Source organism: Plecotus auritus (genome assembly GCF_963455305.1).
Source record: "Plecotus auritus genome assembly, chromosome: 5".
Taxonomy (NCBI): Eukaryota; Metazoa; Chordata; class Mammalia; order Chiroptera; family Vespertilionidae; genus Plecotus; species Plecotus auritus.
In genome coordinates, this window is record NC_137776.1 from 151,784,226 (window position 1) to 151,856,314 (window position 72,089).

The 72,089-nt window shown below is 41.3% G+C and overlaps 2 pseudogenes across 2 annotated transcripts; both read right to left on the minus strand.

Annotated features, from left to right (window-relative positions):
* Window positions 1-11,241: 11,241 nt before the first annotated feature.
* On the minus strand, window positions 11,242-12,147 carry LOC308248888 (sodium/potassium-transporting ATPase subunit beta-3-like; annotated as a pseudogene). Its single transcript has one exon. The product of its transcript is annotated as a sodium/potassium-transporting ATPase subunit beta-3-like (transcript).
* Window positions 12,148-19,219: 7,072 nt separating this feature from the next.
* Window positions 19,220-20,627, minus strand: LOC308248337 (ferritin light chain-like; annotated as a pseudogene). Its single transcript has 2 exons — window positions 20,080-20,627; window positions 19,220-19,299 (listed from the first exon to the last, which is right to left on the minus strand). The product of its transcript is annotated as a ferritin light chain-like (transcript).
* Between the last annotated feature and the right edge of the window lie 51,462 nt (window positions 20,628-72,089).

Here is a 72,089-nt window from a genome sequence, read left to right on the forward strand (position 1 = left end):
AGTACAGAAAGTTCCTAAATATATTTTACCTAGTCTCAGCTAATGTTAACATCTCACATTATCATCGTACATTATGTCAAAACTAAGAAACCAACATTGGCACATTAACTAAACTCCAGACTTAATTTGCATTTCACCAATTTTTCCTTTAATATTCTTTACCTGTTCCAGGATACAATTTAGGAAGTCACATTTCATTTAGATAACTATACTAAAAGAAAACCACACAACTTTATTTTTTTTATAGCACTTGTAGGTTCACAGTAAAATTGAGGTGAAGGTACAGAGATTTCCCATATACCTCTGGGCCCACACATGCACAGCCTTGCTCATTATCAACATCTATCACCAGAGTGATGCATCCTATATAATAAAAGGCTAATATGCAAATTGTCCCTTCAACCAGGAGTTCAACTGGGAGTTTGATCAGGGGGTGGGGCCGGCCAGCGGGCCAACTGCCTGTGGCCCCTCCCTCCAGCCATCCCACCCCTGATTGGCCCCCCCCAATTGGGGGTGGGGCTTGCTGGCCAACTGCTCTCGGCCCCTCCCCCCAGCCGGCCAGGCCCGATCGCCCGATCTGCAGGCAGGCCAGACCCCACCTGTGCACAAATTTGTGCATCAGGCCTCTAGTTTATAATAATCATGATCCTACATTGGCACATCATAATCACCCACAGTCCATAGTTTACCTTAGGGTTCATCTTGGTGTACATTCTCTGGGTTTGGACAAATGTATAATGGCATGTATCTACCATTATGGTATCATACAGAATAGTTTCACTGCCTTAAATGTCCTCTGTGTTCCTCTATTCATCCTTCCCTCAGACTCCCCACCCCCTGGCACACAGAGATCATCTTACTCGCTCCACAGTTGTGCTTTTTCCAGTTGGAATCATGTAGTAGGCACCTTTTTCAGATTGTCTTCTTTCACTGAGCAATCTGCATTTACTTTCCCTCCATTTCTTTTCATGGTTTGATAGCTCATTTCTTTTTAGTGCTGAATAATGTTCCATTGTCTGGATGTACCAAAGTGTATTTATCATCCACCTACTGAAGGATGTCTTTGTTGCTTCCAAGTTTTGGCAATTATGAATAAAGTTGCTATGAACATTCATGTGCAGGTTTTTATGTGGATATAAGTTTTCAACTGCTTTTGGTAAATACCAAGGAGAGCAATTACTGGATCATATGGTAAGAGTATGTTTAATAAGAAACCACCAAACTGTCTTCCAAAGTAGCTGTATTATTTTGCATTCCCACTGGCAAGGAATGAGAGTTCCTGTTGCTCCACATCCTCAGGAGCATTTGGTGTTGTCAATGCTCCAGATTTTGTTCATTCTAATAGTATGTGATGACTCTCATTATTGCTTCAATTTGCATTTCACCAATGACATAGGATGTGGAGCTCCTTTTCATATGCTTATTTGCCATCTGTATGTCTTCTTTGGTGAGGTGTCTGTTAAGGACTTGGGTCAGTTTCTTAAATGGGGCTGTTTGTTTTCTTATTGATGAGTTTTAAGATTTCTTTGTATTTTTTAGCATTCATTTGTCAGATATGTCTTTTGCCACTATCTCCCTCCCCCCCACCAGTCTGTGGTTTGTCTTCTTCTTTTTTTAAATTTCTTTACTGATTAAGGTATTACATATGTGTCCTTATTCCCCCATTTCCCCCCACCTCCCATTCATGCCCCCACCGCCCTGTTGTCTGTGTCCATTGATTAGGCTTATATGCATGCATATAAGTCCTTTGGTTGATCTCTCCCCCTAACTCCCACTGTCCCTTACCTTCCCTGAGGTTTGACGTTCTGATTGATGTTTCTCTGTCTCTGGATCTATTTTTGTTCATCAGTTTATGTTGTTCATTATATTTGTGGTTTGTCTTCTTGTTCTCTTGACTGTCTTTCACAGACTGTTAAAAATTCTCAAACTGAGTAGACACACCAAGATGAAACTGTTCTTTTCTTAATTGTTAATGATTTATTTTAGCAAACGAAATGGACATGCTTTGGTTTATTCATAATACTGAGGAACATGCTCCTTAGTCCTGCACTGAGTTAGTGGGCAAGATCCCAGCTTTCAAGGAGTGTGCTTTCTGGAAGGCACATGCATAACATCTGTAGCCTCAGAGGGAAGAGCATGTCTGCTGAGATATGGGAAAACCTCCTGGAGGAGGTAGCATTGCAGCCCGACCTTGAAGCTTAAGTTGGATTTATATGTAACATTTGCCACTTCAAGAAATTTTTCTATTATGGTTTATATTCAGTATGATTTTGTATTAGTTTTAGATGTACAGCATAGTGATTAGATAATCATATAAGTTACAAAGTGGTCTCCCTAATGTTTCAAGTACCGACCTGGCACTGTACATAATGATTACTGTATATTGACTATATTCCCTATGTTGTGTGACTTTCATAGCTACCAATTTGTACTTCTTAATCCCTTCATTTTTTTCACCCAGCCTCCAACCTCCCTCCCAGAGCTCTGGCAACCGTCAGTCTGATCTCTGTGTCTATGAGTCTGATGACAAAACTGTTCTTTTTTTTAAATTTCTTTATTGATTATGGTATTACATATGTGTCCTTATCCCCCCATTACCCCTCCTCCCAATTCCCCCACTCATGCCCTCACCCGCCTGTTGTCTGTGTCCATTGGTTAGGCTTATATGCATGCATACAAGACCTTAGGTTGATCACTCCCCCTTTCCCCTCCCCTCCCCTACCTTCCCTGAGGTTTGACGGTCTGATAGATGCTTCTCTGTCTCTGGATCTGTTTTTGTTCTTGATGAAAGATGCTTTGGTCGTTCTGTGGGAAGTCCTCCAATCGAAGTGGTTCATTCTCTCAGATCTTGGCTAACTCAGGCCACACTGTACATTAGTTGGTTTAGTCAGGCTCAGTCTGTTGCCTGTGAATGTGCTGTGGCAGGAAGGAGTTTATTTCCTCCTTTCCAAGCTTCAGAAATCCCCCCTCTTTGCTGAGCTTTCCTTTTTCAGGGGCCCTCAGGCTGTGTTCTCACATCTGGTGGGTGCTTTCCTCAGCTCACAGGAATCCCTTTCAAGGCTCTCTTAAATCATAGAATTAAGCATATATGACTGTTGGAGTCATACTCCACTGGATGGACATGACCATTATGAAGAGTTGACTGCTGCTTGGTTTATAGCTGTGAGTCTCACGATGGGGAGGGGTGAGTGAGAGGAGCTGCCAGGGTGGAGACTGAGGCTCTTTCACACTCCACTTGTCTTCACTGCTGACCTTAGAACAACTGTTACTGATGTGAATATTATGTACCTTTTGTTAGATCCAAAACCAAAACAAACAAATATAACCAAGCAAAAACACGGGTTATGGGGGGAGTTGATTGAATAGTTATTCTTTTTGTCTGATTACACATATATAAACCCGTTCTTCTAGAGACAGAATTTCAGGCTTATGTTTGTGTCCCTGGTTTGTTCCATTTTTTTTCCCTGCAGGTCATTCAAAGTCCTTCCCTAGTATCTGACTTCAGGGCCTTCTCCAGAGTCGTAAGTTAGTCTAGACATGAGCCATGGGGAATGGAACCAATGGAGTGCTGGTCCCAGAGGCCCCGGAGCTTGTTTTCCTGACCAGTCCCTGATGTCAACTGGCCGCTGGCCATTTGCTGCCTCCTCAGAAGGTAGAGTGAGGCACGTACAGCTGTCTCGCTGGGCTGGATAATGTGCCTACCTTTCTAGCAAACTAATTAGAAAGACTAAGGCAGAAGCTGTTTCTTTCCCCCAAGTGATTTCTTCTTCCAGAAAGTTATTATCTTCCTGGCTGTACTCAGTGACTCACCTCATGACTTGTCAGCACCATTCAAAACATTATTATTTCTGTCCACATGACACAATGCCTGTGCTCCCACTTAGGGTTCATATTTTCAATGCATGCACACCTATAAACACCCAGTCCATCCTATCCCCTAAACACATTCTCAGACTAGAGGTGTGCAAGCTGGTAAGGCCTCTCTGGATTTATGTATTTCTGTAATAAGCAAATACAGGTTTCTTTGGGGTCACAAGATATTCAATGAAAGCAAATTATTGCTTTCTTCAAAACACAATAGAGATTTACAAAGCAATTGAAAGAAATCTATAGAACTCACTATGGAGATCACTAGGTAGTTAACTGTGAATAACAAAGTAAGCATGCCAATCCTTTTTTTTTTTTTTTGCCACCACATTGGTAAAGGTTTCAAGTCTGCAGAGTTAGGTATAAACCAGCCCATTTTTTTCTTTTAGTCTGAATTGATTTTCTTCCTAAATATTTCACATCGTCCTCTGTATTCTGCAAGCCCAGCTGTCTACTCTCTCTGTGTTAATTTGTGCCGTTAAACAATTTGCAAGGACCTTTTTTCCAAGTACCTCAATGTCAAGCTACTTCTATTACTCCTAGGACTTGCTGCCCTTGCTCCCATATCTTAGGAGCTCACTTTCTTTTCTGTTTGTTTTTTCTCAGTTTCTCATGGCTTATGCAACTCAGGCTGGCTAATGCCCTCCACAGAGGCACATAACAGGCTGCTAACATTTTTTGCTGAGTAAATGCATTGAATTAATGCTCTTAAGGCTGCATCTCTCTGCTTGGTCTATACCAGGTCTTTCTATGGTTTATTTATTCTTTCAATGGGAGTGAGGTTATAGACTGTTTAAACAAAATGATCAGATCCTCTTGATAAAAATTGCCTCCCAAATCCAAGGTATTAGAAGTTTATAGATAATGATTCATATCATATTTTTATATTACAGCAGGTTATGCAACTTACTGTTAGTTTTGTTTTTTAAACATTTGCCTTATGCTTTCTAACATTTGGGAGGCCTGTTGTTTAAAACACACACAGTCCAGTGCCACAGGGTGCGCACACCCACGGGGCTTTGAAGTTTTGGAGTAAATGCCAATCAGTGAGGGATTAGAGATCTTATTAGAATTGAGCTCATCCCCCTGGGAGAGATCAGATGCAGTTGACCTCAGTATGGCTTCCCTTGGTCTCCAGAATCCCTAATAGGATGGGGCGCTTGAGGGGAGCACCTGGAATCAAGCATTGGTTTTCTGTGAAGGGGGTCTTACCGAGCCTGAAAAGCTCTATTCCTGTTTTGCCACTGCCCTCTTATCCTCACTCCCAATCTTTTAATTGTTATCTTCCCTTTATCCTACGATTCCAACCTATGCACTTCTATTTTCATTACATTTACAAACCTCAGGTTTTCCCAGCTCTTAATCTGGATGTAGAATCTGGAAGCCCACATCCTTACTGAGGATGGAAAGCAGAGCCCAGGGGATTCAGTCAAATATTTTAGCCTCCAGGGGCCAGTGTCCTGAGAAGCCCTGAGACTTCCCTGAGACTTTGTTATTGACTTGACAATCTCTTGTGATCAAAATCTCATAAGTTATCTGTGATAATTACAAATTTTCTCCATACTAGCTCTTGATAAGGGTTAGTGTAATAGTCAATTGGGCTGCCATAACAAAACACTGCAGACTGGGTGGCTTAAACAACAGAAATGTATATATATTTTTTATAGTTCTGGAGACTAGAAGTCCAAGATCAAGTTGATGGCAGGTTTGGTTTTTTATGAGGCCTCTCTCTTTGACTCACAGATGCCTGCCTTCACCCTGTTTTCTCACATGGCCTTTCCTCTGGGTACTCGCATCCCTGGTGTCTCTTCCTCTTCCTGAAAGGGCACCAGTTCTATTGGATGAGGGCCCCATTTATATGACCTCATTTAAACTTAATTATCTTGTTAAAGGCCCTTTCTTCAAAAATAGTCACAATAGGTGTAAGGCCTTCCATAAGTGAATTTGGGGGAACAGAATTCAGTCCATAACAAACAAAATACTGAACCATTGTTAACCAATTCAGAGCAGCGGCTGCTTTGCTGAAAGAGCATTTCTATCTGTTAAAGTGGCTAATTGCTTGGGCTTTGTAGCTATGCCATCTGTCCACCTGACCATCTGGGTTCATATTCTTGCTCTGCCATTACTAGCTGTGAGACCTTGAGCAAGTTACTTTTGCTCTTTCTGTCCCATCTTTGCAGCAGAATGGGGCTCATAAAAGTAGCTAGCTCATGGGATTGTTCTGAAGATGAAATGAGTTAAACCATGTAAAAAGCTTATTATGGTTGGTGGCATTTAAGAGTTGCTCAATGAATTATCATTGAGAGAGTTATTCCTCCCTAACCCCCAAGAAATGTTGCTTCCCAGTATGGACCGAATGGTGTTCCACCAAAATTCCTATGTTGAAGCCCTAACCATCAGTACCTCAGAAACAGTATTTGGAGATAGGGCTTTTAAAGAGGTGACTAAGTAAAAATGAGTCTGTAAGGGTGTACCCTAATCAGCTATGATTGGTGTACTTATAAGAAGAGGAAGAGACACCAGGGGCACAAATGCACAGGGGGACAATCATGGGAAGAGGCAGCAAGAAGGCACCCCTATGGAAGCAAAGGAGAGAGGCCTCAGAGTAACTCAACCCTGCCAGACCTGATCTTGGACTTCCAGTCTCTAGAATTGTGAGAAAATAAATTTCTGGGGTTCTTTTTTTCCTTTCAAGGGTAAAAATTTTATTTTTGAGGAAACTCGTGCTGTACATTTTCACAGAGAGTCACATAAGAAAGCAAAAATATTATCCTCCCCTCATCCTAGAAATAAATAAGAAGGGCATACAATTTCTCTTTAAATTACAACACTTGGAGGTTTAGCAATAGCATCCAAAATAAACAGAAAGGAGGGAAGAAAGCATTTACTATATACTTCAGATTTCTTTGCTTGGGGTTCTCCCCGTGTGGTATTAATATTTCTTCTTTCAACTTATGTTACCAAAACAGCAAAATCCAGGACAAAAAATACAGAGCTAGTGGTTGCTGAAACTGGGGAGGTTGCTCTCCTGTCTTCTGCGCAGGCAAAATTTCGGTTGTTAATGCCACCCAGTCTGGTGTTCTGTATGGCAGCCCAAGCAGACTAGCACACTCCCTGAAAAGAACAAGCCCAACGATGTCCAAACTATTTCCTCCTCAGGTGAGAGGATTAGAGGAGTGCTCTTTCTGCGATGATGATGACATCCAAGTTAGAGGCACCCCATCAAAAGGAGCGATTTCACGTACGCTCTGAAGCATTGTGCATTTCTAAAAGGGAATCTTTTTCTCTTATTGAGGGTACTTCCGTCGTACATTGTGCTCTTAGGACAAGTGTGTTCCATTACTTTCCTGGCAATCCTTCTAAGATGCAAATATAACTTGTAATGCACACTTATCACATATTCTCATGACTTTTCAGAACTAGACTTTTTAAAATTTAATTTTTATTTATTTATTTATAACGTTCACAACATTTTATTCTATTTTTCAAAAAATCTTTATTGTTGAAAGTATTACATATGTCCCCTTTCTCCCCCATTGACCCCTTCTAGCCCACCCCCACCCCCACTCCAGGCCTTCACCACCCTATTGTCTGTGTCCATGGGTTATGCATATATGCATATAAGTTCTTTGGTTGATTATTTCCCACCCATCACTTCCCCTGCCTTCCCTCTCAGATTCTGCTTCTATGTCTCTGGATCTATTTTGTTCATCAGTTTATTTTGCTCATCAGATTCCACATATGAGTGAGATCATATGATACTGGTCTTTCTCTGACTGGCCCACTTCACTTAGCATAATACGCTCCAGTCCCTCCATGCTGCCTCAAAGGATAAGATATTTTTTTTTTCTTTTAAAGAGCTGATTAAAGTTTTTTTTGTTGTTTGTTTTTTTTTTTTGTTTGTTTTTTTTTTGCTAAATATTCCTTATATTTAGAAGAGGGCTTCTAGTTGGAGAAACATTGAGGTCGGCAAAAGACATTGCCTGGAATAGCACAGCCCGGCGGTTCGTGCTGCTGGGCAGGTCAGCAGGGACGGCATAGCAATGACTGAATCAGGCTCATGTTCTTAAAGTGGCCTCCTGGCACTGTCTGCAGTGCAAGTGAGGATATGTGGACACACGTCCTGCCATTTCACGCTAATGAATCTTACTGGTGGAGCATTTATGTCTAATAGTTTTCCTGTTTCTTGGCACGTGCCAAAGACTGAACTTCTAACACAACTCTAAGTGAGAGGCGTGTTTATTTCACAGAAAGCTCTATTGTGGGGAGGAGGAAATATTGCCTTTGGCAATGTAACCAGGGAGACAGACTCCTCCACTCAAAGAATAAAATAAGCCTTTCCTTGACACTGCTCCCTTTTTTGGTCCCATTGAATTAAGTGTTGCAAACTGGTAGCCAAATTTGGTTAACAGATAGGTTTTGTCTGACATGCATGTTATTTGCACGGGTTTTCAGCCTGAACATGTTTAGACAGAGCATGACTTTCCATTTTGGCACAGTTGCCACCACTCCCTGTTGTCTTACACACAACACGCTGGTTCCCACTCATTTATGGCACTTACTTGGCTCCTCAATGAATTTAGCTTGCAGCCCTTGTTAAATTGTTCCCTGGCCACAGCCAGAGATTTTGCCTTAATGCAGAAAAAGGATTGTTAAAAAGCTCTTGTTGTTTACTACTCGTGGGTCAGAGAATACTTCCATCTGCATCGAATGCATTCTAGATACCTGAAGGATTTAGAACACTGCCTCCAATACAACTTTTTTTGTAGTCAGCAAGACATGGACTTTCAACGCCTCAGTTTCTTCTAAAACCTGAGACGTGAGCTTTAGTATTATACTTCACACATGTGTTATTCTTAATTTTGAGGCTAGACATGAGCTGGCCACATGTGGATATTGAGCACTTGAAATGTGGCTAGTCTGAAATGAGATGTGCTGTGAATGTAAAAAACAGAGTCTCAAACACTTAGTACAAAAATAATGTAAGAATAAGTACCTCAGTATTTTTTTAAATGAACACCTTTTATGTCAATATCTTTAAAAATCCTTTTATATTAATACTTTTAAAATGGTAACTTTAAGATATTGGGTTAAATAAAATATATTATTAGTTCATTTGACCTGTTTCTCTTTAGTGTTTTTAAAATGTGATCACTAGAGCCCTGGCCGATATGGTTCAGTGGTGAGAGCGGCGGCTGCACATCAAAGGGTCATGGGTTTGAGTCCCAATCAAGGGCATGTACCTGGTTGCAGGAGGCAACCAGTCGATGTGTCTCTCTCACATTGATGTCTCTCTCTCTCTCTCTCTCTTTCTCTCTCTCTCTCTCTTTCTCTCTCTCTCTCTCATCTCCTTCTCCCTCTCTCCCCTCACTCACTCCCTTCCACCCTCTCTGAAAAGCAATGGAAAAAATATCCTCAGGTGAGGATTAACAAAAAAATGTGATTCCTAGAGGATTTAAAATTGCATATGTGGCTCACATTGTATTTCTATGGGACAGCATTGGCTAGAAGTTAACCAAATGACTTCTTAACTACATTAAGTTTATTAAGTTCTCGACACCATATGTTGAGTTTATTTCTAACCCTTCTACAAAATCAATAATGAATGACTATCTTTGGTTTCCAGAAAGAGGCCCCTTTCTGGGATGTGGTGTTAAAGGTGAGTGGCTGAGCTGACAGAAGGAAGTGTGCCAGGAAGACTTTGCATTCAGCAGCAGGTGAGCACACAGTCCAGAAGGGTTTGGGTGGGAAGTTAGTGGAGGCTTAGAGGTGTGACATGATTTATCACCTTAGTCACTGGTATTTCTTTAGCGCGCATGCACACACACACACATACACACAGCTGTGGCCAGGAGCTCTTAGGGGTTCTCTTGGCATCTAACAAGAATTCCTTTCCAGTGAGAAGTGACCTTTGTGTTCTTTTAATATCCGACTGGCTGTTAGAAATCACTCTTGGACACTTTCCTTCTTGGTACAGATATTAAAGAGACAAGCCATTTCAGCATGAATATCATTAGAGTTCAATATTTCTCAATAGTTTCTTCCTTCTGATATAAAACTTACATACAATGTGATGTGTACAAATCTTAGTTGTACATTCACTGAGATTTGACATATGCATACACCTCGGTAACCCAAATCCCTATCACAATAATTATTGAACATTTCCATCACCCCACACAGTTCCCTCATGTTTCTTCCCAGTCATTTCCTGTTCCTATCCCACCTCTCAGAGGAAGTCACTGCTCTATTTCCTGTATATGTTGGTTTGGCCTGTCTTAGGACTTCATATAAATGGGATCACATAACATACACTCTCTTCTATAAAACTTATTTTTTTCAGTATAATGTTTTTGAGATTTATCTGAAAAGTTAAGTGAACAATTTCTAAGGAAAAATGTTATACAATACAATTTAAAATTCTCGTCAAATATTTACCATAAAAAAAGCATGGGGGTTTACAGGTTTTAGGTGTAAGTGATTTCAAACTATCAACACATAATTTCTATACAGTTTATATTATTTCATAGCAAAGATACAGATAGAAAACTGTTCAAATTGTCTTACTAAGTTACCAGAATTCCAATATCAGAACCAATCAATATAACACTAAAAAAAGAAAATAAAAATGAATTCCACTTATGGATACAAAAATCCTGAATATAATATTAAACTGAATTCATAGACCTAATAAAAGAATATATAGCAATCAAATAGAAATTATTCCAGGATTACAGATAGCTTAATATTAAACAAACTATCAATATATTTTATTATCTCAATAGGGTAGCAAAACAAACAACCAAAAACATCTTGATTATCTTGATAGCTGTGGCATTTATCTTGATAGATGGGTATTTAAGGATTTCTAGTTAAACATGAAAATGGAGCATGTGCATTAGCTCAAAGACTCCCAAAAGTCCACTAAAATAACAGTTAGGGAATGCAAAAAGGTAGAAACTTTTTTTTTTTAACCTTTCAAATCCGCTTTTATTTTCTTTTTTCCTCCTCACACACAGAACTTCTCCCCACACATTTCTTGCAACTGTAAAGTCACTCCATGTCAGTCAGGTACCATTTTACCCCTAAAACTTGGTTGGCATCAATATATGACAGTTAACCAGTGATAAATCTATAAAATATTTACAGCACATTAAGCTTTAGACACTTGGCAATTAAACCACATAAAAAAATAGGACAAGACCCACATGTTCAGAATCAGGTGTTCACAGTCCCCGTTTGACGACTGTACAATGGTTCCAAAGGCAGCAGAGGCAACAGGCAGTGACTTCAGAGGACACCAAACGCTGTGACTGGGAAGCACGTTACAATGTTACCGCAGCGTCATGTTCCACCCCACCTCTCTCAGGTGGTCTCCTAATTCTAGAATGTCAGGTCCGGCTGATGCAAAATAAAGACAGACAACACAACATTGACTCCGTGGACATATTCTAACTCCTACTACTCATGCATTGTGATTTTGAAAGCAACTCGTCCTAAAAACTTGTCACGATCATCATAGTTTTTCAGGTTTTTTGATCCAACGATCTTGCACTCGACTGTTACTTCTTTTAGGGTTCTGCTAGCAGTATAGCTGAGCTGGACAGCAACTAATGGCTGGAGATAACTCACATGCAGTTTTTTCCCATAATATGGAAAATATTTTAAGTCTATGTTTCCCTTAGGAGGATAAACTGGTAGAGTTGTTGTGTTTTCACCCTTAGAATTACCAGTGCATTTTATTGCTGGTTTTCCTTGAGGCTTTAATCCAATTATTCTGTTCATTTTCACAAGAATACAAGGGTGTCCTTGGGAGTAGCCGAAGTCAGGATCATTCTCCCCACTACATGCTTCAAGTAAGGTAAGAGGAAACTGACATGCTTCATAAACTGGGCCCTTCTCTTCAAAGAGGACTCCATCATCATGGCAGTTTTTGAGATTCTTCTGTGCTTCCGAAGCGTATGGCTTTAGAAACTTCTTAAGGTCTTCAATATACCCTTTATAGGACTCTGGTTCAGACACACTAAATGGATATTCCAATGCTGTCACTGGTTTTGGAAAAACCGTAAGTCCTGGACTAGAAATCTGGTCTCGATATGTTGGAACTTCATCATTCAGAGTCTGAAGCATAACCCACATTGTGAATGTGAAGAGTGCAGCCAGGAACCCATAAAAGACTGGGTAGAAGAGCAAGATCAAACCCCAGCTCTTGGGGTTCTAGATGAAGAGCTTCCACTTGGCCAGGCTCTGGTTGAAGGACTTCTTGTCTTTCTTGGTCATGGTGTGCGCGCAGAGGGCGAGGGGAGCGGCTGCCGCAGGGGTGGAGGCTCGAGGACCACGGAGGCGCGTCCGGGCTCCAGCGGCGCAGCCCGGCGACAGCGGCAGAAGGTGGAATGGCCGAGGACACTCCTCACTGCCATGGGCACTCGAACTAACCAAAGGTAGAAACTTTTTAAAATTCTTATTGATTTCAGAAAGGAAGGGAGAGGGAGAGAGAGATAGAAACATCAATGATGAGAGAGAATCATCCAGTGGCTGCCTCCCGCACACCCCCCCACCCCCTCCACCCCACTGGGGATCAAACCTGCAACCCGGGCATGTGCCGTGACCGGGAATCGAACCATGACCTCCTGGTTCATAGCTTGACGCTCAACCACTGAGCCATGCTGGCCAGGCAAAGGGTAGAAACTTTAAAGGAGAAAGAAAACTTGACTGGAGACTGTTGCTGACTAGAGAAGTCAATACAATTCTAGAAGAAAGAAAACAGATGGAAGAACAGGGGGATGCCAACCAGAAACAAGTTATTCTGCATCACCTAAGCTCAGAACAGCTCAGGAATAAGGATGGCAGGTACCCTTGAAAGTAAGGATATGAGTGGGCTGGAAACAAGATGTTCTGCTGGAAGTTTATATAAAAAACAGATCCTCAGATTCCCTCTTCACCTCCCATCGCCAAACAAGTCTCCCTCTCTGACCATCAAAGGAGACTGGAGCTTTATTTTCCAGAGATGTTGAGCCAGAGAGATGTGGACTAGGCCACCAGTGGTAGTTAAAGGCATTGGTGCCATATTAAAAACAGGGTAATTAACTCGAGATTGATGAGACGCCAGATCCTCTCTCCAGCTCAGTGCCCAGGACACTGGTAACCAGGCTTGTGCCTCACCTTTCAGGGGAGTAGAGAACTATTTTCTGGGGAAAATGGCCAGGCCAAGAGAAAGACCTATAGAAAGAGATATTTGTGTTTCCCAATAGCATGGTTGGATCCATGCCAATTATTCTGTGGCAAGGGCCATCATTATGTAAGCCTTATCCACAGACATAAACACAAAGCTTTTTAAGAGAGAGAGAGAGAGAGAGAGAGAGAGAGAGGAATAACTTAGAATCATCATATATTTAAGGAAATGTCTTAATGTGAAAATATTTAATATCAAAGACATGTTAAAACAGATAGAAAAAGAAACTCAGAGGAAACAGAGACAAGGCAGAAAGCAGAATAAAATTTCACAAGGCTATATAATTAGTATTCTCAGATAAGAAAAGATTGCATTAGTGAAATAAATGCAGGATGCTTTAAGAAAGGAAAATCTGGAGACCAACAAAAGCCTTTTAGAAATAAAAAAAAAACCCTCCCACATTAACATGAATTTTAAGAAGTCAATTTAAGGTTTGGAGGAGAAAACTGATGAATCTTCTAGGAAGAAGAAGGTTAGTGAGGAGAAGGAGGAGAAGAGCGAGAGGCTTCCCTAGAAAACATGGTCAGTGCAAAACGGAAATTCTGGTGCTTTATTTGAGCCATAAATCTAGGGAAGCAAGAGTGAGAACAAAAGAGATGTGAAATAAGGGAAGAAAGATGTCAAGAGATGTAAAATGATGCATCACCAGTCTGGTTACCACTTCATGACACCCTGAAGAGAAAAAGTAGGTTTAATCAGTAGGTAGGTCCACTTAGCATGCAAGATTTTTTCCAGATGGGAGTGCAAGGAGCCACATTTTTGTAGCAATCTATAGGAAGGAGCAAGGAGATCCTTTCTCTTGCTTCCATTGGTCGAAGTTTGCCCCATGGGAGTTAACCTTTCTGCATATCCAGGTTGTATCATTTGCCCCTTTGGAAGCTACCAGAGATGTCAGGTCCCATGCTGTACAGTGCTGTGTTTCATCTAAGAACTGAAGTGGAGGGAGGAGCCAGGAACTCTGCAGCCATGGTCACAGAGGAGGGTCTGAAATTCCCAGGGCAAGTGACCAGTTAGCCTCAAGTAAGACTACTACCAGTTGTGATAGTCCATAATTTTACCAACAATATGTTATTACCATAAATACTAGTATAGCTCTCAGTTATTAATTGTCCATAAGGCCAGGCCTTGGGCTACAGGTATTATGTGTACTTTTTAAAATCTCATTTAAGATAGAGAAACCAAGATGGCGGCATAGGTAAACACCTAAACTGCTGCCTCGCACAACAATTTCAAAACTACAACTAAAAGACAGAACGGACACCATCCAGAACCACCGGAAAGCTGGCTGAGTGAAAATTCTACAACTAGAAGGAAAGAGAAAAGCTCACAGAGAATTGGAGGTATGGCAAAGGGTCTTTGTGCGTGCAGAGAGGAAGGGCAGCTGAGAGCCTGGCTGACTTTCTTGGGTGGAAGGGGAAAGGAAGCCCCCGACTGCACTGAACCCCAGTTCTGACTGCACTGAACCCCAGTTCCGGGTGAGCCCCTGGGGACCCACGCTCTTGTGGGGGGAGTCTGGACTCTCGGGCGGAGTCTCGGGAGCTGGGGAAGGCAGAAGTCTGAAGGCGCGTGCGTGCCAGTGCGCACAAAGGCTGCAGAGGTTGCCACAGGCTTTCCCTAGTGGAAGGGAGTCAGAGGCTCCTGACTGCACTGAGCCCCAGTTCTGACTGCACTGGACCCCAGTTCCAGGCGAGCCCCAGGGGACCCATGCTCTTGTGGGGGGAGTCTGGACTCTCGGGCGGAGACTTGGGAGCCGGGGAAGGCAGAGGTCTGAAGGCGCGCACTTGCGTGCAAGGGCAAGGCTGACGGGAAGCCAAGACTGAGACTCTACCCCATCCAAGCTGAGCACAGAGGCTATTGCAATTTGGCAAGTCTAATCCTATAAGGCTGTCTCCAGCACTGAACTTCTCCCAGCATAGACACAGCTGATCCTTACAGCCAACTGGCCTGGAGGTCAATTCTTCCCAGTGATACCAACAACAATCAAGACTTAATTACAACAAGGCTGTACACACAGTCCACAAAGGGGTGCACCAAGAGTGTCCACCTCAGGTTAACTGGGGAGGCAGACCCACTGGGCCATATTGGAAACCTAGCACACAAATCTACCTTACCAACTCAGGGAATCAGTGAAAATGCGGCATCAAAGAATCAGATCACAAACGAAAGAAATGGAGGAAAACAGACGACTGGATATAGAATTCAAAACCACGGTTATAAGGCTTTTCAAGAATATCCTAGAAAAGGCCGATAAATATAACGAGACCCTCGAAGATATGAAAAAGGACCAACTAGAAATTAAACATACACTGACTGAAATAAAAAAATATTATACAGAGACCCAAAAACAGACTAGAGGAACACAAAAATCAAGTCAAAGAATTGAAATACAAAGAAGCAAAAAACACTCAACCGAAAAAGCAAAAAGCAAAAAAAAAAAAAAAAATCCAAAAAGTTGAAAATAGTGTAAGAAGACTCTGGGACAACTTCAAGCATACCAACATCAGAATTATGGGGGTGCCAGAAGAAGAGAGAGAGCAAGATACTGAAAACCTATTTGAAGAAATAATGGCCGAAAACTTCCCCCACCTGGTGAAAGAAATAGACTTACAAGTCCAGGAAGCGCACAGAACCCCAAACAAAAGGAATCCAAAGAGGACCACACCAAGACACATCATAATTAAAATGCCAAGAGCAAAAGACAAAGAGAGAATATTAAAAGCAGCAAGAGAAAAACAGTTAGTTACCTACAAGGGAGCACCCATACGACTGTCAGCTGATTTCTCAACAGAAACTATGCAGGCCAGATGGGAGTGGCAAGAAATTTTCAATGTGATGAATAGCAAGAACCTACAACCAAGATTACTCTACCCAGCAAAGCTATCATTCAGAATTGAAGGGTAGATAAAGAGCTTCACAGATAAGAAAAAGCTGAAGGAGTTTATTACCACCAAACCAGTATTATATGAAATGCTGAAAGAAGAGGAAGAAGAAAAAAGTAAAGATAAAAATTATGAACAACAAATACATATCTATCAACAAGTGAACCTAAAAATCAAGTGAATTAAAAACCTGAGGAACAGAATAATCTGGTGAATATAATAGAATCAGGGGCATAGAAAGGGAGTGGACTGATAATTCTCAGGGGGAAAGGGGTATGGGGGGTTCATGAAGAAACTGGACAAAAATCATACACCTATGGATGAGGACAGTGGGTGGGAGGTAAGGGCAGAAGGTGGGGTGGGAACTGGGTGGAGGGGAGCTATGGGGGGAAAAAGGAGAAACAATTGTAATAATCTGAAAAAAGATTGATTAAAATAAAATAAATAAATAAATAAATAAAATCTCATTTAATTCTCACAACAGTCCTCTGAGTAAAGACTATTATTACCACCATTTTATAGACCTACTCAGAATCATTATCCCCAGGCACGGCACCCAGGCCTCTGTACCTGTGAAAGCTGCAGGGTCATTCCAACACATCTGTCCATGGTTGGTCATTCCGGAACCATTATGCGTGTTAATATGGGAGAGGTGATGATGGATAACACAGTTATGTGCTTAGAGGCTACTAGACAAATACATAAATGCCTGGCAAAGGTATGCCAAATGACCAGACTAAAACAGTTTAGTAATGAGTTTGGTGCACTTTATTTAAGGGAAAAAAATCCATAGATAGGGGGAAGAACAGGTGGTAGAACATGCCCACTCAGGGATTTGGGGTAAGAGCAAGCTTTACAGAGCATCAGAAGAGGCAACAGGACACGATGGGCTAGGAGGTCAGGGATTTCCTTATAAGGCTTGTAGGTCCTATTATCTGTAAGGTAAGTTAGCTAAAGCTGAGTTAGAGGATTGTGGTTTCTTTGACAGGCGTTTCCTGTAAGTGCCCACTGACTTAGGTTTAGATTTGGGACATGGGCAAGGCCACTGGAACAGCCTCCATTTTGTGGGCCCTGACATAGGAATTAACTTTATCGGGTATAAACTACTATGAAATGGACTCAAAGTATGGCCGTGGTATCTGAGAGCTGTGCTTTTTGCATGGAGATGGAAGGCATGCTATTTGGGATGCAGAATACTTTGGTTATTAACTTCTTGGTTTGATTTTTAAAACTTCTATTACACCATAGCCCTACAGAAGAATCATGGAAAGAGGAAAGTTTTTAAAAATATTTAAACCCAAATCCACTTTGATTTGGATCTCTTCTGGTGAAGCAAGGCTTTTACATGTCTTTGGGTAGAAAGAATTCAGAAATTGGATCTTAATGGAGCTGGGTGTATGGAGAGAGGAGAGAGTGGATACAATGAATGAAATGTTTGTGTAGATAGTAATGAAGTATTTACCTATAGGCTGTTTGTATGTTCTTCCACAATTTACATGGTACTTGAATGGATAAATGTTGCCATGGCAACGTTGTTACAAACAAGATGGAATTGCATACAAATGAATCATGACTATATATGCAAGACAAAGAAGCAAATGTTCTCCTATTAGGGCTGGCTATATAAAGCTTAAAAATTACAGCAAACATGTTAATGAGACTTGCTTATTGTTTCTCATGAAGAAAAGAGGCAAGTGCACGGGAATGAGTGGAGAGGGGTAGAAGCTGTGAATTATATTTATTTCCATAACATTACTGCACTGGGCACAGATCTGTTGCCTCAGTCTAACCTGCTGGCATCCCATCCCTTTTGACAGTATGGGGGTTTGAGATGGTCTCTTTCAGAACATGTAGTCCAGGAGTTCACACATGTGAGGGGACCATGGCAAGAAGCTATCTTTTTATCGGGTTGAAAGAGATAGGTAATTTAATTATTCATTTCAGGGTGTGAGGCAGAGAGTGAAATGATTATACACGTGGTTCCAAGGGCCTTATGATCCTTCCTGAAGGTCAGAAAGCTCGAGGGGTATTATGCGTGAGGCAGCAAATTTGAGTGTCTTGGTGATTCTTTGGGAATCTTCTCTGAGCTCCATGAAGAGAGACTCGGTGTGCGGGCCCCGCAATCATGTACTAATGTACTCTAGTTCATTGGTTTAGGTTATGGTTACATATCATCCCTTCCTTCCATTAGGCTGTGTCCTGGGGCTGGGGAATGCCTGTGTTGTGGTATTGTCTTTTTATTTTTAATTTTTTAATTTTTTTTTATTAAGGTATTATATGTGTACATATCTTACCATTGCCCCCCCCCACACCACTCCCATACATGCCCTCACCCCCCAATGTTTTGCATCCGTTGGTTACTCTTATATACATGCATATAAGTCCTTCAGTTGATCTCTTATTTCCCCCACCTCTCCCTAACCTTACCGCTGTAATTTGACAGTCTGTTTGATGCTTTACTGCCTCTGTATCTATCTTTTTGTTCATCAGTTTATAATGTTTTTCATTATCCCCAAATGAGTGAGATCATGTGGTATTTTTCTTTCATTGACTGGCTTATTTCACTTAGCATAATGTTCTCTAATTCCATCCAGGTGCCTACAAATGGTAGTAATTCCTTCTTTTTTATGGCAGCATAGTATTCCATTGTGTAGTTGTACCATAGTTTTCTGATCCAGTCATCTGCTGACGGGCACTTAGGCTGTTTCCAAATCTTAGCTATTGTAAATTGTTGTGGTATTGTCTTGATCAAACATCGTTCTTTGATACAGTGCTGGGCGTGCTGCTAGGCTGCTCTTGGCTCTAGTCTTATCTCAGTGATTCATTCCCATGCTTGAGCCTACATCTGAATCACCTGGAGGTTAAAGCACAGGTGGCTGGGCCTGCTCCTAGGATTTTTGAATTTGCATTTCTAACAAAATCCCAAGTGATGCTGATGCTGTTGTTGTGGGGACCACACTTTGTGAACCATTGTTTTACCCAACACTCACATGATAGAGAGTACGGGGTCGTTGGTCTTATGGTTTCCTTCTCCCTGGGCAGCAATTCAGGGACTTCTGTGATGGAGAGATGAAGAAAAGGACTCTCTTTAGTCAGTTCCCAGGTACTGTAGGAGGAGCTATTTTCTGTAGTTGAAGAATGTTGAGAATAGAGATGATAGAATGTACTCCTCAGAGTGTAGTCCTGGCTGAGCGACATTGGCCTCACAGGGAAGCCTATTAGAAACGCAAAATTTTAGATGCTACTCTAGACCTGCTGAATCAGAGCTGGCATTTAACAAGCATCCCAGGTGATTCTTGTTCTCCAGGTGGTTTGTTTGCACTGTGGGAGAAAAAGGGGTTCTACCGGAAAGTAACCTCGCAGGATGATCTGATCATAAACTCTTAATCTTAACCGGGCACGTCATAGTGGGTAGTCCTGCCCCAGGCATATAACTTCCTTAGAGAAAAGTTTATCTCTGCCGTAAGCAACTCCTGTCCATTGTTTCTGTGCATCTAGGTTAACACACCTTTGAAATAAGCATAACCACCCTCAAGAGAGCACATAACCTTAACTATTGTGTAATTCAGTCCCGACTTGGTTTCTTCCACCTTCAGGCAATCTTCCTTCTGTTTCCTTCTTAATTTCCAAAGCATAAAAGAAACTGCAAAACTATCATTCTCCAGAGCATTTGAAATCTTGCTTCCTGGTAATTGTCAGTTTTTCTTTCTTCTTTTTTAAATCTTTACTGTTGAAAGTGTTACACATGTCCCCCTTTTTTCCCACCATTGCCCCCTTCCACCTGCTTCCCGTCCCACCCCAGGCCTTCTCCACCCTATTGTCTATGTCCATAGGTAATGCATACATGATAATCCCCTTTCCCTTTCCCTCTGAGTTTCGTCTGTTCCATGTTTCCATGTCTCTGATTCTATTTTATCCATCGGTTTATTTTGTTCATCAGATTTCCTTTTTTTTCTTTCTTTCTGCAAAAAGCTTTATTGTTTCATTTGGTCCAATGCATGGAGAGGGCTTCAAGGTGGTTAAAAGAATGGGTAGTAGTTTTGGGGAGAGGCTCAGGTAAAAGCCAGACACCAGGAGAATGCAGAGGGGCCCCCCAAAGGCCTCTGGGCTCCAAAGGCTCCTCGTGGTGCTTGAGGGTGAGCCTTTTGAGAGATACCTGCCCAGCCCAGCCTGGGGGCTGGCCAGCCTGCGGATGTTAGTCAGGTGTCGCCCATCTTCTTAATGAGTTTCACCTCCTCACCCCGGAAGTGATTCTCCAGGAAGTCACAGGGATGAGGGTCTGAGCGGGTAGAACACAGGGCTTGCAGCTCTAAAAGGGCCTGGTTCAGGTTCCTCTCCAAGGCCAGGGCGCTTCCATGGCATCCTGAGTTTTGCCCACTCATCGTGGGGAGGCTTCAGCACGTCCTGGAAGAGAATGCGGCCATCGCGCGGGTTTTGCACATTTAAGAGACGCTCAGCGCCCTCAGCGCTTCTTCTCCACCAACTTGCGGAAGAAGTGGCCCATGCCCTCAAGGGCCACATCGTCAGGGTCGGCTGAAATAGAAGCCCATAGAGAGGTAGGTGAAGGAGGTCCGCAGATGCAGGTGGGCCCGGCCGTTGACCGCAGCCTCCACCTCGGTGGAATAATTCTGACAAATTTGGGAGCTCATGGTTGGCTGGCAATAAGGAGTTAAGGTAAGAAAAAAAAAAAATGGTGTTGGCTGGTCTCGGGGGTGGTTCTGAAGGTGGTGACTGGATAAGATGCAGGAGAGTGGCCAGAGGCTGGAAGAAGAGGCCTCCCTGGGTCTGTTCCGTCCATACGCTGTTGAAGCAAGAGATGGATACAGGACCGCAGAGGGCACTGCCATTCATTAGATGTCTTGTTCATTTATTTTGATTTTTAGATTCAATTGTTGATAGATATGTATTTATTGCCATTTTATTGTTCATATTTTTAATCTTTTTTCCTCTTCTTTGTCTTCTCCTTCTTTTCTTCTTCTTCCTCTTCTTAAAGAAGACCCTTCAGCATTTCATGTAATATGGGTTTGATGGTGATGAACTCCTTGAACTTTTTTTTTTTTTTTTGTCTGTGAAGCTCTTTATCTGACCTTCGATTCTAAATGATAGCTTTGGTGGGTAATCTTGGAGGCAACTAATCATGTGTCTCTCTCATATTGATGTTTCTGTCTCTCCCCCTTCCTTCTACTCTCTCTAAAAATCAATGGAAAAGTATTCATAGGTGAGAATTAACAAGAAAAAAGAGATAACTTTTGTATCATCCATAATCCTCATTTTATGGCTTATATTTTGAAAATTTGAAGGAATGTTATTGTAGAAGGAAGGAAAGGGATATATGAATTTTTGAGAGAAGTTAAAAAACACACACATGAGTTTGTTCCAATAAGTTGGTTACTTTTGTCTCTATTGGGTCTCCACTTTTGGTCCTTGGATATCAGAGTTCTCTCCAGTGAGTCTTCTGTTGATTATTCAGGAAGTTTTTCAGTATTTTAGTTGTAATTCCAGTTTGTTCCTGGGAGTGTGTCCATGCAGCACCCACTTACTCTGCCGCCATTTTTAATCAATTGTCAGTTTTGGCTCAAATAAGTTCTTACAAAATTTTTCTAAAGGTTCAGGGGTCCTCAAACTTTTTAAATAGGGGGCCAATTCACTGTCCCTCAGACCGCTGGAGGGCCGGACTATAGTTTAAAAAAACAACAACTATGAACAAATTCCTATGCGCACTGCGGGCCCGGGATGACTCGGCTGCTAAGCAGGACAGGCAGCGGCACCCAGCGGGCCAGATAAATGTCCTCGGCGGGCCGCATGTGGCCCGCAGGCCGTAGTTTGAGGACGTCTGGTTAGATATTCTTATGTTGACAGTGCATGGAAGTCTGAAAAACACTGGTGTAAGGCAGACTGCCAACTCAGTGGTCAAGATGCCTGGATTTTAGCCCAAGTTCTGCCTCTACCCAGCTCTATGGCCCTTACTGGGCTTCAGAAGGGGGCTGAGTGGGGAGTAGTGACCTACAAGATTCCTGCCAGCTTTGAGGTACTATAATTGTGAGTCACAGCCCAGTAGGCTTCTGGGAAGTGTGAGCTTCAGGGCCCCTGAGTTCCTGGTGCTCCCTCCCTCTGCTGCCTCCCCTGCCCTCCCCTGGGAGCTGGTGTGAACCCCTGTGGGAGGGCAGTGCTGCCATGAGCTGAGGATGTGACCTCATTGCATGCACCTGAGCTCCTGGGAGCCCAGCGTATAATCGCTTATGAACGAAACTGCAAGCAATCTGGGGCAAGTGCATCCTGCCCGAGGGCACTGTCTAGTAAGAAAGCCCTTGTCCTGAGTAGCCTTTAGGAAAACAGCTGGTCAGCTTTTGTGCCTTCCCTCTCCCTAAGTCACATGATCAAAATACCTTTCCCACGGAAAACATCCCCCAAACTACTAATGCTCTGTGCTTAGAGAATTGGAAGGTTTCTGCCATATCAAAGGATTAATGTAAAATTCCATGTATTTTCAGATTTGAAAGATGAGTTAATTAACATAAATTGGGCAGAAAAGATGTCTGGTGGGCCAAATTAATAAACAGGATTTTATATGGGAATGTTTTATCTGCTTGATAGGATAAACTGTTTTTAAAGACTTCAGACACACCGGTTTTCATATAAAGCACATTTTCTTAAGGCTAGCTCTATGATGGTGCACTTACCCTAGTCCAACATTCACAAGGATTGCATTTTATATTTCTTAAATAGCCCATCATCCTGATTTTTTTTTATTAATTTAAGTCCACTTTCTCTCAAATTAAGCATTTGTTTTTTATTTTTTATTTATTTATTTTTTTAGCCGTGAGATGTTCCTACTTGCCATTGGAGGAGCTTGATTGTTAGATGAGATTTCTTTTGGCTCTTGTTGACTTTTGGTCCCTTTTTGACTTGTATTGGCAAAAGGCTCTTGACCACCACTCACAGCCCAAAGCTTTTACTCCCCTGCAGCAGACTCTCTCCTGTTCTTTTTGCTCTGCCAGTTCAGTTTCTATAGTCAAAGAAGATCTTTGCAGTTTCTTGATTTGCATCCTTTGCCAGGCAGGTCTGAGGTAGGTGGGAGCAGTTTGCTGGGAGAAATGCTGGCCTGGAATGGAGGCAGAGCCCTGGTGTTTGCTGAGGGAGGAAATGCTGCAAAAACGTTGGAATTGGGTTTTCTGTGAACTGGCTCTGGGTCAGAGGTGAAGGGAAAACATATCCTTAATAGAAATCCTTGCACCCTGGGGCCTTAGTGGTTTGTCTGAAAAGCCATCTGTTGGGATGGGGTATATCAGAAGTGAACAGGCTCTGTAGCCTCCTTATCATATTGTTTTGATTCTGTCAGGAAAGCAGCTACTTCTGTTACAATATTGTCAGATTCTGTGATTTTGTTTGTTGGAAGGAAGATTTGTGTTGTTTCTCTCTCTTTATCTCTCTCTCTCTCTCTCTCTCTCTCTCTCTCTCTCTCTCTCTAATGTCAAACACTATGTATATGACTTTCTTTTAAAGGAAACTAGGATAGTTTTGCATCAAAGCTTGGAGGGTGTGCAAAATTTACTGCAGCTTCGTTTGGAATAGCAGGACCCTGGAAATAACCCAAGTATACACCAATATGGAATTGCTTAGATAACTTACGATACATCCAAATTAGGAAATCTACAGACTTTAAAAAACAGTGAAAAACCAAAACAAAAGACAACACAAGGCATATCTCTATATTTTGATACGATATAATCTCGAAAAAAAAAATTAAGGGTAAAAAAGTAAGAACCATGAGATGGTGAGAACAGAGTATGATTACTTGAATATATGTATATACACAAGTATGTAGGCATAGAAATCTCTGGAAAGATGTAAAAGAAATAAGCAACACTAGTTGCCTCTATGGGGAGAGATACTGTATTTCCATAGGATACATTTTTGTTCTCCTTGAGATGTTTTACTTTGTATGTTACAGATTTAAAAAACACACAAAAAAACAAACAACCACATTTAGAGATCAGCAAATACTCAACCACACAGAGGAAGAGCAATGTGCTGCGTGGCTGCCGGGTGCACCTGGGGGCTTCCAAGAGGAGGTGTGCCTCAGCTGGCCTGGCTGCAGCTCCAGCTGGCTTTGCAGCTGCAAAGGAGCCACAGGCACTGTGCTACCGCCCGAACACTGTGTGCCTTGCTTCCCAGGCTGGGTGGCCGGCCTCACAGGGACCAGAGCTTAAATTTTCTCTGATGGCCACGTCCTGGCAGGTTGCTAACTAACTAAGGTTTGCGGGAGGGGGCGGTGGAGAGGACAAGAACCCCCGCAAAGGCCTGCTCCGCCAAATGTCGTCTTCAGTTCCCTATCGATGGCAGCCCTCAAGCCATTCATTTTCAGTTAATGAAAACACTGGGTGGACTTAGCTTTTCCTTTGGGAAACAAAAAACAACACAAAGAGCATGTGTGTGGATCTTCTTTCAAAATAGTGGGGCATTTGAAACCGGTGCTGCAGCTGCAGAGATTGTTTCAATCCCCAGCATCCCAGCGTTCTGTGTTCTGAAAGCACTTTAAAAAGATGCTGAAGAGAAAGCCCTAAGCACTTTTGGAAATGGAGAACTTTGAAAGCCTGTATTTATCGGCCTTTTGCAGAAAATCAGTTCCTCTGGGACAGTGGTCGGCAAACTGTGACTCCTGAGCCACATGCGGCTCTTTGGCCCCTTGAGTGTGGCTCTTCCACAAAATACCACGGCCTGGGTGAGTCTATTTTGAAGAAGTGGCATTAGAAGAAGTTTAAGTTTAAAAAATTTGGCTCTCAAAAGAAATTTCAATCGTCGTACTGTTGATATTTGGCTCTGTTGACTAATGAGTTTGCCGACCACTGCTCTGGGAGGTAGAGTTTACTGACCTTTTTTACATCATGTCACACAGAAAATAACGTTATTTGAAGACTATTTGGGGGGAAATGAAGGGAATTTGAGAGCATCTCTAGGAGGCTTAAATTTTTTTAAATTAGTTTTTTAAATGTTATAGATTTATAAGAAAATATGTATAAAGCATTAGAGAAGATATTGTATTTGTTTATAATTTCCAAGTGAAATGTCCAAAATTTTAAATAAACTGAGCTTGTTTCCATGAATATTACTTTTTTTTCCATTATAGAAAAATCTCAAACATATATGACAGAGAGAATAATATATTGACCAACTTCCCTCCATCACATACCCAGGACCTAGATCAAGCAGTTATCAACAATTGCCTTTCAGATGTCATGTACTTCATCCTCCCTTTGTTGCTAGAATCCTTAAAAGCACATCACAGGCATCACTTCATTTAATTTGAAATGCTTCAGTATGAATTTCCTACAGATGGGACTTAAAAGAATAACCATGATGCCATTACCACTTCCAGTAAGGTAAAAATAATTTTCCCAGTATTATCTAACATTTAATTCATGTTCCGTTTTCTTCATTTGTCTCCAGAAATGTCTCTTTACTGTTGGTCTGTATAAGTCAAGGTCAAAACAAAGTTTGTAATTTATTAATATACCTTTTAAGCTTCTTTACATCTATAACATGGACGTAGCTATTTTTTTGGGTATACTAAATTTTATTTAGTATAAATTACACTATATTATTAATTATTTTAAAATTTAAAAACATTTTTCAATTACATTTGACATAAAATAGTATATTAGTTTTAGGTGTACAACAGAGTGATTAGACATTTATGTAACTTATGAAGTAATCACCCTGGTAAGTCTAGTACCCATCTGATATCATACATATAACTGCCAATTTGTGCTTCTTAATCCCTTTACCTTTTTCACTCATCCCACCCCCTCTCTATTTTTAAAAATAACTTTATTGAGATATCCTTCACATCCTGTGGTAGGCTGAAAAATGACCCCCCCCTATCTCCACCACAATATCAGGTCCCAGTCCCTGGAACCTACAAATGTTACCTTATGTGGAAACAGGGTTTTTACAGATATAATTAAGTTAAGGGTTATCAGATGGGGCGATTATCCTGGATTTATTGAAATGCAGTCACATGTAACCTTCTAAGAGACAAACAGAGGGAGACTGGACACACCCTGAAGGCCATGTGAAGATGGAGCAGAGAGAGATCTGAAGATGCCGGCTGACCCGAGCGATGCAGACATAAGCCAAGGAATGCCAACAGCTACCAAAAGTTAGAAGAGGCAAGGAATAGATTCTTCTCGACCCTCCAGCCCTGCCAACAGCTTGATTTTGGCCCAGTGATATTGACTTTGGATTTCGGCTTCCAGAATTGTGAGCGAATATATATTTTTTTGTTTTGTTTTATGCCCCCAAGTTTGTGGTAATTTGTTTCAAGAGCCACAGGAAACTAATATACATACCATACAACTCACCCACTTGAAGTGTGTGATTTAATAGTTTTCAGTTTATTCAGATTGTGCACCCATCATCACAATCAATTCTAGAATATATCATCACCTTACAAAGTAACCTTGGACCTGTTCCTTGTCACTGCCATTCCCTCCTCAGTGGGGAAGGCTCCTTGTTACTCATTGATTGATTAATTCAGGGGTCCTCAGACTTTTTAAACAGGGGGCCAGTTCACTGTCACTCAGACCATTGGAGGGCCGGACTATAGTTTTAAAAAAAAACTATGAATGAATTCCTATGCGCACTGCGGGCCCAGGACGAGTTGGCTGCTAAGCAGGACAGGCAGTGGCACCCAGCGGGCCGGAGAAATGTCCTTGGCGGGCCGCATGTGGCCCGTGGGCCGTAGTTTGAGGACCCCTGGTAATTGCTTAAAAAGAATCTATTGAGTAGAATTTTATCTGAGAAACACCTTTTTCGGCCCTCATAGCCACCCTCCCCCAGAAACCAGAAATCTTCCCTTTTGTTTAATCTCTATCACTAGCCCCTTCCCCAAGCAGTTCCTGGTCAAAGCTAGTTCACACATTTCCTTCTCTGGAGACCATATATAGACACTAGCCAGCTTGGGCGGCTTTGTGAGAGCAACCCTTTTGGGAAGTAAGCAAACAGCTGGCATCTAAATCCATTAGGGAAGAGTAAGAGGAAGCAGATTTAAATTTCAACAGGGACAACAAAGGCTTGACATAAATGACAACTGTCTAATTCTAGAAGATTTCCTTAATTGGGTGTAAAAAGAGCAGTAGACTAGGCGGCTATGTGTGGAATGATTTGGGTATATTTCCGCTTAGAAGCAGAGAAGAGATTTATGACTTCTTTATTTCTTAAACTTTATTTTTGGATTATGAAAGTAATACTTGTTCATTGTTTCAAATTCAGAAAATATATAACAACACATAGAAGATAAATATTTCTCATAATTCTGCCACCTAGTCATAGCCACTCCTAATAGTTTGATGTATTTCCTTAGAGTTATTTTCATATATATGTATGTATACATATTGTACAATTTTGTATCTTGATTTCTCTCATTTAGCATCTTCCCACATTATTAAATATTCCCCCAAAGCCCATTTTTAATGTCTACACAATAATATCTTGTAAGAATATATCATTATTACTGTTCCCATTTCCTTATTTATGTCAATTTAGGTGGTTTACAATTTCTCAACATTATAAATAAGAACTGAGATCAGAGGTTTATATATAAATCTTTCTCTACATTTCTGATTGCTTCCTTGGAATTGATCCTTCTAGACAGCTCTTCTTCTGTTGTGACTTCCTAAGCACCTGCATCAGAATCAGATATAGATGCAGATCAGGGGTCCACCTGAATCTTTGAGATCAGGGCTCAGGAATCTGCCTTTTAAAGAAAAGTTCCTGAGACGTTTAGGCACACTAAAGGTTGAAATCCATAGCTCTAGGAGGAAGAAGGCTGGGTAGAAGGCTATGCATACTGAAATTTCAGGTTGACACATGGTGTCAAATTGCTTTCCTACAACCTTATACACTCCACACTCCCACCAGCTGCATGAGGGTGCTCCACTCACCAAACTCTTGAAAAACAGCTTTATTAATTTGATGGCTGAAAAATGGTGGCTTCCTGAAATTTTTAATGGATGCAATATTGGTTTATTTTTGTTCAGTTAAGTTTAGATTTTTCTATGGTTATGTACAGTATTCTTATAATTTTACAACTAGTTCTATGAAAATACTTGATGATGTTTTATTTTTTTAATTAATTGATATATTTGTATTCCTCATATTTTACTTACATTTCTCACATTTTCATACAAATGTAGCTCCATGAGTACAAGGATTTGCGGTGGGGGGGGGGTAGGGGGGGTGTCTAATTTGTTCATGGTTGTATCCCAGCAGCTATTATAGTGCCAAAGACACAGTAGGTTCTCAATAAATATTTTTCAAATGAATAAATAGGTGAAAGCTATATATGGTTTCCTTTTACCATGAAAACACACACACACGCACACACACATGCACACGCATACGCAATACACACTCATGGCAGCAGCAAGGCCAGGTCTACTCAGTAATCTTGCTTCATGATTTCTTAAGGCCCTTCCATGACTTGCTTCTTTCTTATTGGTGACCCTATCCCAGGAGATACCAGCATCGGTGAAGTAGAAGGCAGGAGGTCTTTGGTCAGTGGATAAAAACCAGATGTGAGTCAAGTAAGCCTGCTGAATAGCATTGCCTTCTCTTTTCTCATCTGCTAAAGAAGGCCCCTTTCTGAAGGGGCCTGGTCTGAGTTACCCTGAGAATAAAGAAGTGTGCGATTTAATTCTCACTGCTTTGATTTTGGGCAATCTGATTTCACTTTCTTTTTTTGGCCAAGCATTTCTGTGAGAACTGTGATAGGACTGCAAAACAAAACCCATCTCTGTGATGTTAACAAAGTGGTCATTCTATACACCTATATTTAGAAGTGGCATATTACCATTTGGCTGAGCAAAATGTAGCCATTTTACCTCAGGAAGGTTACATTCTTCCTGACTCATATTTTCATGCTTCTCACGGGTCCCTTTCTGATGGTGGGACAAAACAAGTTTTGAGAAAGGCTTGATTTATTGATGTCAGCATGATTTGACCTTTGGAGGGACACCTGGTATATTATCATTTTGTGCTTCTCCTACCTTCAAGGACTTTTGAAAAATAATAGGATCACAATTTTTTGTTGTTGTTGTTGATCTTCACTTGAGGATATTTTTTCTAATGATTTTTAGAGAGAGTGGAAGGGAGGGAGGGAGGGAGGAGGAGGAGGAGGAGGAGGAGGAGGAGGAGGAGAGAGAGAGAGAGAGAGAGAGAGAGAGAGAGAGAAACACCAATGTGAAAGAGAAACATTGATTGGTTGCCTCTCACATGCAACCTGACTGGGGCCAGGGATGGAACCTGCAAATAGGTACATGCCCTTGAACGGGAATCAAATCTGTGACCATTTGGTGCTTGGGCTAACGCTCTAACCACTGAGAAAACTGGCCAGGGCAGGATCACAATTTAAGGTGTGGAATCTACAGTTTTTGACCTTGCTTAAGTTACTCAACGCTTGTATAAACTTGAGGAGATCTCCAGGTTTCAACTTGAACTTCGGTGAAAATTTGTCTTTTTTTAATTGTAAAATTGAAGTACCTTGACCACCTCTTGGAAAAGTATCTGTTTTTGTTGTTGTTTGGTGCTGGAAAGAGATGTAGAGAAAAATGGGAGCCAGGTGTGAGTGATTGTGGGGAGGGAGTCTATATGGTGGTGCTGCGATTTTCACTCCAGCCACTAGGTCAAGGGCAGAGCAGATCCTATCACCTTGAAGCCTATAGGTGTATTTCTAGGTGAGAACCTATGAACTCAGTATATCATCTTCAGATGTTAATCTAAGCTGCTGTTCTAATTCCAGTTTGTTCTTTGGTGAGTTGTGGTGGCAGAAGCCAGTTTATCCAGAGACTGCTGAGAACTTAAGTCTAAGGTGATTTTAGAGGCTTCAAATGGGCCAAACTGCATTAAAGCTTAGGCCGCACACCCACTACCCTGTCATCCCCTCTCATTCCCTCACTTCCCCCTCAACCTCTGAAGTTGTTAAGATACAGAAAATGTACCTAGTGCTGTCCAGGAGATAGAGGTTCTCTGTCTTGTGGACTCAAAACTTGCCTAATAACGTTTGCTGGAAAGCGATCTTTACTGGAATGATTTTATATAATAGAATGATCATAAATTAACTCTGGCTCTAGGCGGTTTAGCTCAGTGGATAGAGTGATGGACTATGGACTGAAGGGTCCCAGGTTCAATTCTGGTCAAGGGCACATGCCTGGGTTGTGGGCTTGATCCCCCGTTGGGGGTGTGCAGGAGGCAGCCAATCAATGATTCTCTCTCATCATTGATGTTTCTATCACTCTCTCCCTCTCCCTTCCTCTCTGAAATAAATAAAAAAATATTAAAAAAATAAATTAACTCTGATCATGCAAAGATAAAAGAAACTTGAAATACATTTGCCACCAAAGACAGGTAGCCCTCTCCCTTAAGGTGAGTCGAATGCTAGTGATAAAGATTTGTAAAGTCAGAAGAGAACTAGATTAATTGAAAGTCCCTGAGCAGCCAGGACTAAGCAAAATGCAATGATTTCCCTTTTCCATGGGTTCAAAGATGGTAATGATGCATGTCTTTGTTTTTTGAAGTCCTCGTCATCTTGTTAGTCTGGAAGCCTACCAGGCTTCAGGAGCTAGTGGGGAGCTCCTTGGCCTGTGAGTCCTTCTTACATAAAAGGGCAATATTTAAAAGACCACCTCTCTGAAAGCCATCTCTGACATTTGCAGGATTGCTGCCAATATCTGTTCCTTGCCAAGAGCAAGGAGACTCAAAAACAGCAACAGCACCTCTCTAAGGGCACCCCAGCCCTTTCTTTATAACTCCTTCCCTTTAATAAAGGGAAATTGGCATGCTACATTGTGTCAGAGTTTGGGGCCCACATAGATATGAAAGGGAATTGAAGAGTGACTGGCTGCCACTGTGCCAGGTGTTGGCTGATTGAAAAATGGAATAATGGATAATAACCATCTTAGAGTGTTTATCAATGCAATTCACTCTCTGTGATGCAGAAGAGGTCACTGGAGACAATGTGTGGGCCTCTCATCGCTGCTGTTCATTAACAAGGCTCTGCTGCTGAAATTCAGGCTCCATTACCTACACACAACAATGGGGACCCTGCATCACGTTGTAATTAGGCTTGATCAGGGCTAGGGTACAGTAGCTATAATCAGAATCACTCAGAATTAATGTTATACTTGTGAAAGGATGTGAGGTGAGATTGATTCAATGGTAACCAAAGCAACCCTGTTTTCTATAACTCTCTTAGCTTGAGAGAGTAATGAGAGAGAGAGAGAGAGAGAGAGAGAGAGAGAGAGAGAGAGAGAGAGAGAAATGAGAGAGGGGGGTAGGGGAGAAGGGGAAATAAGGAGGGCAAAGGAAAACAGAAAGATGACCATTTAAGTTGTATTAATTTTATCACAGTTAGGAGAAAATGTGTTTTAATAAGAGCAAGTATAGTGTAGCAAGGTGATCACTGTCTGGGTTCAAGAAACCTTTGTAGGTGTCATTATGTGCTTAAAGCAGGCTCTGTGAGGCTTCAATTCCTCTTCCTTTTTGTCACTTCATATGTATTTGGGAACAGCCTGATTAAGGCAAGAATTTCAATTTGCAGAAAAAGGAGGAGGAAATTCAAGCTGGGCAATATTATTTCTTTTCTCTGGTAAGAATCAGTTCTTCAGCCTTTTACCTTTTGAACTATACGTGTGGAGCAAAACTAGGTTTACAGTTGTTCGTATGAAAACAAATATAATAATTAATAGATAGTAAAACAAGAATAAACTGTTTTGTGTACCCTCAGCTGTAAACCTATTTTTCCTCCACTCTGTATATCTCTAGACCCAATGACCAATGGCTTATGTGAGAGCAAATAGAAGATTTTGGAGACTTGCTAGTTTAAGAAGTTAGAGAATTTAAGAAGTTACAGAGATGTGGGTGATATGATAAGAGGATCATATCTGATTCCTCGCTATTGAATGTCTATTCCATTTTCTTTTCAGGTTAGTAAGATGCCACTCTGGAAATATAATCTCACTTTTAAGGTTTGAAATAATTGGTGAAACGTCTGTGCATAGGCATACATTTTCATTTCTGCATACACATGCAAATGTTGGCACACACGATTTGCTCCATTCATACGTGTTTGATCTCTAATGCGATGTTGTAAATGCTTTTTCTCTTTTATCACCCCTTGGCAGGTTTGTGAATCTCTTCTCATATTACATCACCTTCAAGAGTAGAAATATCACAGACATTTTGAGGCTAGGATACTGTTAAATATGTAGAGAATGGCTCAAAGAGGGAAGCTTTGTTTCTTTTTCTAATTTTATTTTATTGATTTGAGAGAGAGAGAGAGATGTGAGAGAGACAGATTGTTCAGTTGCCTTCGCATGTGCCCCATTGAGGGTCAGGGATTGAATCTGCAAACCAGGTACACACTCTGGACAGAGTAGAACCCGCAACCCTTTGGTGCGTGGGGAACGCTCTAACCACGGAGTTACATTGGCCAAGGCTGTTTCTTAAATATACCTCAGGTTATTATGTGGATGAAAAAATGGCATGTAAATATTTTGAATCATTTAAGTGAGTAGGAAGTGTTGAAGCACAGTATGTATCTTCCAGATTAAAAAAAAGAACTCTGCAGCTTTTTCCCCTTTCTCTCTTGTGCAGGAAACGTTAGCTATTCGAATAATACAACTATAATAAACTTATTAAGAAATCATTGAGGAGCTACTGATGCATATTATTGCATATCTGACTATGTAAACATTTCATGTATGGATTTAGTTTTTATGTTACATGTTCATTAGGATTTTTGTAATTTGAGTAGAGCGGCAAATTCAGCTAAAATTTGTTTCAACTCCTTTGGAGCTGGAGATTTTATAAAACCTTAAAAATAGACTTCATATATATTGCATTTATTATTTCTCTTATGGTTTTGGTAGTGTACCCACGACCCAATATAAGGAGGAAAAAATATGCATTACAAAAAAACCTTGGAGTTTACCATTTTAGTGTGTGTGTATGTTATTCTTTTGTAATGGAGCAATTTTTCATCTGAAATAAGTTTCTTCCCTACTTCCTCCCTTTTACAAAGGGATTTAGAGTAAGATCACAGAGAAAGAAATGAGAAATCTTTATTCTCTGCTAGTGGGAGGGTTAGTCTAAATAAGAGAGAACCCCTGTACTCTGACAGCACAGAGGAACACTTTTTGGGATGGGTTCTTTTCTCTGACCTGAGTCCAGATGCTTCCCTCACTAATTGTAAATGCTCAGGGGTAGAGCTTATGGCTGAGTGAAAAAAAAACAAAAAAACACAGGACATGGTCAGAAGCACCGTCTTCATGGCCAGCAGGGTATTTAATGTCGGATCCGCTGAGCCTTCCAGGGTTCAATTAGATTCTGCTTGCTTCTTTTCTTGACCCTCTTCCTCACGTCTGCGGGGAGGGCTACAGGACAAGGTGAAGAGCTGTCTGTCATCTCTGGCATTTACTGCAAAGGTGGCCGTCCTAGGCTTCAGGCTTCCTTCTGTGCTCTGGGGCTCACGGACACAATTCCTGGTCTGGACTTAGAATTTGTTTGGTGCTGAGCTTTTTGGTCATCCATTCAAGTGGCCCTCATCACCATTTTTTTGAGTAAATTGAGAGATGTGGTTTCAAATCAATGTGCAAATATAGCTCCCCTCTAATAGACTCACCCTGATCACCTGTCCTTTCATTCATTCAAGACACATTTACAATCCAGAATGAAAAGTGAACTGGAAAGAGCCTTTCTCCATTAATCAAGATGTGAGAATTGGAATCACATTTTATAACATTCCCACCCACCAAAAGTACTGGACTTGTTAGTACATCTTTTCCCCCACCTCCTCTATGTTCTATATATCATTTACTGGTTCTTTTTTAAAAATTAATTTAATTTATTATTATTATTATTATTAATATATATACTAGATGCCAGGTGCCCAAAATTCGTGCACTTGGGTGGGGGGGTCCTTCAGCCTGGCCTGTGCCCTCTTGCAGTCTGGGAGCCCTCAGGGGATGTCCGACTGATGGGGAGCGGGCCTAAGCCAGCAATTGAACATCCTTAGCACTGTCGCTGCGCTCACCAGCCATGAGCCTGGCTTCTGGCTGAGTGGTGCTTCCCCTGTGGGAGCACACTGACCACCAGGGGGCAGCTCCTGCATTGAGCATCTGCCCCCTGGTGGTCAGTGCGTGTCATAGCAAGTCATCATTCCACCATTTGGTCGATTTGCATATTAGCCTTTTATTATATAGGATCATTTTTAAAATTCATCCAGCATTTTATCAGTTCTCACGTACATCCTGGAGTTGAGCTGCCCTACTGGTTGCTATGTCTGGATTCAACCACAAGTAGAATCCTTGTGTCTGGGCAGTTTTCTTGTAAGACCTTAGATTATGGCTGTGCCCTTGCCTGGTGCCAGTGACAACCCAAGGGCAGAACCCTGGGAGCACTCTGCCTCGGGAGTAGACATAAGGGGCATGTGGTTTGTAGAGAATTTAAAAGCAATAAAAAATTTGACTGGAATTTGGTCTGCTTTTTATTATTGCCATATGCTGGCAATTCTAAACAATGTCAAAGATAAAACACTCCCCACCCCCACTCAAATTTGTTGTACTGAGTTCTAAACAAACGTTGTAGTTAATGTAAAGTGAGGTAGCCATTTGCTTATATGTCCTAGAGCAGACATATTTACAATTTTAACTACTTTTGAGAAAAAAAAATTGTATAGAAAAAGTCCCATTTTTTGGTGGGAAAGCTTGCACAAAAACTGATTTATATTCACTCCTATTAAAATGTAGGCTGAGGCATTCTTTACAGAAATTCATTTCACACATCACAGGGTTTTTGTATTTACAATTTAAACAGTGAAACAGAGTGGCGAACTGTGAGGTATAATGTTCTTGTTTGGCAAATGCAAATTTTATTTCTTACGTAAAGTATTGAATGGAATTTGAATAATAGCTTCAAAATTAGAATGTATTTTTAAAATTAAAATTAAACACCCAGATCAATAAAAATAATGATTATTGCAGAGAATAATTTTATATAAAGGAAGGGGCTGTTAAAAAGGATCCAGCTGAGTGTCAAGTTCACAAGATATGCCTCTGTAGTTTTATTCAGTATTTTGGTGGTCAGCCTTCTAACTAATGGAGACCAAGGTTCTTACACAGTGGGCTACAGGATTCTCTCTATTTTCTGCTATTCCTGTCAGATAAGCAGAAATGAATTCTATTTTGGAGGCCTTTTATTTAATCCCTCTTCTGAGTGATTGAAAATTACTGCAGAACACCCACCATGGCAATGAGTTCTTTTTCTCGTTTTTAAAATTCAACTTGCTTTCCCAAGTTTATTATTTACTCATTTATGGGCCAGGGTAAAAAGAATATCACGGCAGGAAAAGAGCCATTTCAAATCTTTCCAGACTTGGTGTAAATGAAGCTAAACCCAGAACTGAGCTTGGAATGTTTGCACTAAATGTTATAATCAGTTTAGAAACCGAACCAAACAAAGGATGTGCTTCCCAAATGCAAAGCTATGGTGAAACTCTGCTGGGAGAGAGATTGGCCTGGGAATATGGTTGCAGTGAGGTGCCCCTCTTCCTCTAGCTCACACAGCTCAGGAGAAAGTCCAAGATCTGAAAGAAAATCACCATGTCCACCCTGAAGACAGCCTCAAGCCGGCTCCAGTGACAGAAGGACACAAAACTGTCCCTAAAGCAAACCCTGTCCTGTGCAAAACACAGAAGTGCAACTACACTTTCAGGACCGTTGACCAACCAAAGAACAAATTTCACCCTAAAGATTCCCCCAGTTGGTGGCCAGATGAGTTAAAACTCTATTCTGCACATCAAAAATGCAGACATTTATCAGCATTGTTGTGAACTTTGAAGATTAAAAATTGAAGTGTGTGTGTGTGTGTGTGTGTGGGTGTGTGTGTGTGTGAGTGTATGTGTGTGTAGGGGGGATGTTCCAGAGTTTTTAAAATAAATGTAGTGGAAACTGTCTTATCTGAGTCATTGGGACCAATAGCTGATAGGATAATTTAAAAAATCTGGTGCAAGCACTCAGTCATAAATGGTAATGCCTTAAACACTTTAACTTAAAACACACACATGTACAGTGATTTCCCAGACTTTTGATGTAAGACCAAAGTCTTTCCTTTGACTGTAGATCTGTGAATTGGCATTTCCCCTGCATTCTCCGTAATTTCCTGTCTTTGTTTAAGTCTTTGAGTTTAAAGACATTTAGAAATCAGAATGCTTATGAGTTCTTTTTCTCATTTTTAAAATTCAACCACTTTAAAAAAACCATTTGCCTAATTTTTTCAACGCATTCAATCTACATGAGAACTATTTCTTTTGCACTCATTTTTCATCAGTTTATATATTTTAAAAATTTAATTTCATCATTACAATAGTACTGGCATAAATAGGTTCAAACAGCCTATCCTTGGTAAACATAAAATTCCACTGCTTGGAGGCATCCGGGTTCAGTGTGTTGTGGGTACCAGTCAGAGGGTTTCACTAGGAGAGGAGAGCCTCCTTTTCTCAGAGACTTGGAGCTACAATTAAGAGACCTTCTCCTGTACAAGGTGAATGTTTTTGTTCATACTGTCATAGCAAAACTCCAAAGATTGGGTGATTTATGAACAACAGAAATTTATTTCTCATAGTTCTGGAGGCTGGGAAGTCCAAGATCAAGGTGCCAGCAGATTCAGTGTCTCGTGAGAGCTTCCTGGTTTATGGGCAGCCATCTTCTTGCTGGGTCCTCACGGGCTGGAAGAGGCAAGAGAGCGCTCTGGGGTCTCTTTCTAAGGGCACTAACCTGATTCAGGATGGCTCTACCTTCACTACCTAATCACCTCCCAAAGGCCCCACCTCTAAATACCATCATTAGGGATAAGGTTTAAACATCTAAATTTTGGGGGGACACAGCCTGGAGCAGTGAAATGATAAAACTACTTTCGTTATCAAGATGGATTGGAGGTAAATGGGTTTGGAAAAGTGAATTTTCTAGATAGCCAAATACTTAAATTATTCCAAATTAACTGCTGAAGGAAAGCTTTCTACAGTGTATTACATTTTATTTTTTAAAATTAATTAATTTAGATTATTACAGTTGTTCCTCTTTCCCCCCCCCATAACTCCCCTCCACCTGGTTCCTACCCCACCGCACCCTCTGCCCTTACCCCCCCCATCTATAGGTATACGATTTTTGTCCAGTTTCTTCCCGCACTCCCACACCCTCTTCTCCCCAAGAATTCTCAGTCCACTCCCTCTCTATGCCCCTGATTCTATTATATTCACCAGTTTATTCTGTTCATCAGATTTTTTATTCACTTGATTTTTAGATTCACTTGTTGATAGATATGTATTTGTTGTCACTTTGTTGCTCATAATTTTTATCTTTACCTTTTTCTTCTTCTTCTTCCTCTTCTTCTTCCTCCTCCTCCTCCTCCTCCTCCTCCTCCTCCTCCTCCTCCTCCTCCTCCTCCTCCTCCTCCTCCTCCTCCTCCTCCTCCTCCTCCTCCTCCTCCTCCTCCTCCTCCTCTTCTTCTTCTTCTTCTTCTTCTTCTTCTTCTTCTTCTTCTTCTTCTTCTTCTTCTTCTTCTTCTTCTTCTTCTTCAAGAATACCCTTCAGCATGTCATATAATACTGGTTTGGCAGTGATGAACTCCTTTAGCTATTTCTTGTCTGTGAAGCTCTTTATCTGACCTTCAATTCTAAATGATAGCTTTGCTGGGTAGAGTAATCTTGGTTGTAGGTTCTTGCTATTCATCACTTTGAATATTTCTTGCCACTCTAGTTTCTGTTGAGAAATCAACTGACAATTGTATGGGTGCTCCCTTGTAGGTAACTAACTGTTTTTCTCTTGCTGCTTTTAATATTCTCCTTTGTCTTTTGCCCTTGGCATTTTAATTATGATGTGTCTTTTTTTTTAATTTTATTTTTTTAATTGTTTGAAGTATTACAAATAGTAGTACATATGTCTCCTTTTTTTTTTTTCCTTCCCCATTGACCTTTCCCCGGCCTCCCCTTTCCCCCAGTACATGCCTTTACCTGCCCCCTCCCCACAGTGTTTTTTATCCATTGGTTATGCTTAAATGCATGCGTACAAGTCCTTCGGTTGATCTCTTACACCCCCCCCCCCGCAACCTCCTCTGCCTTCCCACTGTAGTTTGACAGTCTGTTCAATGCTTCTTTGCCTCTGTATCTATTTTTTCCCCATTTCATTCCTTTAAAAAATCTTGCCTCTGCAGACTAGAAATAAACATATAATAACAAAAAATGTTTGAGTCCCAATTTCCATGTCCAACAGTTCTGAGTCCCCATTTCAATGTCAAACAGTTCCTTATGTGTACATGTCAGCAATGATATCTGGATGGTGGGCACATGGTGGCAATGCAGGTCTGACCCTCTCTGGTTTGGTCCTAGGCAACTTGCTGTGTCGCACAGCTGCTGACTGCTAGCGTGGCAAGGCGTCATCAGCGTCTTCCATCTCTGGACTGTTTCTCCTCTTGTCTTCGTGGTTGGAGCAGACCTGTCAATTCCTCTCTGTTGCAGGAATCCACATGGTCTTGGAGTTGTTTTCTGAAAATATACAAACATATTCTCGACCAAAAGTTAATAAAGGAATCTTTTCTATATAATTGATTTGGGATCCTTTTTATTTTTGCCCAAACGATTTTCCTTTGTCTTATTTAAATACCATGTGTGTTTTTCATGGGTGTCTTGCTGTTAGCATTACAAATGAAAACTAATTTTGTAAAGTAAAAATTTTCTAGATGTAATTTACTTATAGGATATTTTTCCTTACATGATATTACCCTTCTATCCCCCCTTTTTTGATTAATGGAGGCTTTTGTAACTTTTATAATGCAGTCTTGATGACTTTAAATTTTAATTTTTTTGACAAAAATATGACTGCTTTAGTTTCATTGCATGTTCAGGAATTTTACCATGAGATGAACTACCAAAAGAAATTTTAGTTACCACATTAGGAACAGCTTTTTGTCCAGTACAATTAAATTTTCTTGAATATTCACTTATTTCAATTAGCCTATTTAAATTAATCTGAAAACTTGATTATTATTTTACTGTCAAATTTAATACTCTACCAACAATCTTAATTTACCCTGTAAATATTAGTGGAAAGGATTATTTGCATTCTTGAGTAGGCCCTGAGCATTCCTGGTGCTAGGCTGGATTTAGATATAGGGCAGCTGCTATCGGCCAAGTCTCTGTCTGTTACCTGGGTCCCAATCTGAGCTGGGCCAAGTCACTGTCTGTCACCTGTGTCCCGGTCTGAGCTGGGCGTGGGAAGCAAAGCAGCCATGGGGGCAGGAGACCTCCCTCAGACGGGGTGAGGGTTCAGGCCCCTGCAAAGTTGGGGGGGTGAGGGTCTGTGCCCCACCTCTGTTGATCCCCAAGTTCTCTCCTGATGGCCCCTCTGCGACTGTGCCTGTCTTAGGTTGTTCCTTCCCTGAGGAATCTTACCCGTCTCTGGCTAACCAGTCATCCTCCGGGGCCAAGCAGGGTGATGTGAGATTCAGTTCTGTCTCCTTGGTAGCCTATGCCCCCGTGGCCTCCACGCCCAGTACCTGCCTTGGGATCCCCTGGCCTGCTGGCGGGGCCTCAGCACTGATCACATATCTCGGGGAACTCAGGTTTCTTCTCCAGGGAGGGCCCAGCTCACACGATTGGGCGAGAGACAGATCCATGGTACCAGCCACCACGAGGCTTCATGCTCAGCATGAACAGAAAGCTCAGGCAACAGTAATTATGATGTGTCTTGGTATGGTCCTGTTTAGATTCCTTTTGTTTCGGGTCCTCTGCACTTCCTGGACTTGTAAGTCTATTTCTTTCACCAGGTAGGGGACGTTTTCTGTCATTATTTCTTCAAATAGGTTTTTAGTATCTTGCTCTCTCTCTTCTTCTGGCACCCCCATAATTTGGATGTTGGTTTGCTTGAAGTTGTCCCAGAGGCTCCTTACACTATCTTCATATTTTTGGATTATTTTTTCTTTTTGCTTTTCTGGTTTGGTGTTTTTTGCTTCTTTGTATTTCAAATCTTTGACTTGATTCTTGGGATCCTCTAGTCTGCTGTTGGATCTCTGTATATTATTCTTTATTTTAATCAGTGTATGCTTAATTTCTAGTTGGCCCTTTTTCATATCCTTGAGGGTCTTGCTAAATTTATCGGAGGTTTCTAGAAGATTCTTGAATAACCTTATAACCATGGTTTTGAACTCTATATCCAGTCATTTGCTTTCCTCCATTTCTTTCATTTGTGACCTGTTTCTTTTTCTCTGCATTTTAGCTGCTTCCCTGTGTTGATAGAGTGGCTTTGTATGCTAGGTGTCCTATAGGGCCCAGTGGCTCAGCCTCCCCAGTTACCTGAGGTGGACACTCTTGGTGCACCCCTTTGTGTGTTGTGTGCACAGTCTTGTTGTAGTTAAGCCTTGATTGTTGTTGGTATCACTGGGAGGAATTGACCTCCAGGCCAATTGGCTGTGAGGATCAATTGTGTCTACAATGGGAGAACTTCTGTGCTGGAGACACCCTTATGGGGCAAGACTTGCTTCAGTGGGGCTTTGGCGCTCACTAAGTCTGCCCCCTGAGTGTGTCTCTTATGGATCTGAGGAGCTGTAATCTGGATGGTCTCACTCTGACCATCTGGCTCTTAGATCTCCAAGGAGGTGCAAAGTCAGCGACTGCCTGAGGCCACCCAGCAGGAGCTACAGAGAGATCTGCCGTTTCCTCTTCTTTGTTTGGGGTTTGGAGATGCCCAGATGAGGCCCAGCTGTGAAGCAATGCAAGATGCTGTGGAACCTTGGGCCTTCTTTTGGAAGTTCTGGGGCTCTCTGACCCAGCTTCAGTTTGTTAGGTAATTTTAGATTGCAAAAGGGCAGGCCATTCATATGCAATAGCCTCTGCACATAGCTTGGGTGGGATTGTAAATTGGGAGGGGCGGGGTCTCAGGGAATCACCAGGGTGGAGCAAACCGCAATGGCTGACTGTCTGCCTTGTCTTGAAGAGGCCCCTGGGTCTCTGTGTCTCACGGCACCGTGCAGGAACAATGATCGCTGCAAGCACCTCTGAGAGAAACCACCCTCGTGTTCTGGCCTGATGCCAGACAGTCCAGTTTTTCCCCGTATGAGTCTGGGTCCCCAGAGTCTCACCCGGAACTGGAGTTCAGAGCAGTTGGGAGCTTGTGTCTCCCTCCGGATTGAAAAAAACAACAGCGTACTCAGTTGTCAGCCCCTTTCCTCACGCACCTCAGTACCTCTGCACTTCACTTCCGCACCTCCACACCTCCTCTGAGTCTCAGTGTACTTTTCTCTTTCCTTCTAGTTGTAGAATTTCCACTCATCCAGCCTTCCCATGGTTCTGGATGATAACCGTTTTGTCTTTTAGTTGTAGTTTTGAAGTGGTTGTGCGAGGCATCAAGTTCAGGTGTTTACCTATGCCGCCATCTTGGTTTCTCCCAGTGTATTACATTTTAGAAAAAAAGAAAACAAAGCCCCCAATAAGCTAAAGAGCTGACACCATAGTAAGCAATAATGTGGCACAATGATAATTATTGAGTGCCACTGGGGTGCTGGGTGGGCACACGCCCTTCTAATGGATGTCCCCCCACTGCCTTGCTGGTCTAGTTTGTGCTTCCCCTCCTTTCTGTACACTCTGGCACTTCCCTGGGAGCCTTCTCTGACCACCATTCTCTTCAGTTCAAGTTGCCATTCCTGTGCCCTGATTCTTTCATGTGCCTGATTTTTATTGTTTCTTCTCTCCAGTACATGGCTTTCATTTTTTCTGCCACTTGGAGTTTTCAGTGTTGGGGCCAACAGGGTTTAGCTTTTTTCTTCTACCAGGTTAGCCAAGTTGGATGATGACATCGCCTCATCTTTGATTCTCCTCATCTCTTTCTATGCTGCCCGCTTGGGGCCAGGTGGCTAAGGCTGGCTGGAGGGCTGGTTACAACCACATATGTGGGAATATCGGAGGGAGTGGGACCCAAAGCCCTCTAGGCACGAACAAGGGAAGGAGACATCCCAGAGAGTTGTGCTCTTATTCTCTCAGCCTTTTAATACATATGTTTATTTCTGTGAATTGCTTTTCCCATTTGGATGAAGGATGAACTGTAATGCCCAGAGTGAAAGGCTACCAGAAATGTGTTCTGTTCAAAATCGCAGAAGTCTACAGTGGAGTCTCAGTGTGTTTGCTGGAAAGTTCTCAGGATAACGCTGACATATCTTTAAAAGGGATAACAGAAGAGCATGCAGGGTAGCTGCTGCTGTTTTGATGCAGAAATTGGTTTAGATATAACAAATCCGCCCTTCTAAGGTTAAAAAAAAAAAAAAAAAGCAACACAGCAACAACCCACTCACATATCTCAAATCCCAGTTGAGCTAAAGCTATAAATCACACCCATTTGTAGGATATGATTGAGAAATGACTCTCGATAATGAAAGCTCCTAAGCCCGGGCTGTAGTTAGCATAACATGTAAACAGGGCCTCCCAGTTTTCACTCTGTTTGGTGCTCTAATTCATTTCTAATTACTATTTCCTGGAAAAACACTGTGTTGTCTGTCATTGCCTTTTAAATTTCTTCCTTCTTTAGAGAAAACACATTTTAGACGATTAAGAAAAACCTTGTCTTGATTTGGATGATGTTTTTGTTTAACAAAGCAGAATTATTATTTTCTTCAAGGCACAATTCACGTGGTAGGAAGAAGTGGCTGCATACATTTTAATTTGGCAATGAATTAACAATAATCAAGAGAATGTGGCTTATCCACTGTTACACAATTGAGATCGACCTGTTTACTTAAGCTGGAGAAAGAGCCTTTGCTATTTGATTTTTAAAATATATATATTTTTATTGATTTCAGAGAGCAAAGGGTGGGGGAGAGAGGGAGAGAGAGAAAGAGAGAGAAACATCAATGATAAGAGAGAATCATTGATTGGCTGCCTCCTGCACACCCTGCACTGGGAATTGAGCTCGAGACCCAAGGGCATGTGCCCTGACCGGGAATCGAACTGTGACCTCTTAGTTCACAGGTCGACATTCAACCACTGAGCCACACCAGCCAGGCTGCTGTTTGGATTTTTAAAGTGAATTAGTCAGGAAGGAAAAATATTGGCATGTGAAATATTAAAACCTCACCTTAATTTTGAACTCAACATTGCATTTTGCAATTTAAAAAAATCCGTGATGAAAAATACAAAGAAGGCTTTAAAATTAGCAGGTGTAGTAAAGAAAAACCAATATGATTTTGCATAGACAAGGAAGTAGAATGTGGCAAAACCCAGCTTTTGTTGTTTTTCCTGTTATGACATATTACTCAAATACATATTTAAGTGGACAAAACTGATTTTCTCACTCATTAGCTGAAGTTACCTTGGTTATTTTTTCAGCGACTTCGTCCATTCTTATAAGAAATTTGGGAAATGTATGAATTGGTGGGATAAAGTTTTCTTTGAGATTGTGAATGAAAATGAGGTCAATGGAGGGTTGTCCACCACGTCCAGCTCCAGGAGAAGGTTTGGGAGAAAGGGCTGAAAGGTAGCTGGAAGGGGGAGAGGGGAGAGAAAGCTCTTCTAGGCCCAGGTTTTATCTTTCCTAAAAACTTCCACTTCTTTTATATTCTTCCGGGGAACATAAGGAAGCGGAAAAATCAAAGACCCAATCAGTCATGTAGTTTAGAGGTTCTCAAAGTGTGGTTCTGCGACCAGTATTATTAGAGTCACCTGGGAACTTGTAAGAATGCAAAGCCTGGCCCCACCCACCCCAGACCAGCATTGCTGGGAAGTAATCAACTGCAAAGGCCACACCATGGACCAGAGAGGGGACCCAGAACTCAGAACTTGCCGTTTTACTCCTCGATTTACCATTGGGCTCCAGTCTTGAGCTGCAATGTAGAGGGTTGAGCAGAAGTAGGTAGGTCTTAAATCTTGTTGAAAAATAGATTAACTCTGAAATGTTTTAGCATGTAGAGTCGTAAGAACACATTTCGGTTATTCTTTAGGCCATTATTAACATGCCTGGCAAAACCTTTTACTTATTTGATCTTTGCCAGCTGCATTTTTGTATTACAAAAGTCAACCATATTTGTTGTAACAAGAAGAGACCGGAAATACCGATAAGCCACAAGAAAAATAAATTATTCGCATTCTGTCTCTTGGAGATAACTACTGTTGACATTTTTGTATATATTCTCTTAGCTGGCAAATGAAAAAAAACAAATGCAATTCCTAAGAGGGTGTCTTTGAAAGAGCTCTCACATGAAATATAACCAAATGAAAGCGTTATGAAATTCATAGCAGCCTGGGCTCTGATGTAAACCTGCAGTTTGTAAACTATTCTGTCAACAGAGCAAAAAAAAAAACAAGCTCTTCTAGGCCTAGGTTTCATCTTTCCTAAAAACTTCCACTTCTTTTCTATTCTTCTGGGGAACATAAGGAAGCTGAAAAATCAAATGCCCAATCAGTCATTTAGTTTAGAGGTTCTCAAAGTGTGGTTCTGGGACCAGTATTATTACAGTCACCTGGGAAATTGTAAGAATGCCAAGCCTCCGGCCCCACCCCAGACCGCTTGAATTGCAAACCTGTGTTCCAGCAAGCTGTGTGTTTACAGGTCTTGGAGGTGATTCTGAGCCGCACTAAAACCAGTGCCCCTTGAGACATTTTCCAGTGGGGTCTGGAAATGGTCACTGGCAGGTTGCTCAGAGGTCTGGCAGCCTGGGGCTTGGCTCAGATGCACAAGGAGAGTGCTTTGTTGGTGTCTGGGTGTAGTTTCCCAGAAGAGTCCAAAGAAAGAAGAGGCAGCTGTTTTCTCTGGAGGTCAAGTGGCTGATAGAATTAGGAACATGTAATTTAAGACCGGAAAAAGCTGTTTGTGTGGAGATATGCCCTAAAGACCAAATTAAGACTAATGAATATATTGAGGAAGAATAATTAAATATTCATAATTATTGGAGCACTGCTACCTCTCCTGCCATTTGCTTGAACAAACTTCTTCTGCCTTTATTAGAACAATTAATGCCCGCTAGCAAATCACATTGTATTTGTATTTCCTTAAGTATGTCATCATCTTACTACAGGGAGCAAAGCAGAGCAAATGTTTATTTTTAAAATGTGAAAACATTTCATGCTTCAAAACACGACTTAAGATAGCAGTTAGCCCAGGGGTGGGCAAACTTTTTGACTTGAGGGCCACAATGGGTTCTTAAACTGGACCGGAGGGCTGGAACAAAAGCATGGATGGAGTGTTTGTGTGAACTAATATAAATTCAAAGTAAAGGAGCGGAGGGAAGAGCAAGAGAACCGGATAGAACAGCCCACGTAGTTTGCCCACGGCTGAGTTAGCCTTTAGAATTAAAATAAAGGTAATTTATGCTTTGTGGATTGTTTCTGTCTGTGTGTATAAAAATATTTTCTATTTCCAAACAGTGTAATTCTAAATAGCTGAGTGACCATGAGAAAGAACTGAAAGCTCTCTGAGCCTTAGTTTTTTCAGCTGCAAAATGGGCTAATAATGCTGTACTCATGTCAAATAAGATAATGTTATATTAAACTGCTTTCCAAGCTGAAGAGTATTATCATGACCATTACTATATTATACCAAGTTACTATATAATGTTTTTAAACATAAATATTGATTAGTTATTTGTATTTACATTAGTATATTTAACTGTTAGTTATAGAGAACAAATACCATGGACCTTTATTTTTTAAATAGAGAAACTATTTTGGTCCAGATATAAAAGATGATATGAGCTAGTATTTATTTTTATAACATATTTTTTATTGATTTCAGAGAGGAAGGGAAAGGGAAAGAGAAATATCAATGATGAGAGAGAATAATTAAATATTCATAATTATTGGAGCACTGAGGATTGCCCCTGCATGCCCCACACTGGGGATTGAGCCCACAACCTAGGCATGTGCCCTGACCAGGAATCTAACTGTGACATCCTGGTTCATAGGTTGATGCTCAACCACTCAACCATGCTGGCCGGGCGAGCTAGCATTTAGACTTTGGAATTGCAAAAGAGAAAAGTTATGAATTGATAAATAAAGAACACTTATTGGCAAAGTCACCAGCTAGATGCCAATTTACTGTACTATATACTATTTATAAACATTCATAAATAAGATTCTGTGCACTGCTGGCTGTCATTGAGTGACAACATTGACAGAGGCCTAGCCCCTGCTAGGAAATGCAATGTGTGTCTCGGGCAGTTTGCTCTCTGTCCTGTAATACCTTAGACCAGTCTTGGGCAAACTACGGCCCGCGGGCCGGATCTGGCTGTTCTATCCGGTTCTCTTGCTCTCCCCTCCGCTTCTTTACTTTGAATTTATATTAGTTCACACAAACACTCCATCCATGCTTTTGTTCCGGCCCTCCGGTCCAGTTTAAGAACCCATTGTGGCCCTCGAGTCAAAAAGTTTGCCCACCCCTGCCTTAGACCTAGGAAAATGCCAGCTGCAAAACGTTAAAAAATAAAAACATGTTTTTCTCCTGCATAAACTTAGATGCAGGAATCCTTGACAAAATATTTGCAAAGCTAATCTAGCACTATATAAAAAGGATAATGCCTCATGATTAAGTGGGCTTATCCCAGGAATACCAGGTTGGTTTAATTTTTGTAAACCAACCAATGTTATTCACCATAGTAATAGACTAAAAAATAAAAACCATATATCACAATTGATGCAGGAAAAGAATCTGACAAAATTCAATACCCATTTGTGAAAAAAAAAACCCCAAAACTTCAAGAAATTAGGAGTACAAAAGAATTTCTTCAATCTGATAAGGTGCCTATACAAAAGTCTACAGCTAACATCATACTTAATAGTGAAAGACAGGGAACAGGGCAAGCATAGCTCTGACCATTTCTATTCAACATGTTATTGGAGGTTCTAGCCAGTACAGCCAGCCAAAATAAATGAATAAATAAATAAATAAATAAATAAATAAAGGCAGAGTCCTCATATAAGGTGACAGGAGAAGATTTGATTTTGGTGGTGGGCACACGGTGCAATATACAGATCCTGTAACATAGAATCCCCCCTGAAACCTATATGTTCATGTTGACCAATGTCACCCCAATCAATTTAATAAATTTTAAATATTAAAAAAATAAAAGGCAGATATATTGGAAGGGAAGAAGTAAAACTATCATTATTCTCAATGAAATAATCATCTATGAAGAAAATCTTAAGTAATCTACAAAAAAGTGGCTAGATCTAATATGTGAGTTTATCGAGATTGCAGGATACAAGATCTATATATAAAAACCAATTTTATTTCTTTACTAGCAGCAAACAATCAGAAATGAAATAAAATGACATTTACAATAGCATCAAAAATATGACATTCATATGGATGAATTTAATAATATATGCCCCAGGAGGGTCTTGTTGCCTACTGCCAAATTGTTTTTTTATTACAGTACATTCCCAGGAGCAGTATACCATAGACAAGTGTTAGCTTACACTTGTCAGCTTTGGATGTTATCGTTCCATTTTTATTAAAACTTTAAAATCTGGCTATATCAGGTCTGGCCTATATCCAAATGGCCTGAACATCAGGTCTTTTCTTGCCAATTTTAAGTTTCACTTTTAAAACCTAAATAGCAAGTAGTCGTAAGGATAAGAATAGCTTCCACTTACTGTATGTTTTTGTGTGCAAGGCACATTACATTCTTAAGAGCATTAACTAATTTAATTTTCACAACGACTCTATGAGTTAGGTACTGTTAGATTTCCTATTTTACAAGTGAGAAACCGAGGCATAATGAGGTTGAGTAATTTGCTCAAAGACTCACTTCTGGGAAGTGGGAGAGCTGGATCTTAAATCAGGGACAAGCTTTATAACCTTCACATTTGCTTCTCTGAGCATTGTGAGCTCCAGTGTGGGACTTCCATCAACGGTGCACTGCATTTAGACTGAGTGTGCATGCTACTGAAATATAGCAGACAATAGTTTTAGAAAGGCAGATACTAGGCAGTTCCTTCTAAGGAGGAACATGAGGTGACACATAATTTACAGGTCTTGAATATAAGAAGCACGGTCCTGAGCCCCACCTCCAGAGATTCTGCTTCAAGAGAGGTGGGGTGGGGTCCAGAAATGTGCATGAGTAACAAGCATCTTGGCTCACTTGATTCAGGTGATCTAAGGTCCCCACATTGAGACTGAGATACACCACACTTCAGAAGGAAAGAGGGAGCTTACGCAGGCTGACCATCTTGACACCAATGAAGCATGGGTAAAAATTGAAGGCATAAAGGCACTTGGCAAATATGAAGATGTGATGGCCCATTGAATTAAAAGTACAAAGATTCATGAATATCTTTCCTAAGTACAAGAGAAAGAAATTTTCTTTAAAAAAAAATATATATATATTATTGATTTTTCACAGAGAGGAAGGAAAAGGGAGAGAGAGTTAGAAACATTGATGAGAGAGAAATAACAATCAGCTGCCTCCTGCACACCCCCTACTGGTTGGGATGTGTTCAAAACCAAGGTACTTGCCCCCCGCAGGAATTGAACCTGGGACCCTTGAGTCCGCAGGCCAGTGCTCTATCCACTGAGCCAAACCAGTTAGGGCAGGAATTTTCATATTAACCATGAGAAGGAAGGACTACAAAGTGACTTTTCAGTGGCAGGAAGTTGTTAGGAAGTCGATTGCATCATTTCCTTTGTGGACTCCTCCCTTTTTCTCCAATCACAGGTTGTGTTGGCAGCACCCGCCCTGTCAGATGTGAGAGTAGCACCTCCAGGGCCATCACTAAGCAGGGCCTTTTAGGAAGTAAGCAAGGTCTGAGCCACTTCTAATTTTGGGGCGACCTTAATATGTTAAAAATGGAGAAAGCCAACACAGGATTACCATCATACCTACCAGTATATAGAAAATGTTTTCATTTAACAAATTAATGCTTTTAACATAAAAAAAATTGAGGTCATAGAATTTTGAATTCACCAGGCAATTATAAGATTTCTCTACAATATTAATTCATGATAGGTGATGTAATCCAGAAATGGAGCATAGCTTTAAAACTGTCTGATGAGACTATTTTTCCCATCCTGTCGTGCATCTCTGTGAATATGTGTTAATGTCATTTGGAGATGATGTCACAGATCTAAATTTGAAGCCCTTCCTGAGAGAGAGGTCTGGGCCAAACAGCTCTCCAGCTCTTTATCCTGAAGTAAGCCTTGTTGTTAACTATACTTTCTACTCTTTTAGCTCTTTAAACCTGCAAAGAACTTTGCAGGCGATTTCTTGTTAACTGTCCACATATCTTAAATGTTCAAGATGTAAAGTAGTGTATGATTCTATTTACATACATTTCAAAAACAGGCAAAACTAACACATTGTGCTAGAAGACAGCGCAGTGGTTACTCTTGGTGGGAGGGAACTGGAAAGGGGCCTGAGAAGTTCTTCTGGGTGCTGGCAATGTTCTGTTTCTTGTTCTGGGGGCCAGTTCCATGATTTGCTTACACTTTGTGCATGTTTTTGAATGTTATGTTTCAATGCAAATTTTACTTTAAGAATTTCGCGGAACCTTTACTGTTCACAGAAGTTCAGCCACCACAGCAGCAATCCCTTAGGACAGTGGTCGGCAAACTGCGGCTCGCGAGCCACATGCGGCTCGCGAGCTGCGGTTTGCCGCTCTGTTGACTAATGAGTTTGCCAACCACTGCGTAAGGCATTAATTACCCTTACCCAGAAGCTTTGACTTCAGGTTAAAGACATTAGTACATTATTAAAATGCTTTTTAAGTGTTTTTCCCTAAGGCAGTGGTCGGCAAACTCATTAGTCAACAGAGCGGCAAACCGCAGCTCACGAGCCGCATGTGGCTCGCGAGCCGCAATTTGCCGACCACTGCCTTAGGACATGAGAAGCATCACAGCTGATGAGTGGTTCTTCCATCTCCAGGAATAGCCCTCATTGGCAAGGACCCCTAGCTCATTGGTGGACCCCTGCTAGTGTGTCCGGAGGGCCTGGCACCACCAACCAGGTGGCCCTTTAGATTCTCCCTGTCCAGTGTGGATGAGCATGTGCAGTCTGTCATAGGCCTAACTGTGCAAAGCCTGTGACAGAAATTCCCTGGATGTGAGTCCAACCTGGTTAATGGTAGCTCTCAGTGTCTCTGAATTACTCATTCACTGTGTGTGTGTGTGTGTGTGTGTGTGTGTGTGTGTGTGTGTGTGGTGGTGTGCTATGTATGTGTGTTCTTCTCACCTTCCTCAACATTGTTGTCCATAGAGATTCTGAGTGACAGAGTGGAGTGAAACAGCGCCTGTTCAGAGGAGAGGTTGGAAGCCTGCCAGCTGGCCCTGTGGTTTGTTTGGCCCCCTGGGAGGCCGTGCCTGACACCTGGCCCCATATAGCAGTGCATTCTCAGCTGACATGAGCCAAGAAATCCTGAGGAGTAACAGAAACACATTCCTAACCCCCTGGCCAGACCAACAGGAGTCGGAGGTGGAATGAAGTGCTTGGGCTTGGGAGTTTAGAGACGTGCATTTTAGCACATGTCCTCATGGCAACTAGCTGTGTGACTCTGCACTGATCCCTTTAGCCCTCTGAGCCCTGGACTCCTTTTGAATGACAGATGAAGGGGACCCAAAAAGGTGTCTCTAAAGCCCCTTCCAGTTACTATGATCTTATAATTAAAAGAAGTTTCTTGCTGGAGTTCAGACTTTCACCAGATTCCTTCCTCAAGTTTATTTACCCCTACTCCTGTCCTCGCCATTACAACTCTGTATATCTGTCATGGTCTAGATCAGTGGTCGGCAAACCGCGGCCCGCGAGCCACATGTGGCTCTTTGGCCCCTTGAGAGTGGCTCTTCCACAAAAATACCACGGCCTGGGCGAGTCTATTTTGAAGTGGCGTTTAGAAGAAGTTTAAGTTTAAAAAATTTGGCTCTCAAAAGAAATTTCAATCGTTGTACTGTTGATATTTGGCTCTGTTGACTAATGAGTTTGCCGACCACTGGTCTAGATTAAATGCTATTTCCTATATGCATTCTTCCCAAGAGAATGTCAACAGTCTGTCACAATTGTCATCTAACTTCTGTTACTTATATCCATGTCTTAAAGTAATTCCGTTTGAGATTGCAAACTCCTTTATGAAAATGACAGCACCATCTTTGTATCCTCAGTAGCAAAGATTCCCAATTGTTGGTTGACTGACCTATAGCAGATTGCCTGCATTCAAGTCAGACAGGGAACTTAACAATTCAGATTCCCAGGTCTAACCCCAGGAGTTTCTGATGCAGAGATTGAGGGAGAGGCCAGGGAATCTGTATTTTATTATTATTATATTTTAGTTTTCTAGCCTTTTATTTTATTTAAAAATTTATTTTTCAACTTAAGTTTACATTCAATATTATTTTTTATTAGTTTCAGGTATACAGCATAGTGGTTAGATAATCATATATTTTACAAAGTGGTCTGCCTGATATATCAAGTACTCACCTGGCACTGTACATAGTTATTGCAATATTAGTGACTACATTCCCTATGCTGTACTTTACATGTTTGGTAACTGCCAATTTGTAGTTCTTAATCTCTTCACCCTTTTCACCCAGTCCCCCAACTCCTCTCCCCTCTGACAACCATCAGTCTGATCTCTGTATCTATGAGTCTGTTTCTATTTTGTTTTTCACTTATTTCTCTCTTTAGAGTCCATATATAAGTGAAGTCATATGGTATTTGTCTTTCTCTGTCGACTTATTTGGGAATCTGTGTTTTAAATAGCACCTGAAGGGTTTCCATGGCAGAGCCAGTTTGAGAACTCCTCCATACTGTGATTGGTATGAAGTACTTACTATGTACTGGTTGAATCAGTAATGAAGTATAGTTCATCACATCCTTTAGTCATCTAAACATTTCCCCAAGTTCACAAAGACATAGAATACGAATCAAGATTGTGATATCCAAGCCAGGATCACATTGCATTGCAAAAATGTCATTGAGTTGCTCCAATAGCACTTCCTGATATTTAGAAATGGTCTGTACCATGAAGATAGACAAAGTGAGGTATGGACACTTTATTCCCCAAAGAATTTTTGACCTGAAATAGGCAAACTTCTTTTAGAGGCTTCTGCAGCACCTATTACCCTTTTCACCTGTTCTTTGTCTCCCTCACATGGCCCACCCGCTTCCTAGTTGGGCCCCCGCGCCCCACTTTTTTTCCTTCTTCCATCAAAACCTGCTTTCTCTTGTTCTCGCTATTTGTTTGTGCAACCATCCATTTAATAAATGTTGACTGAGAGGTGTTCTGTGCCAGGCACTGGGCTAAGCCCTGGGAATGCAGCAATGAACAGAGCAGGCTTGACTCAGGCCCTGTGGAATTTACACTCCCAGGGGAGGGGGAAGGCAGATGTGATATAAATAATTACAAATATTAGCTAGGGCCTAACAGCTTATCTCATCTGTTAAACTAATGATATCTAAACTCTTGGCTGCTAATGACTTAATATTTTATTCTTCCCAAATAACATTTGCAGCTAAAAAGGCTTTAGCAGCTAACTTCAAGAAGAAAATAAGTAGTAGAGGAGGAGAAATTTCAAAAAGAGATCTCTTTGTGGAGGGAATCTTTTCTGACACTCTTAAAATTGTATAGTATAGCTAGACGCCTACCCCACCTGACTGAAATGGCCTTTTGTTGTTGTTGTTAATCCTCACCTGAGGATATTTTTTTCATTGCTTTTTAGAAAGAAGGAGAGGAATAGTGAGAGACAGAGAGAGAAACATCGATATGAGAGAGACACATCAACTAGTTGCCTCCTACATGCACCAGGGCCAAGGATCAAACCTGCAACCCAGGTATGTGCCCTTGACCAGGAACCGAACCTGCAACCCTTTGGTGCACAGGCCTACACTCTACCCACTAGCCACACCGGCCAGGGCTGAAATGTTCTCTTCTGCAAAATAACATTGATTCTTAAAGCAAGGTTTCTGGAAAGGCTTCCAATGGGTCTGTGAACTGTTGAGAATTATGCAGTGTTATGTGTTTGAATCTTCTCCTACCCAAAAGTCCATTCTTTCCTCAGTCTCTCAAAGGTCTCAAAATCTTTAGGCGGGGGGGGGGGGGGGGGGGGGGTGGAGGGAAGAAAAGGAAGGAATACAAACAAGCAAGCAAGCATTCTTGGTTTTCCTACTTTATTAATGTAACTCAGATCTCTGTTCCTGTTGCAGAAACAAAAACATTAACAAAACAAAAAAGGAAAAAAATGTGTTTCTAGGATTGGGTTCCTTGGTAACTTCAGAGAGTTAAAATATCCACCCTCACCTTCTCCCCTCCCCCGCCCCTTAAAAAGAACGGGAAATATATTCTGAGGATTTTTATTTCTTGGGAAGATGAATAAAGCCAAGAGCAGCATCTGTGTACAATTCAGGGGGGGAAATCTTCAGTAGTAAAGGTCCATTAGACATCCTTATCTTCCAGGTTTCAAATGGCAGGAGTAAATTAGATTTTTTTGTACATGCAAAGCAAATTTTATTTAAGTGATAACCAAGACAGTTCTTGCTGCTTCCTAAAGTAGGACTTCTGTTAATAGCAAAACAAACAAATACAGGAAACTAACTTAATGCATCTTAATGCCTGATTTTGATGCGTATAAAAAAAGTCAAGAAATTGAGCATTTCATACCAAATTGTGTATCTGTGCCATCCAGATCGAATAAGTTAAGATTAGAATCAGTTGTGAGAGACTGAAAATCTAAAATAACAAGTGTCTGAAAAAAGATGAAAATTAATTTTTCTCATGTGAAATTCTGGGTAAAGGTCCAGGGTTGGCATGATTGTTCACAATACCAGGAAATGTTATGTTTCTTCTCCACATTGTTCTCTATTCTCATGTTCACCTCATTGTCCATGATGGCTGCTCCAGTTGAAGCCATCAGTCCACATTCCAGCCAGCAGAAGGGAGTAATAGGAGAAGTACTCTCTAAAGAGAATTCTGGGAGGTTGCATACACCACTCTCTTCTACATTTCTTTGCTCAGAACATAATAACTTGACCACACCTATAAGTAAGGGAAAGTAAGAAATGTAGTCTTTGTTCTCGAAGGTTAGATGTTCAACTACAGATTCTATTGCTATAGAAAGGGAGGACAGATACCAGGAGTCTTTGCTACTAAAAGTTTTTACATATAGATAGTTCCAAATGGTTAACTTTGGTATAACATGCAACTACGAATCTTACTTAATGTGCCAATGCAATTGCTTGATCCTAATCATCCATTTTTGGAGCTGCCTCTGATGAAATCTATATGACATTAAAAAATAAAGCATATATTTTTTTTTTATTTTGAATGTCTGTCTGATTGATGCTAAACAAAATTCAGTCCACATGGAACAGCATATTTTATTTGTGGATTCTTGAGACCCCTTTTCATTCCCTCATCCTTTCTGTTCAACATCTTTTGACCATTTTCCAATTAGTCACAGTCTCAAGTATAGAGAAAAAGGATGAGAAAGAATGAAGTCTAGAACAAATGGTTTTGCTCCTTCTGAGCAATGTTTCTAGAAGGGCTAAGGCAAAAGAGATAGAAATTAAGTAATACAGGTTGTAGGATTATCTGTTATAAAAAACAGTCCCTAATGCAGGCATTGGGCAAGCTCCTTTTCATTGCCATCTGTAATTGTGGCTACAGCCCTATGAAGAAGGTGAGGTCACCTTCCCCCACCCCCACTGTGGAGAAGAGAAGAAACTTGCTAAAAGAACCTATTACTGAGGGGCAGAGCCAAGATTTTAGTTAAGGCCTCTCTGACCCCCAAACCATGCTCTTTGGACTACTCAGTCCACAGACTCCATCTCACCATGAGTTTTTAAGCATCCTATCGCCATGGGAGAGAAAGTTTTTACATTAACATTGGCTGAGACTAAAGTAGACCCTGAAGGTATAAACAAAGTGAAGAGGTTCAGAGAGTGCTAGGCAGCCAGCTCCTCATGGGCTCTCTGCCCGCCCAGGTTTTGAGAGTTGTTATTAGCCAGCACTTAGGAGGCACTTGATATTTGCAGAGTGGCATCCAGGACTTTTAGCCCCAGGAAGCATGTAGAAGATGAGACAGTGCTCTCTCTCCAGAACACTTGAAAAGAGCAAGGATGGTTTCAGGACCGCATTTCCTTGGTTTTTACATCCTACGGTGCTTGAAAGGAGAAAGTTGAGTTGGGTGGAAATTTGAGTGGGACACCATCCTGCCCCCACCTTCCTCTAGCTGGGGATAGAGTAACAGAGCCTCACATGTATTCCCTTCTTGCTCTGTGGCAGCCACGGTGCTAATTGTTTCTTCTCGGACAATGCCTTTAAATTCTGAGAGCCAATCTGATTGGGAGTGGGGCGGGCAGGGGTTATGAGATTTGAACACAGAGGAGTTTTGGAATTACCGAGGAGGTGACATTTGGTGTCTGCTAATACTACCTTTTTATTTGAGAGACGTAGAATTAAGGTCCACAGTCAAGTAACTTGGTGGCAGGTCAGGATTTCTTCCTGGTCCCAGGCTGCCTTTCACAGAGAATCTGGCAATGCGGTAGGCTGGAGAGCTTCCACTGTGTAAAGAGTCAGGGCCCAGGCAGAGGTCAGGACAGGAGGTTACCTGGATCCTGATCCCACTCTCCACCCTTATTGGGAGACTGTGGACAGCTCTGGGGCCAGCAGGGCCAGTTAGTAGGTCTCTGCCTTTGTAGGACGGGAGGGGAAGCAAGCAGATCCTGGCAAGGGCATCTGTTGCTTTGAAGATTTTTGCTGGGTCATTACCTTAATTGGGGTCCCCTGGAAGCAGATCCTGATACAAGTTTCTGAAGGAAGTACAGTAAGGGGCATGGGAAGTGAGACAGGGAAGGGCAGGCAGTCAGTAAGTGGTGTGCTTCCAAGCAAGGCACCGATGTGGACAACTGGAGCTGAAGGCAGAAACACCATGTGCCCAGAGCGGGGTGTTTATAATTGTTGCTTCCAAGGGTGTTGATTCCAGTGCACTTCCGGCCTGTTATTAGGTGGCAAGGCAGGTTCTATAAGCCAGTGAGCCAGCAAAAGTGCTAAGGCAAATGAGTGCAGGTGTAGTGTTGGAAGCTAGCCTGCATGCAGGTGCTGGCACAGGTGATGGGACATGGGCGGGTCACCTCTTAGTCATCAGTGGACTGGCTGAGGGATAGAGCCCCACAAGGTGTGTGTGCCACCTGCTCTATGGCAGGTCAAGGCTGGTGACTCAGGTCACGAGAGAGTAGTGAAGGTGGGACTGGGAATCCAAAAGTCCTAGTTCAAGTTACACGCTGGTGAATAGAGAGAGGTGTGGCCACTCAGCTCTGCCAGACCCCTGAGGCTTTCATCTCCCTGCGCTACTGTTCCTACGTGCTCTGCTTGTCCACCCCTGCCAGCCCTCACAGACTCCAACGTGCTGCTCAGGTGGTTTCTGACCAGTTTCTGAGTGCTCAGGGCCAAACAAATTAGAAATGGGTCTTGCCCCTTATGACTACTGTCATCAGAAGGCTGGGCAGGAATCTGGCTTTCAAGAGCTTTGTCAACTCCCAGTGTCATATTTCAGGCGCAGGGCAGACAGCCTGGGTGGGTAGTTTAAATCCGCTCCCTTCAGCTACCAAGCTGAAGAATGTAAAAGTTCAGTGGAGGTGTCTATGCCCTCGCATCAGCGAGGCAGCTGTCGGTCTGAATGAAATAACGCCTGCTTCCTGTGTTCTTTGGGAGACACATGGTACAACTCTATTATTTCTATGACTATTTGCAGTGTTGTTTTCTAAACACACACAAATGTGCATGTATAAAAGGCTAGAAGCATGTTCATCTAAACACAAGCTCTCTCCTTGGGTGTCCAGGACAAAGGCAGGTTCACAATGCTTCCAGACTGCAATGTTCCATCTGAGGGGGCAAGTTCTTCCCTCGGAAATTAGGATAATGTGGTCAAAAGGAATTTTTGAATTTAGAAAAGTGTGCTATTGAGCAATGTTCTAAATCACAAGTGCTGTGAGGGGCTCAGGCTGCTGTATGCTTCTGTGTAGTTTATACCCTGCAATACTCTAGAGTTCACTTTGCTGAAGTGGATGTTGCCTCTGGAATTGTTCAGTACACAACCTGTGCAAGCACACACAGTGGCCATGAAGGACCAGTGAAAGCCTATGTATAAGACTGTAAATAGTTTGCACAGTTTGCAAATACCAAAGGGCTAACCAATACAAACTAGAGGAAGTCAGCTCTCCGTTATATTTTTTCATCACTTAGAAATTTATTTTTATGTTAGCAATTTAAAAAAGCTTATGGTTACCCATAAGTGTAAAACTCATTTTAAAACTCCTGTGTGATCTTAAGGTAAATCTAATCTTTATCACTCATATTTAATGCATTAAATGTTGTCTCTTTGATGCCTAATAAGCTTTTTTCTAAGCTCTGAATACTAAGATCTAAATACTTTCTCTCTGATGTAGAATGCTGTCATTTTGTGTTTACTCTGGGCCAGCACTGTCCAATAGAACTTTCTGTGGTCGTGGGATATTCTCTGTGCTGTTTAATAAGGCAGCCGCTAATAACATGTGACTATGGATTATTTGAAATGTGGCTAATGCGATTGAGGAAGTGAATTTTAAATTTTATTTCATTTTAATTAATTTACATTTAAATAGCCACTGTGGCTCTTGGCTGCTATACTGGACAGTGCAGCACACCCTTAGACCCGGTACCGGTCAAGATTTCTAATCCTGTTGAAGTCATACTGTCACAGTCCAAGGGGACCCTACTTAAGGGCAGGATGCGACTTTGCTTTGGCAATAAAACTGCTTCATTTTAATGCATAACATGTGCCTAAAAAGTCCTATAGGTGGAGAGAATTTTTATATCAAATCATGTTTTTCCATTTAATCCTATTTTAATTTCAAGATGGCATCCCTTCCCCAAGAACCCTTTGATTTCAGCATGCAATAGATTTGATGGTTGAGAAGACTAACACTTGCTTTAAGAAAATTTTGATCTTTATCAGCGTCTTGTGTTTTCATGTCTACTTTTCCTGCTTTGTACCCTTCCAAGGAAGGTTAATCAAATGGATTAATGCAATTGTGATGAGCACTGTTAGAAGTATTTCTCTATCAAAACATGTCGATGCCCTGGGCCTGGGAGTCCACACCAGGCCCCTGCATCTGTTCTTGCCTCTTCTGCACTTGCTGCATCTTTGCAAACATGGCTGGAGATGGGAGCTCAGAAATTCTGCACTCCCAGTGGACACCTGCCCAAAGAGCTGACAGGTCTTCCCTTCCCCTCTCTTTAGGTCCTAGAGATCAAAAACATTTGAGAATCAACGCCGTGGGGTTAAACCAGTTGTGAGTGTGGGGATGGGAAGGACGGATTGAAGTTAATTCACCAGTGCTGGCCAGGCCCCACCCTCCCGCCCTGCTGCCCTGCTACACGACTGGGAGGGAGGGTGAGGAAGACAGTTTCTGCTTCTTTTGAGCATGTAATGAGCACTCCAGAGAGGGCTGATACTGCTGCAGAGAACAGGAGGAAGAAGAAAATTAGAAGTAGAGACCATAAGGTCTCAATTTTTCCTCTCAGGGAGCCTTCTGGCCTGATGCTATCAATCTGAGAAATGATGATCACTTCCCAAATAAAAAGCAACAAACAAACCTTCATAGTAAAGATGAGAGAGTTTGTGACCTGCTCCCAAACCCACATTCCCACTTGGTGACACAGGTCAACCATGTAACCAGCAGAAGCCATTGACCTCCCCTAAGTCTGCCAGCTGGGTACTTTTTCATATAAGACCTTTAGGCTCTCCTTTTTCTCTCCAAGAAGAGGAATGAGTAATTTTAGCCCAACACTCTATCGTTATTTTTAAAAATACCTTGTTTAAAGTCTCAACTTCATGCTCAAATAAAATGTTTCGAAAGCACTTGTTCGTTTTCCCCTTTAATACTTATTTAAGCCATCATTGTAAATGCTTCACCAGGGTGAATTGTTAATGAAAAGGGCTTTGGGGTAGCATAAAGCTCCCCAAATATTTGTGTTACTTGCAGATTTCCAGGTGGCATTAAATAGACCTATTTTACAAAAAGTGCCTTCCCCCATCTCATACTGCAGCACTTATTTACCTAAAATGTTCTCTCGGCATGCATAGTTTTGAATTGCTGCCACCAAAAATCTGCCTGCTGTTTGAATATTTTAAGAAGAAAATTTACCGAAGAGTTAAAAACTCATGATTGTAAATATTCAGCAGGCCCTTAATTTATTGTTTCAAAATAGCTTTTGTGATGCGGAAGCCATGTTTTTCTGTCGGCTGCTCAGTATTTATTTTAACATATTAAACAACCTCAGAAATATTCGTTGCATGGAAATCTTTCCACGTTTGAGTGGATTAAATTTATAAGCCCAAATTAATGCTATAAATTACATTTACAGAATTCATTTCCCACTAAACAGTTATTTATTTAGCCGGCATCTCTGCTAATACATATGTTTAAGGAAAAAAAAGCAGCACCTGTATTGTTGCCCACGTAGTTAATTTAGTCTAAGTGGAATTTTAGAAGGCATCTCAGTGTTTCTTTTGTTACAGGCTTTCCTACCTCCTCTCCCACCCCCCATGCGACATCTGAATTTTGCAATTAAACAGCATATGCATGTGGTCTGCGGCGAGGAGGGAAACCTGCCGAACAAAACCCAAGCCTCCCTTATTTTTCCTTTTCAGAACGTTGTGTGATGTCTTTGCAAATTTTCTATTACTCGTGTTTTGATAATTTTTCGCAAACCTGAAAAGAAGGTAAGAGATAAATAAACTGGGTTAGAGGTCAGACAGAAACTTTGAAAGCAGCAGCTCAATCCCGGATGGGTTTGAAATTGGCAAGGAAGGTAAAAAGAAGCAAGAGATACTGAGTGGGTTGACAATGCACATGGGGACACAAAGAGCCTCGGATCTTTCCTTTCGCATTTACATCTATTTTCGCAGATGAGGGTGAGGGCCGTCAATGCATTTGTGGCTATAATTTCAGGTTTTAGAATGTTTTGAACAATATGCCTCAAATCACACCAATAATTGGAGCACCCTTTGTTATTGAGTGTTATGCCTCTAACGATGTTAGTGGCAGACAGGAGCCATCAGTTTACCGGGCTTGGTTTTGTGTGACTGGCACCAAAACAGGCATTGTTCCCCTCAACTTCCCCTCTCTTTTTTTTCTAGTAGCCTATTTAAACCTCTTTGTTAAACGACCCAGCTGCTTGTTTTCTCTCAAGATAATGACTGAAAAATGCGCTTTAAAAAAATCATGGGGAAAATGATTTCTGGAAGGTCTGTTTCCTCTTTCTTTTGCTGTCATCTGGCTGATGATGACTTTCAATAATCCCAGGGTAATAAAAATTCATTTGAATACATAGACCCAATATGGAGTTTAAATTGCCACAGAAACCAGAAACTACTGCCCTTCTTTTTACCTTAACGGGCATTCTTTTCTTTCTTCCTTAATAGTCTCTTTTTAAAAATTGAGATATAATTTACAACAGTAGTTATGTACAGATTTTAAGCATACGGTTTGCTGCGTTTTGACAAAAGTATATATAGTCCCATGTAAGTACCATCCCAACCAAGATATAGAACATTTTGCCCTGGCCGGTATGGCTCAGTTGATTAAATGTTACCTTGTACATGGAGAAGTTTCAGGCTCTATCCTCAGTAGGGATGTGCAGGAGGCAGCCCATCGATGCTGTTTCTCTCTTCCTCTCTCTTTAGAAAAAAAAAAAATCAATAAAAACATATTTTTGAAAAAGACGGTATGGAACATTTCCATTATCCCAGAAAGTTACTTCATTTCCTGTCCTGATCCAACCCCTCTCCAGAGAGTAAGCACTGTTTGGATTGTTATCACCATAGATTAGTTTTGCCTGCTTTTGTACTTGTATAAATGGAATCATACAGCATGCATTCTTAGGTCTGGCTTCTTTTCACTCAGCATGTTTTTTGAGATTTGTGTTGCTACCTGAATCAATAGCTTGTTCCCTTTAGTTGCTGAGATTGCTCACATTGTAAGGATGCACTACAACGTATCTCTTTTTGTTCGTAAACACGTAAATACATAGATTGCTTCCACTTTTTGGCTATTTTGAATAAAGCTGCTGGAACACTTTTATGCATAAGATTTTATGTGGATATTTGCTTCCATTTCTCTGGGGTAAATACCTCAATTGCTGGATCTTGTGGTAGGTGTAGGTTTTATTTTATAAGAAGCTGCCAAAGAGTTCTTCAAAATGGTTGTACATTTTCCTCGTTTGATGAAACAACAAAACAAGCAAATAAACAAAAATATCAAAAACTGAATTTGGTGAATGAGACCATAACATTTATGAGGGGACCAACATAAGGTATGCTTTGCCCTATTCTTTGATTCACTTTTATTTGGGATCCACTTGTTTTGTTTTGTCAATAAAGAGATTAGAATTATTAAAAATATTAATAATTTGTTGATTTTTTTATAATATTAAAAAATTTTAAAAAATTAAATATTAATAAGTTGCTTGATTTTTTTTTTCTTTAAGTAAAAAGACCTGCGGGAGCTCAGGCAAGTGTCCCAAGGAAGTGATCCCTTGCACCCAATTCCCTGTAAGTTGCATGTTCTGATACACTGCTCATTTGGGAGGTGGGGGTGTCTCAAAGAAGGCCAGATCTGCAGGCTCCATCCTGAAATGGAGACATCTTTCTGCAACAGAAACTCAATACTCATCGACCCTTCTGCTGTAACAAAGAGCCTCCATGAAAAATCAGTCAGAGAAAGATCAAAGAATGTCAGCAAAATGACAGATCTCTTTTGTTTTACTGGACAAACACCAAGACCCTTCTATAGGTTGCTTTTGTACTAGACAACTACTGGGACCTTTTGCACATATATGCTGCCTGCATGCCTTACAAATAGCTGTGAACCAACACATTGAGTCATTTTTGTACTGTGTTTGTCCTGATGGTTTATCTAGGTATTACTGAATCCAAAGAAAGTCTATTGTGTTTACCCTCTTCATGAATCTTTGCAAGGCAGGCAAGGAACTGAAGTGTGCGCACTGCCCTTTTTCCTTCCTGGGGGTGGATTTCATATCTAGCAGAGACCTACTTTAAATTCACAGTCTCTGGTATCTTAGTTTTTTTTTAAATATATTTTATTGATTTTTTACAGAGAGGAAGGAAGAGGGATAGAGAGTTAGAAACATCGATGAGAGAGAAACATCGATCAGCTGCCTCTTGCACACCCCCTACTGGGGATGTGCCCGCAACCAAGTTACGTGCCCTTGACCGGAATCGAACCTGGGACCCTCCAGTCCACAGGCCGACGCTCTATCCACTGAGCCAAACCGGTTTTGGCTGGTATCTTAGTTTTGACAACAGATGCCAGACTCTATGTCTGGCTTTGCAAATAGATGTTCTCTTTGTGTAAAAACAATTAAAGGAGGAACTAGTATAGTTTAAGAAATTGAAACTTCTTTACCATACTCATCTTCCATTCCCACGTGATTCACAATCTCAATTTGTGATTCATGCTGCTATAGCTAATATACCAGATTATTCTGATTAAATGAGTCCTTTGAAGTCAGAATATTAGAGCAATTTAAAAAAATTAATTAATTAATAATATATTTTTATTGATTTCAGAGAGGAAGAGAGAGGGAGAGAGATGGAGACATCAATTATCAGAGAGAATCATTGATTAGCTACTTCCTGCACACCCCCTACTAGGGGTTGAGCCCACAACCTGGGCATGTGCCCTGACTGGGAATCGAACCATGACCTCCTGGTTCATAGGGTGATGCTCAACCACTGAGCCACGCCAGTCAGGTTAACAGTATTTATTAATTTTATTTTTTAAAAAGCTTCAAATTAACAATAAGAAAATGAACAACCCAATTAAAAAATGTGCAGAAGATCTGGAAAGACACCTCACCATATACAGATGGCAAACAATATGAAAAGATGCTCAACATTATATCTCATTAAGGAATTGTAAATTAAAATGAGTTACCTCTACACACCTACTAGAATGATGAAAATTGAAAACACTGACAATACCAAATGTTGGCAGGGATGTGGAGCAGCAGGAGCTGTCTCATTTATTGCTGGTGGCAATTTTGCAGTTGTTGTTGTTTTTTCCCCCACAAACACTAAACATACTCTTTCCATAGGAACCAGAAACCGCACTTCTTGCTTCTTGGTATTTATCCAAGAGAGCTGAAAATTCATGGCCACTCAAAAACCTGCACATCGATGTTTATAGTAGTTTTATTCATAACTGTCAAAACTTAGAAGCAACCAAGATGTTCTTTAGGAGGTGAATGTATGAACAAACTATGGTATATCCAGACGATGGAATATTATTCAATGCTGAAAAGAAATGGGCTATCAGGCCATGAAAAGACATGGAGGAAACTTAAATGTCTACTACTGAGTGAAAGAAGCCAATCTGAAAGGTTACATGTAGGATTCTAACTATATGACATTCTAGAAAAGGCAAAACTGTGAAGAAGTAAAAAGAACAGTGGTTGATGGGTTGGGAGAAGAAAGGATGAATAAATGGAGCACATTTTTAAGATTTAATGTTTTTGATGGCAGTGAAACTATTCTGTATGATACTGTAACGGTGCATACATTTGTCCAAACCTACAGAATGTACAACATCAAGAGTGAACCCTAATGAAAACTATGGACTTTAAGTGATAATGATGTGCCAATGTAGGTTTATCAATTGGAATAAATGTACCACTCTGGTGCAGGATTATATTAGTTTGTTAGGGCTGCCATAACAAAATACCACAGACTGTGTGGCTTACACAACAGAAATTTGTTTTCTCACAATTCTGGAGGCTGAAGTATAACAGCATGGTGTCACAGGGTTGATTTTTCCCGAGGCTCCTCTTCTTGATTAGCGGATGGCTGTCTTCTCCATGTGTCCTCACATGGTCTTTTCTCTGTGCGAGTACATCCCTGATATCTCTTTGTGTGTACAAATTTCCTCTTCCTATAAGGACATCAGTCAGATTGGATTAGGGCCCACCCATATGACCTCATTTCACCTTAATTGCCTCTAAATGTCTTATCTCTAAACATTCACATTCTAAGATACGGGTGGTTAGAATTTAAACATATGAATATTGAAGGGGCACAATTCAGTTCATAACAAGGATGTGGATAGTGGAGGAGGCTGAGTGTGTGTGTGGGGGGGGGGTCAGGGAGTATATGGAAATGATCTACATTCCACTCAATTTTGCTAAAGCAAAAACTACTCTAAAAAATTAAATCCATACAAAAATAGCTCCAGAACTCTGAACTCATGGGTGATGTTACACACAAAAGCCACAGTCATACCCTTTGTTTCTCCAACAAATGTTTAGTGACCACTTAAATGTGCCAGGCATTGTCCTAGGCACTGGGGAATATAGTAGTAAACACAGACACAAATGTCTGTCTTATCGGAACTTAACTTCTAGAGAAGAAGGATAGATAATAAACAAGATGATAAGTAAAAGTATGTTTGTTAGATTGTAATAAAGGTTATAGAGAAAAAAAAGGAAGGAAAGGAGGTTATTAGGTTAGTAATTCAAGTAGAATGACCATTAAAGGCTTTATTAGAAGGTGATACTTGAATGACATGGAGTGAACTTATTATTATTTGGGGATTTGATTCAAGTCAGAGGGAATAACAAGTTCAGAGGCTTTGATGTAGGAGTTTGCCTGGTGTGTCCCAGCACATCAAGCCACCCTGTGTGTTTTAAGGGTGTGGTGAATAGGAATGGAGATCAGAAAGAGAACAGGATGAAGACCTGGGGCTGGGGTTGGGGAGCAGGTGTGGGCTAGAAGGAGTCAATGGGGAAAAAAAGGAGTCAATGATATCTGCAATACTTTCAAACAACAAGGATAAAAAAAACAACAACACAAAAACAACGAAGCCCAGCTGGTGTGGCTCAGTGGTTGAGCGCCGACTTATGAACCAGGAGGTCACAGTTTGATTGCCAGTCGGGGCATATGCCTGGGTTGCGGGCTTGATCCCCAGTGTGGGGTGTGCAGGAGGCAGCCGATCAATGATTCTCTCTCATCATTGATGTTTCTACCACTCTCTCCCTCTCCCTTCCTCTCTAAAATCAATAAAAATTATTAAAAACAAACAAACAACAACAAAACAAAAAAGAAAGAGAACAGGGCCTTTTAGGTTCTTGCAAAGACTGTGGCTCTTACTGAGTGAGATGGAATGCCTCTGGAGGATTTAAAGCAGAGGAATGACATAGCCTGCTGACATTTTAAATAGATCAAGCCAACTGCTGTGTGAGCCTAGACTGCAGAAGAGAGACCAATGAGGAGTCTATTCTGATAACTAGGTGAGAGATGGTAGCAGTGGAAGGGATGAAAACTGGCCAGGTTCCAGATATATTTGAAGTTAGAGCTGACAGGAAATGTTCAAGGGCTGTAGATAGGAGAGATAAAGAGGAGTCAAGAATAACTCTAAGGCTTTAGGCCTGAACAACTGCAAAGATGGAGATACCATTAACTGTGTTAAGGAACCATGAGGAACATGCATTATGAGTAAGATCAACAACTCAAAAACATAAGGATAAATCTTTGTGGCTTTGGATGGTTTCTTAGCTATGATATCAAAAGCATAAGCAACAAACTAAAAGTATATAAACTATACCATCAAAATGAAAACTTTTGTGCTTCAACGTATTAAGAAAGTGAAAAGGCAAACCATAAAATGGGAGAAAATATTTGCAAATCATATATCTGATAAGGAATTCATATCTAGAATATGCAAAAAAACTCTTAAAACTCAATAATTAAAAGACAAATAGCTCAATTAAAAAATGGACAAAGTATTTGAGTAGATATTTCTCCAAAGAAGATATACAAATGGCCACTAAACACAAAGAAAGATGGTTACTATCTTTGGCCATCAAGGAAGTGCAAGTCAAAAGCACAATGACATACCCCTTCACACCCACCAGGATGGCTACAATAAAAATAGTAGATGGTAAGTGCTGGTGAGAATGTGGAGAAATTGGAAGCTTCACGCAATTGCTGTTTTGAATATAAAATTAGTACAGCACTTTAGAAAACAATCTGGCAGATACTCAAAAGGTTAAACAGAGTTACCATGTGAACCAGCAATTCTATTTTAGTTATAAACCCAAGAGTAATGAAAACATATGTCTACCCCAAAACTTCTGCATAAATGTTCATAGTAGCATTATTCATAATAGCCAAAAAGTAGAAACAATCCAAATATCCATCATGATGAATGGATAAATAACAAGTGACATGTTCATTGGAATGGAATATTGTTCAGCCACAAAAAGGAATATAATACCAATACGTACATCGATGAACTATGTTAAGTGAAAGAAGCCAGTTAAGACAGTAGGATTCCATTTATATGAAACACTTGGAATAATCCAATATAATAAAAGAGCAATATGCAAATTAACCATCACTCTGCTACACCCAGAAGCCACGCCCACCAGCCAATCAGGAGCAAATATGCAAATAAACCCAACCAAGATGGCTATAGCCACAGAGAGCAGGAGGGAGGCTTGGGTTTCCCTGGCAATGGAGGAAGCCAAGCTTTCCCCCTGCCCTTGCCGGCCTAGGCCTCCACTCAAGGCTACAAAGTTTCAATGATAGAAGATACATAAATCCAAACAAATGGCAGCAGCCACGGAGCTGGAAAGAGGAGGCTAGGGTTGCCCACAGCGATGGAGGAAGCCAAGCCTTCTGCACACCCTGGTTGGCCCAGGACTCCGCTTAAGGCTACAAAGTTTCAATTATAGAAGATACATAAATCCCCCAAAAAATGGCTGCCGCCACGGAGCAAGCAGAAGGCTTGGCTCCACTCCAGGCTACAAAGTTTCAATTGTAGAAGATAAATAAACCCCAGATACCAGGGCCTCTGCTTGGGTCGCCAGGGGGAGTGGCCGGCCTGCAAACCACCACAGGCCCCTCGCCCAGGCAGCCCCACACCCCAAGGGAACCCCCACCCTGATCCGGGACACCCTTCAGGGCAAACCAGCCAGCCCCCACCCGTGCACCAGGCCTCTATCCTATCTAATAAAAGAGTAATATGCAGATTGACCATCACTCCAACACACAAGATGGATGCCCCCATGTGGTCAAAGATCCTGCCCCCATGTGGACACAAGATGGCCACCATAAGATGGCCAACAAGGGAGGGCAGTTGTGGGCGATCAGGCCAGTAGGGGAGGGCAGTTGGGAGGGACCAGGCCTGCAAGGGAGGGCAGTTGGGGGCGATCAAGCCTGCAGGGGAGGGCAGTTAGGGGTGACCAAGCCAGCAGAGGAGGGAAGTTGGGGGCGACCAGGCCTGCAGGGAAAGGCAGTTGGGAGGAACCCAGGCCTGCAGGGGAGAGCAGTTGGGGGGGAGGGGACCAGGCCTGCAGGGGAAGGCAGTTAGGGGTGACCAGGCCTGCAGGGGAGGGCAGTTAGGGGAAAACAGGCTGGCAGGGGAGCAGTTAGGCATCAATCAGACTGGCAGGGGAGTGGTTAGGGGGTGATCAGGCTGGCAGGCAGAAGCGGTTAGGGGCAATCAGGAAGGCAGGCAGAAGTGGTTAGGGGCAATCAAGAAGGCAGGCAGGCGAGCAGTTTGGAGCCAGCAGTCCTGGATTGTGAGAGGCATGTCCGACTGCCTAAACAGGCAGTCGGACATCCCTCGAGGGGTCCCAGATTGGAGAGGGTGCAGGCTGAGCTAAGGGCCCCCCTTCTCTCCCCCGTGCACGAATTTCATGCACCGGGCCTCTAGTCAAATCTATAAAGGCAGTTGGTAGATTACTGGTTGTACAGGGATGGGAGGGCTAGAGGAGTAGGCTGCTAAAGAGTATGATGTTTCTCTTGGGGTGATGAAAATTGTGTTCTAAAATTGATTGTGCTGTTGGCTGTACAACTCTGTGAGTATACTAAAAGCCATTGAGTGGTAGACTTGACATGGGTGAATTATATGTTATGTGAATTATGTCTCAATAAAGCAAAAAATAGTTGAAAAATTTAGATCAAGAGCTCAGTTCTGGATATGGTAAATTTGAGATGTTCATTAGATGCCCAAATAAAAATGTTGAGTAGATAGTTGGAGATATGAGCCAGAAATTCACAGGAAGGTCCAACTATAATTACAAATGTGGGAATTGTCAGCATGTAGACATATATGAGACTGGATAGACCACAGAGAGTGAAGATAGATAAAAAAGAAAAGCCCATGAGTGAGGCAGTATAAATCACTAGCTCAAACTCATCATCTCAATGGGAAGATCAAATCAAACAAAAGTCCAAGAGGGGACAAGAATGGGAGCTTTGGTTTAAAAGTAGCAAATAAGTGTACTCAGAGAACTCTAAGCCCACTGATCAGGGAGATATGGACAAGTTTAAATGAACATGGCTTTGTACTGATAGAGTGGCCTTGAAGTACCACATGTAATATTAAACCTCTGTTCCAAGTTTCCTAGATATTTTTTATTATCAGTTTCTCTACTGTCCTGTAGACACAGTTGGAATCTTTATGGAACAAGCAGTTGAAGAAAAAGCCAAAATGAGGATTAGGCACAATTTTTTTTTTTCTAGGCGGCTGCTGAACTTGAGGTTTAAACAAAATTTCAGGTTAACCATTCTAGAGTCAAGGTCAGTAAGTTTGAAGAGCCAAGGATTCCTATTCTTTCAGTGGTGAAGCAGTATCTGGATAACATAGTCACCATACCCTGCCTGGGGAAGCGGGTAGAATCAGTGGAAAAAGTGTGAGGCGCTGTAATTTCTTTGCTTGTATAACTATAGAAGCTTCCTTCTTTAATGCAAATTCTGGCTCCACCAATTCTAAGTACTTAGCTTTGGGCAAATCACATAGTCCTCTCTGAACTCTCAGTTTCTTCCTATGGAAAATGAAAACAATTATAGTAATCGTCATCTAGCACAATTGTTGAAAGAATAAAATAAGATAGGGCATGTAAACAGTACAGGGCTTGGTACAAAATAGGCTCTCAGTAGGGGAAACATGGGTCAATCAATTTGTAATTGCTAAACATGGTTTTCAAATTAGGAGAAGCCTGTCTATATCTCCTATACACTCATACCTGTATCTATTTGCTAGACTCAGTGTAACACCTCTGTAATGGGTTCATTATTTACCTGCCTGTCTCTTCACTGGACTTAGAGCTACCTGAGACAGTGAAGGAACTACCTGCTCCATCTTTCTATCTCCGGTGACTAGCACAGTGTTCAGTGAATGTCTGAGTGAATAAATGAAAAACTTTTCCCATTATATGGACTGGAAGAAAAAAAAAATTTTACCAATCCCTATTGAGGATTTCTCAGACTGATCCATCCACGCTTGTAAACTCCTGCCTTTTACAGAGCAGACTCATCACTATTCATGGGTTTTCCTATCTAACAGGGCATGAAAGCAAGCAAGTCCCTCCCTCTCTCAAGCTGGGCCTCAGTGTTTGTCAATCTTGATCAGATGGGGCTGGAGAGAAGTAGAATAAATCATGGACTATTAGTGGTCATAAGGCATAGTGTTTATAGAATTCTTCCAATGAAATCTCTCCTGTTTTTTTTTTTTTTCATTGTATGGGAGTCAAACAAAGCTTCCCCCCCTCATTCAAATGCATCACAGAACACCATAGTTTTCTTTGTGATGGCTGGCAACTGTGTACAGTCCCTTTGTGGAGGGGCAGGTGACTGAGAAGAAGTGTCAGTTTCATGGGGACAGGAGACTATGCTAAAGCTCTGGACATGTAGGCTGGCATCCATCAAGGACTTGCTAAGAAATGCATTTATGGGAGAACTACCAGTGCTAAAGTTAACTTTCATTTAAGACTGTGCTGATAGGTAGAACATGAATCCATCTTTGCATCCTCCAGAAGCCATGAACTCCAAGACCGGGTTGGAATAATGGTGAAAATGCCAGGTTAGGCCTTTAGGACTGTGAAGCATGGCACTGTGAAGGTGTGTACCTAACCCCAACCTGCCTTCCAGAACCTCATCCTACCTTTTTATAGTGAAGAAAGAAGTGGCTGCCTTTCTGCAAAGGGGAAACATGGGTCATTCAGCGTATCCTCTCTTCCTTCATGAAAAATGACAATGGTAGCTACACATTGGTTAATCCTTTATTACATGGCAGCCAGTAATGTTCCACAGGAGCAGAGGTTGTTTTAAATCACCACTGGACCACCACTGCCCAGGAAACAGGTACTCAAAAAATATTTTTCAGCCCTGGCCAGTTTGGCTCAGTGGATAGAGCATTGGCCTGTGGACTCAAGGGTCCCAGGTTCGATTCCGGTCAAGGGCATGTACCTTGGTTGGGGGCACATCCCCAGTAGGAGGTGTGCAGGAGGCAGCTGATTGATGTTTCTCTCTTATCGATGTTTCTAACTCTCTCTCCCTCTCCCTTTCTCTCTGTAAAAAATCAATAAAATATATTTAAAAAATATTTTTCAATGGATGAATTATTGGATTAGGAAAAATGATTATTTTTTAATATTGAGGAAAATAAGGCCCCAAGTGTCTGAGCCTTTTCCCAGGTGTTATACCTGATTTGTTGGTACTTGAACTCAGAACAGTTTGACTCCAAAGTTAGGCTCTTAACTGCTGTGTGGGACAAGCTCCTGTCTTTTTCTAAAGAGAAGACAATATCTCATGCCGGTTTTGATGATTTCTCTTTTTTTAAAATATTTTTTTTATTGTTTAAAGTATTACATATATTAGTACATATATCTCCTTTTTTTTCCCCATTGACCTTCCGCCAGCCTCCCCTACGCCCTGTCGCATGCCCTCATCCCACCCCCCCAGTGTCTTGTGTCCATTGGTGTGCTTATATGCATGCATACAAGTCCTTTGGTTGATCTATTTCCCTCCCTCCCCAACACTCCCCAGCCTTCCCGTTGTAATTTGACAGTCTGTTGGGTGCTTTACTGCCTCTGTATCTATCTTTTTATTCATCAGGTTATAATGTTCTTTATTTTCCATAAATGAGTGAGATCATGTGGTATTTTTCTTTCATTGCCTGGCTTATTTCACTTAACATAATGCTCTCCAGGTCCATCCATGCTGCTGCAAATGGTAAGAATTCCTTCTTTTTTATAGCAGCATAGTATTCCATTGTGTAGATGTACCTCAGTTTTTTAATCCACTCATCTGCTGATGGGCACTTAGGCTGTTTCCAAATCTTAGCTACGGTGAATTGTGCTGCTATGAACATAGGGGTGCATATGTCCTTTCTAATTGGTGTTTCTAGTTTCTTGGGATATATTCCTAGAAGTGGGATTACTGGGTCAAATGGGAGCTCCATTTTTAGTTTTTTTGAGGAAACTCCATACTGTTCTCCACAGTGGCTGCACCAGTCTGCATTCCCACCAGCAGTGCACGAGGGTTCCTTTTTCTCCACATCCTCACCAGCAGTTGTCGTTTGTTGATTTGTTGATGATTGCCATTCTGACAGGTGTGAGATGGAACCGCATTGTCGTTTTGATTTGCATCTCTCAGATAATTAGTGACTTTGAGCATGTTTTCATGTGTCTCTTGGCCTTCCTTCTGTCTTCTTTCGAAAAGATTCTAATTAGGTCCATTGCCCATTTTTTTATTGGATCATTTATCTTCCTTTTATTAAGTTGTATAAGTTCCCTGTAGATGTTGGAGATTAAACCTTTATCAGTGATAACATTAACAAATATGTTCTCCCATACAGTGGGCTTTCTTGTTGTTTTGTTGATGGTTTCTTTTGCTGTGCAAAAGCTTTTTATTTTGATGTAGTCCCATTTGTTTATTTTCTCTTTAATTTCCATTGCCCTAGGAGCAGTATCGGTGAAAAAATTGCTTTGGCATATGTCTGAAATTTCTCTGCCTGTGGATTCCTCTAGTATTTGTATGGTTTCCCGTCTTATGTTTAAGTTCTTTATCCATTTTGAGTTTATTTTTGTGTATGGGGTAAGTTGGTGGTCTAGTTTCATTTTTTGCATGTATCTTGTCCAGTTTTCCCAACATCATTTATTGAAGAGACTATCTTGACTCCATTGTATGTTCATGCCTCCTTTGTCAAATATTAATTGAGCATAGTGGTTTGGGTTGATATCTGGATTCTCTATTCTA